Source organism: Amia ocellicauda, chromosome 15 (assembly GCF_036373705.1).
Source record: "Amia ocellicauda isolate fAmiCal2 chromosome 15, fAmiCal2.hap1, whole genome shotgun sequence".
Classification (NCBI taxonomy): domain Eukaryota; kingdom Metazoa; phylum Chordata; class Actinopteri; order Amiiformes; family Amiidae; genus Amia; species Amia ocellicauda.
The window spans coordinates 13,975,638-14,036,966 of NC_089864.1; the positions used below are offsets into that span (position 1 = coordinate 13,975,638).

The window sequence follows — 61,329 nt, forward strand, 5'->3', positions numbered from 1 at the left end:
GCAAAACAATGTGAAAACCAAACTGCGTGTAACATTTCTTAGAAACAATCAAGCCTTTTGCATACGAGAGAAACTTGTCTAGTCCCAGGATTTAAATATCATGGCTTGGTTTTCTGACAGAGCTGTTTATGGTTACTGTCCACAAACCCACTATGGTTTAGTAAAGACATTTATATCCTTTGTATCTGGGAGTTGTGCACATACAAACACACAAAACTCATACAATCCACGCCTTTGCTTCACCTAGATTCATTCCACTTTCTGCTTCCCTTTCAGTGAAGCCCTAACCCCTCCGAGTATACTTATTAGTTTCTGTAATTAATCCGCTCATTTTTCACCGAATCTTAAAGTCAAGGGCATGGCATTTGATATTTTAATTAAAGAAGAAGAAAAAGTTGGTGTCGGTGAATTAAGTCAACATTTATGACCCTTTGAATCGGATCATTTAAACTCACTTAACCCCTAATTAATCTACATTTCTTTCTTTAACCATCGAGTTTCTAGTTTAATTAAATGAAACAGACAAGAACACGAAATGCTATGTCCTGACTGATCCCAGAATGTTACAATAGATTTACATTTTATACAAGTTTGTACTTTAAACAAATGAAAAGCTCACATGTATCCGTAGCTCAAAATAACCCAAATGTATATTAGTTTACTATGATCTTTTGTATTTATCAATGATGCCCATTTTGGGCCTTCATTTAAGACCGTGCCTGTAAATACGGGGTGAAAACAATGAATGAGAATTTAATTTGATATATAGGATATTTATGCAAATGCAGCAACTTTAGCAAATCAGTCCCTAAGTCAGCTGTAAACAATTAAGAGTGTGTTTTTCAAATACAATCCATGTTTTCATTGACTTTTCTGCAGTTTCACAGCTAAATAAACTAAAAAGATGCCTGTGACAGGGCAGAGAACATTTACCAAACATAAACTTGTCTCCTGAAACCAGAAGCATCACCGAATACAGCTGTAAGTTTTCACATCCTTCGCAAAACATAGAAATCCTCGTCCTATTATATTACATCATGCTAATTTATATTACATGTGACACAGTACCCGTTTGAGTCGCGGTTTTCTCACAGTCTGTAAACGATGCAGAGCCAATGTACATATGCATTACTGGCGCCGTACTGGATGCTTGTGAAGGTATGCAGCGAATGACATCAAAGAGTATATGAGGCGAAACAGATTGTGGAAAATTTGGAAAGCAAGAGTCCCGAGCATCAGAAAACACTCTTTCATGTCCTCCGAGGCCCCCCAGGGGTGCGGACACCTAATTAGAACAGATCTCAACACCCTGAGCTTTGCCTCATTATAGCCAAGAGGGCCACTGCTTTCCGACATAAAAAATGAGAGATGAAAATCCTGACTCCTTTCGTATGAAGGCAACATCTGAGAGAAAGACTAAAGGGAGACTAGTAGCTGTAGAGTAGTTAACCAGGCCCTTTGCAGTGCTCGAGTTGCAGAGAAATGGATGCACTTACCTCCTCTTCATACATTATCTAGAGGCTCTTGTTCTTTGAATTTACAACCTCATTAAAACCCTATTAAGTGTTACCATTATTTTTAATTACTGCTGCTTCAATCGAGCTTGCTGTCTCATAAACAAACGCAATTCCTAATTACTACAAAGAGGCCCCTGGGATTGTGCATGGGGTAACACATCATCATCCTCAAAAGTGGTGGACCCAATTCCAGTGTTGAGGTTTCTACTGACATGGCTTGAGGATGCTGGGAAATCAATAAACAAACGGCACACTGATGAGTAGAACAGGCTTAAAGGCCTCCTTTGAGATGCTATAGGACGTAGATATCAAAACTTTTATTTGACTCTACAATGGCTACTGAGAAGTGAATACAGGAATACTGTAATGAGAATGGATTAGTCAATCCATTTGTAGGCCACGAAAAGCAACATTATAGTAGTCCAGGCATCAAATATTCATCAATGCTGTGGAAGAGAGCTGATAAAGATCTCGGGTTGATTTTGTTTAGGTGGAATAAAAATACTTTGTGGACGATCAATTAGGTTAGCAATTGGATGGATGGATGGAATGAGGAGACATTTTCAACTTTGGCAACACATTCAACTACTTACAAAAAAAAAAAGAAGAAAGCATAAGAAGAAAAGTTGAAGAAAGAAGCGCAAGAAGAAAAGGTGTCAGGACATCATACTCAAATAGGTACCACAACAAGGTGACTGCACTTTTTGAGCCACATGACACTGAAACAAAAACACACTACAAAATTAAGACCCTTATATTTTACGGTTGCTGTATTACAAGCAGAGCCCGACCAATACAGGTTTTTTGGGTCCGATACCAACCGATTATTTGGGAGCAAAATTTCCTGATTTACTGATATATCTGTCGATACTGACTTCTTTTGTTAGCATGCAAAACAGACATTTTCTAGCATGGATCCCTCAAATCTTTGAGAGAAATTGTGTAAAATATGCACTGAAGGCAGGATTTTTACATTTTACAAAATAAACTTAACATTCATCTTCATCATAAATAACAACCATGAATCAAACATTGTAAAAATAAATTAAAATTAATTAGAATAAGGGAGAATAAAGGAAAAATATAAAAATATGAATGTTCTATAAATTAGAACAAAAAGATAGTGTAAAGTGCTGGTCTGGCTTATATTTGCATTTTACAGGCTTCAGGTTCTCAAGTCCTGCTCAGAGCTCAATACTGTCGATCCAACAGGGGCAGGTTATAGCGCAGGTAGCACAGCACATCTGCATTTATTTAAGAAAAAGTGTAACTTATTTAATATGTATGTTAAACGTATTGCAATACGAATCATACGCAAAACACAATGTAGGATTTGAAATAGTTTTATAAATCTATAGTTCTGGTTTTATCCAACATTGTCTGAGAGATGCGTTTTTCACTCATTTTCTTTAGATGTTTTACTGTGAGATTGGAGACAGTTTTTGTCTGCTGATATCCAAGTCAACATCTTGTAAGAGAATTTGGAGATGCTTGGTTTTTCAGTCAATCTAAATAAATAGTTGAACTGAAAACTCATAGGTCAATTGGTTTCTCTTTTAAGATTCTTTTTAGAGGGAAGATGCGGTCAAGTCACAGATGTGCAATAATCATTTATTTTGACAAAAATAGGAAACTAATATCATTCAATTATATTACTGAAAATAAGTAATATTAAGCTTCTGCTGGATTACAGTAAGAAACAGATAATACCCATTTTCTTCTTTCTCCTCACAGTACAGCTTATAGCCCAGTCTGGTCAAGCAGGAAGCGGTGTGTCTCTCTCTGTCTCTCCTCTCCAGCTCTGTCTTGTGTCTCGTTGCAGGATGAAGAAGTTAAGAGAACTCAAATTCTCTTTGTTTTCCCTTTTATAAGGTTTCCTTCCAACCAATAGCATTTTGCCACCACCATGACTTGGGTGCCTTATGCTAAAGTAATCTAGAAGTGGGGGGTCATTTTGAATTTGGCTAGGAGCCAATCAGAGGACAGGTCCCTTTTGGTCTCTGGTCATAAAGATAGGGTTACCAGGGCTACCAGGGCTACCAGGGAACTTAGATAAAAGGGAGGAGGTCTGTTTCCTCTACCAAACCAGATGGTATAGAATGTCCCATAGAAAAATATATTCTAACAAATAATATCTTACAATCTTCAGCGAACATTTACTGTTTTTCTTTATTTTAATTCCAATTGTGAATTTTGAAAAGTGTTTTTTTTCAGTGAAAATGCGCCTCTATACCACAATATACGGTAATCTTCAGTCATGACGAAAATAAACAATCAAAACCATGGATACTCAAATGCAGCACAGCTTTCAAAAACATTTTCTATTGATTACGAGTGTTTTAGTAAAACACGTTTATTGGTTTATGAGCCCCGTGTTTCTCAGTGGGGGTGTGTTTGTTTCACCACGGTGCTCAGGAGTATGGTGTGCGAGAATCACTGGAGTCGGAAGCTTCCAGCGAAAACTGAAGCACCATAACCAAGTTAAAAAAGAATGGTAAATAATTATAATAACGACTGTAAAACCAAATAAACATGTATTTATTGTCTGAAGTCTGATGAAGGTTTTATGGTAACTTGAAAAAAATATTTAGACAATAGTTTGACAAAATATTTCAGTGCATCGGTGGAATATGTGCCGATACAGATATTTCTGTAAAAGGCAGATGTCCGCCAATAAAATCGGTTCTCCGATATATCTGTCCAGCCTTAATCACAAGGACAAATATATAGACAGAACAGACAGAAGAGAGACCGAATAACAGCAAAAAAATCCAGAAAAACACATGTCAAAAAAGTTATAAATTGATTTGCATGTTAATAAGGGAAATAAGTATTTGATCCCCTATCAATCAGCAAGATTTCTGGCTCCCAGGTGTCTTTTATACAGGTAACGAGTTGAGATTAGGAGCACTCTCTTAAAGGGAGTGCTCCTAATCTCAGCTCGTTACCTGTATAAAAGACACCTGTCCACAGAAGCAATCAATCAATCAGATTCCAAACTCTCCAACATGGCCAAGACCAAAGAGCTGTCCAAGGATGTCAGGGACAAGACTGTAGACCTACACAAGGCTGGAATGGGCTACAAGACCATCACCAAGTAGCTTGGTGAGAAGGTGACAACAGTTGGTGCGATTATTCGCAAATGGAAGAAACACAAAATAACTGTCAGTCTCCCTCGGTCTGGGGCTCCATGCAAGATCTCACCTCGTGGAGTTTCAATGATCATGAGAACGGTGAGGAATCAGCCCAGAACTACACGGGAGGATCTTGTTAATGATCTCAAGGCAGCTGGGACCATAGTCACCAAGAAAACAATTGGTAACACACTACGCCGTGAAGGACTGAAATCCTGCAGCGCCCGCAAGGTCCCCCTGCTCAAGAAAGCACATGTACAGGCCCGTCTGAAGTTTGCCAATGAACATCTGAATGATTCAGAAGAGAACTGGATGAAAGTGGTCCCAGATGAGACCAAAATCAAGCTCTTTGGCATCAACTCAACTCGCCGTGTTTGGAGGAGGAGGAATGACCCCAAGAACACCATCCCCACCATCAAACATGGAGGTGGAAACATTATGCTTTGGGGGTGTTTTTCTGCTAAGGGGACAGGACAACTGCACCGCATCAAAGGGACGATGGACGGGGCCATGTACCATCACATCTTGGGTGAGAACCTCCTTCACTCAGCCAGGGCATTGAAAATGGGTCGTGGATGGGTATTCCAGCATGACAATGACCCAAAACACACAGCCAAGGCAACAAAGGAGTGGCTCAAGAAGAAGCACATTAAGGTCCTGGAGTGGCCTAGCCAGTCTCCAGACCTTAATCCCATAGGAAATCTGTGGAGGGAGCTGAAGGTTCGAGTTGCCAAAAGTCAACCTTGAAACCTTAATGACTTGGAGAGGATCTGCAAAGAGGAGTGGGACAAAATCCCTCCTGAGATGTGTGCAAACCTGGTGGCCAACTACAAGAAACATCTGACCTCTGTGATTGCCAACAAGGGTTTTGCCACCAAGTACTAAGTCGAAGGGGTCAAATACTTATTTCCCTCATTAACATGCAAATCAATTTATAACTTTTTTGAAAAGCGTTTTTCTGGATTTCTTTGTTGTTATTCTGTCTCTCACTGTTAAAATACACCTACCATTAAAATGATAGACTGATCATTTCTTTGTCAGTGGGCAAACGTACAAAATCAGCAGGTGATCAAATACTTTCCCCCCCCCCCCCACTGTGTGTGTATATAATATATATGTGTGTTGTGTATACAGTGATAAACGGCCAACACTCAGTGATGTGTATAAAAAAAAAAGTGACGGGCACAGACTGTTCTCGTGTAATACCAAATGTTTTATTGATTTCTAAAACAGAATTGTGGACCAATAAATACAGCAATAATAATTATGTGAGAATAGACTGTTTTAATTAATTAATTGTGGCTGAATTTGTACAATGATTTCAATGTTTTCACATGAATCACTGTAATTTCTTTACTGTAACATATCTAATATCAAAACATAACATTAAACATTAGGTAACAAAATGAAAATGTCATAAATAATACTTTACCAGTTCAGAATTTAACCGTTTCAGCTAAGAAAAATATTTTGTGTATAGTAGCACCAGTATAGTAGCCAAAAAATATGGGGAAAAAAATGCGGATGGAATGTCTATCTAGCCGTTTTATAAAATAAATTCTTTCAGGGTTCATATCAGGGCTGACTTTCAAAGAACAGGTTTCTTTCATCGAGGGTCTACCAGGTTCGGGTTCTTCAAGGCACAAATTAAACTATAATTGCTATATTCAGATATGCACGCTGTAGTCATGGACATTAAATTAAAAGAATCTGGATGGCCAATCATTAATAGTGAATTAATGGACCAAGGCTCAACAATGCATCAACCTTGGTTTTATGAAAAGTCATTTTTTTTCCCCCCCAGTACGTTTTAATACGTATTCCCCTCTCTGACTATTACCCATTTTTATGTATTTGTAAAAAATTATATATATAAAGTAATTTTGTCTGTAGGATGGATGGTCTGTAATGAACGAGAGCATTAATTTAGGCTACAGTTGGTGTAAGACCTATGTTCGTAGATTCGTAGTAGCTTCTACCACAAGGTTGACTGAGATTTCAAGCTGCTTGGATTCAGGCCATGGGCAACTCATAGTACGCTGGGTATCTTCCAGTCACGTAATGGTAGATCTGAGGAAAGACATTAAGAAAACTGTTGAAATCCCAAGGTGATAGACTTAATTTCACAAACTGTCTAGCAACAGGAAGTATGGCCTTAAGTATTAACTGCCCTCATGACTTATTTATCCTCATTTCATCTTTCTTTTTAGGGATATATGAAGTCAAACAAAAGGGGTAATAATGCACTAGTCCCTGTGAGACTGTGTGGAGATTGTTGAGGAGGAGTAAGTGCCCAACTGGAAATGCTGAGTCCCCTGCTTGCCATGAACTCAAAGGCAAGGACCTCCTTTAACTGGCTTGGTATTGAACAGAAAAGCCTTGACTCCTGTGCCTCTGGAAATATCTTATTCCCTTTCCCAGGAATACTGGATAGCTTCCGAAACATGTTCCTCAAACCCCAACTTACATGATTCATGAGAAATGTAATGCCATGTACTTCACAGTTTTAGTTTATTTTAGATGGGAAGACAAACCAGTTAATCAGAATGTCTGTAATGTGGGGGATCTTTAATTCTGACCAAAAAGACTGCTAAAGTCATTACATACATTCCATATTTAGCGTCACGTGGTATAGAAAGTAGACTTGAATACTACAAGAAAATGTACAAGTCCAAATAAGGCACCCAACAGACTTTCTCTTTCTGAATGCAACTGAAACAACTGGTTTATCCTGTTTAATGCAGGTGTAGGTGCTGTGCACACGTAGAATACATTACAGCTTTGCTCTACACTTCCATCTTCCACTGAATGGCAGCTTTAATCACTTCTTGATGGGAAACTGACCAGCTGTTTGTTTATTTACCTTACAAATGAAAAAATAATCATCAGTAAATTACACCGCCCTGTAGGACGCAGATAAGCCGTAATACATAACAAGCATCAGGAAAATAGGCACTGATTGTTGTTGAGTTACTGATTAAGCTGTTGTCTCACACAGCTTTCCCTAAAATGTTTCATACATTTTTGCAAGTTTCTGAATTTCTAGAAATAAAATAGGGAAAAAAGCAAAGCACATCTGTGTATGAAGTCCAGCCTCAATACTGGTGTCAATGTAACAAATCAAATCTATTTGCACTACACCCTGATTGCTTGAGAGGCCTTTTTCACTGTGTATTTGTTAAAAAAGAATCACAGTTGAGTGAGTAAGTTATGAAAAAAAAAAATCGGTCACATAAAGGGTTGGGAGACTGACCTGCCGCTCGATGTCTGTCAGCAGAGAGCTGGCACCCAGACGAAAGAGATCCGCTCTCAGCCACTCGTCTCCCAGCTCCTCCTTCATCAGCGTCAGCCACACCAGGGACTCCTTGGCTGTGCGGATCCCTCCTGCAGGCTTGAAACCCACCTACAGAAATCCAAAACACACTAAAAAGATGCAGGACCGCACCCCTGCACACCGACAAGCACTCAAGCAGTCTCTGACACTCCGGCTCAGTGAATTAATAATACTCAGGTGGAGTGTTCAGGGAAAATAAATTCAGGGAGGGATGAGACAATGCTGGAAACAGATCATAAATATTAATAGGACAGAAAACAACCAGTACCTTGTGACCAGTGCGCCGCAGGAAGTCCCGTATGGCCCTCACCATGACAATAGCAACTGGAAATGTTGCGTTGACCGTCTCCTTCCCAGTAGAGGTCTTTATGAAATCCGAACCTGTCAATTAAACAGGAAGTGTGTAATGTGTGGTTCACGATGCCAAGTTTCTCAAAAAGAGCTGCGTACAAAAATATCTTACATATTCAAACACAATATATCACACTTGCTGTACAGCAGCAATTCCATTAAAAGGCCTAGATTTGATCCATACTCAGACGAAATTAAAAAGTAATCACATTTGTTTCGAGAGCACAAATAAATCCAAGGCTGTTTTGTGGAAACATATGATATGACCAGTCCGATTGTCCAGTAATGAGATTGTCCCTTCAGTTGCATATTTCTAAACAATATATATTTATAAATACATTTAAACTTTGAGGAGAAATACATTTGCAACCACATATACACCGATCAGCCATACCATTATGACCACCTGCCTAATATTGTGTAGGTCCCCATTTGCTGCCAAAACAGCCCTGACCCGTTGAGGCATGGACTCCACTAGACCTCTGAAGGTGTGCTGTGGTATCTGGCACCAAGACGTTAGCAGCAGATCCTTTAAGTCCTGTAAGTTGCGAGGTGGGGCCTCCATGGATCGGACTTGTTTGTCCAGCACATCCCACAGATGCTCGATTGGAATGAGATCTGGGGAATTTGGAGGCCAAGTCAACACCCTGAACTCGTGATTCATCAGACCAGGCCACCTTCTTCCATTGCTCCGTGGTCCAGTTCTGATGCTCACATGCCCATTGTAGGCGCTTTCGGCAGTGGACAGGGGTCAGCATGGGCACCCTGACTGGTCTGCGGCTACGCAGCACCATACGCAACAAACTGCGATGCACTGTGTGTTCCGACACCTTTCCATCAGAACCAGCATGAACGTTTTCAGCAATTTGAGCTACAGTAGCTCGTCTGTTGGATCGGACCACACGGGCCAGCCTTCACTCCCCACGTGCATCAATGAGCATTGGCCACCCATGACCCTGTCGCCGGTTCATCCGTTTTTCCTTCCTTGGACCACTTTTGATAGGTACTGACCACTGCAGACTGGGAACACCCCACAAGAGCTGCCGTTTTGGAGATGCTCTGACCCAGTCGTCTAGACATCACAATTTGGCCCTTGTCAAAGTCACTCAGATCCTTACGCTGCCCATTTTTCCTGCTTCTAACACATCAACTTTGAGGACAAAATGTTCACTTGCTGCCTAATATATCCCACCCACTGACAGGTGCCATGATAACGAGATTATCAGTGTTATTCACTTCACCTGTCAGTGGTCATGATGTTATGGCTGATCGGTGTATACAAGTTATTCATACAGATGAAGAGGACTTAATTAGAACAAACCTATGTGTGATACTTGCTACTGGGTTTGTAGCACCTTGAAAAGATGCTCTTAATGTTACAATGCCTTAGGGCTAAAAAGAAGGGGCTTGAATTTCACATTAGATTCTTACTGATTTTTTTTTTTAAGGTTAATCATTTTCTGATAATTCTTTGTGAATTAGAAGTATTGTTTTGTGATAAATATTACTATATTGGGTTCATTTTCTATCAATTTCTCAGCTGTGAATAAAGTAAATATAACAGTGTGCTTGTCTAACATCAGGCTGGTCTGTTAGTATGAAAGGGTTCGGTCAGGCTTTTGCTCAGACACACTTGATAAACTAGTTTTTAATCTTGCATGTAACAGTCGATAAAAATATGGGCCAAAGTAGAATTTTCCCCACATCGCTTCCCTATTCACGCCAGTTCCGATAACCCCGCTTTCCTCTGCCTCATCGAGTAAAGGGTTAAACAAAAGATGAAACACACAACTGAGCGGCATTGTTTATGTTGAGTTTTATCTTTACTCACACAGCACCAAGTCCCAGAAGACAATTATCTTGCATGAATGTAAACTCCTCGCCTTGCTAAGTACCCTTACCTTGGTGTTCACCAACTCTGCCTTTCAGACATCCCTCAGGAAAGATTAATAGTGGCACACTTTGTCTAGCATGTCTGTTTTATATGCTTACTTAATTTCAGCAGGTTAAATGAGTGCTACTGCCAATTTGATTTAATCAGGCAACTAAATGGAATAATCAGAAAAGGTCTCCGAGCAGGAGCAGAGCTTTGTACCTGCATTGAAAGTCATCCCTAAAGACACGCCGACCACGATCCTGCCGCAATACAGCTGACTTAGGGAAGCTTGAGGCGAGGAAGCCAGCAGAATCTAAGCATGTTCAATAAGGACGGCTAAGTTTAGAAAACATAAATGATTTGTGCCATGTTGGTTCCCCATCTATTCCCTCTGACAAGTTCTCTCTCTACGTCATAACTTTGATTATCTATAAATAATTTGAGTGTGGACTGAAGTGTAACTGAAAATTGTGCTCAGCAGCAATTCCTCTTCTTACACCAACACAACTCTGAGGAAACCAGAATTCATAAAGAAGTTTTCTCTTTACCCACATCATTCTCCAAATCTGTCTCCGGGGGAAACTGGATACACGGTACAAAACATCTGTGCTCAGACAAAGCACCAAAAGCAGACTGTTACCATACCTAGCGCAGGCTACCTAGTTTATAATACAGCATAAGAACATTTTTAATAGTTTACTAATAGCCTCATTCCATTTAGACATATATCTGCCAAGTTATTTGTACTTTAGCTGGATACCTTACTTGTGCCCATGTAGGCATCCTGGCTCTGACAGATTGCATTCCTGTGACAACTGTTTCCTGAAGGTTCGCAAAGGTAAGCTTGGCATTTTATTAGCTCACACTGCTTTCTGTAATATTATTATCATTATTATTAGTCCATCTTCCAATTAAAACTTTATTAATAACCTTCACACATAACAAATGTAATCACATGTATTATTTCCTTACACAGCTGCCAAACCCAAAGGCTATCCCTTTCATTATCTATGTATTACTGCCACAGAAATGAGAAAGCACAAACAAGCGCATTACATTTTAGGTCTATGATAATCTTCAGGCAATCAGCTGGGTTATTAAACTGTGTCTGCTGAACACTGTCTGCTAGATATCTTTAGGGTCCTCGCTGAACATATGCTGCTTTCGACTGGTAACACAAGTCACATAATTGTTCATCTCTGATGTAGTTAATTATTTTTTTGAAGAAGAAAAGGAAAAGAAAAAAATGAAGGTTAATCAGCCATTCGATAAAAATAGAAGATGAAATTGTGCTTTTAATAGATTTACCACAAACTGGAGACTTATAAAAATCAGTCTCCTTCTGTTCTGCAGCAAGTTTAATGGCTGTTCGGCACCTCATTACCGAACAGAACAAGATGAACATTTTACAGTTCATTAAAGAAATGTTCTATGTATTTTTTTCCGTCTTTTTTTTTTTTTTTTTTTTTTTAAACTCGCATTGTCCTTAAGATTCGTTATGGGGAGTCTTAATTACATGATAATGGATAATGGTTATTAAACGCAGGCTGTGGTAATGAAGCTCTATTCATTTGCCGACCAGGGAGACTGCTAGGAGGGCGAAATAAAATTGCCAGCTTCGGAGATTAATGGATCAAATTATTATTCAATTTCAGAAATCTCATCCGGAATTCATAGAAACAAGAGGAGATTAAGAAATGAGCGTGGCGACAAAAGCAATGCATTTTAATAATGATCTTAATCAGACCTGCGGACAATTTGGTACCGTAATCGGCTTAAGACGTGATTATTAGTTAAGCATACAGTCACAGTTTGCATTTCTCATTTAAGTGCTCAGAGGGGTAGTGTAAGTTGAGCAATAGCACCCTGCAGTGGAAAATGAAGTGAACTGAAGATGTTTCCTTTTCAGAGAAAGGCTCAGGAAGTTAAGAATTTGGCTGCATCAGTTACAAAGGAACCTCTACCAAACGCAAACTGGTCCATAAAAACAATATATATACATGTATTACAGTCTGTGGTTAATTTTGTTGTAATACACCAGTGACTTAGTTAAACTGTTCATCTTGCGTTCTTCAATAACCAGTTAATATGATTGGAAAGCTGTATGAACAAGCTTCGATCAGTGAAACTTCCAGAGAATAATGAACTCACCTGCCATCATAGCTACCAGACTGGCTTTGTAAACGTTGGTGAAGGACCCTAGGTCTCCCACTGCCAGGATGGTCTTCATATGCGCTTCTCCGCAGGCTTCCCTGAACTGGCGGATCTCGTCGTACAGAGCTGTAGAAAGTCAAACCAGCACATCAGACACTCGAAGCTCTGCTTGTCCACCTATCAGCCAGAGAAGCTGCTGAACGGGGCCTGAATAGATACCCCAATATCCTAATGTTTGGTGGAAGAATAGAGTTTTCCTCCTTCATATGCCAAAATATATACACTCTGATGGTTGGCCTTATAAGAGCAATACTTTGACACATCACATCGCTTTAATCAGCCTTTAGCTTTGTATCCTGAAACCACGCAGGAGCTAAACAAACTAGGTGGAATGGCAATAATCTATTCTAAATCAAGGAGGAGAAACAATCAGAAATGATGGGACTAAAAGGTGGATCTTCCCATAGCACATTTCAAAACTGTAATGTTGTTTTTCTTCAACACCAATGTTTGATACAAGGTGTTGTCTTTCAAAGTCAAGGTTACCTTGCCACTGCCCGGTGAGCGCCAGGGTCCTGTTAATGACAATGTCAATCTCGCTGGCTCCATCCTCTACGGCCTGCCGCACCTCCTCAATGCGGGTTTTCAAGGCTGTCTGTCCCGCAGGAAACCCAGTGGCAACTAGAACAAGGCCAACTAATCAGACTCTCTTATAAAAACAATGATAAATAACAAATCTACTTCCATATTGGTATTAATATAATGATTATTTTGTTTATCACATTCTGCAGCTTTACTTCTAATGATAAAAAAGCTAAAAATGTATAGAAGTGCTGCAAGTGAATCAACCAATTCCTGAGAAAAAAAATGTAAGGAAATAACAATACCTAACTCTTTAAAGATATGTACACCATCAACTTCCACATATCTGTACTATGCAGGGTGAGAGGGAGAGCTGACCTTAAATGTATACATTTGTAATGTGTATTATTGTTTTAAACTATGATTCTGTACCCATCATATATCCAGAAAACTGCATAAAGACTGCTATAAAATTGATGTTTAATATCTATATATAATAGAATAGAAAGAGAAGAAAATATCAAGAGAAAAATCAGTTCCCAATAGTGGATATTCTTTTGGATGACAATGAATTCAGATGCACATCTAGCAAATTAAACATTGAAGTAGCACATATATACAAAAAGCATATATACACAGCCCTGGCTTTAAAACAAAAACTGAACAGCCATTCATCCTATTGATGGGTAATGTCCATGCCCCGAATGCCTCTGAAGGAAGTGTCTGACAATACAGAAATGACCCTTCAGTCCTTATTACCTCATTAAAAAAAACTGGAAACTGTGCGATTTTAAATTAATTTTAGAATTTCAATGTAATTGCATGATTAATACTTTATTTCTTGATACTTCATACTTAATTTTTCTATGTAATTCCTGAAAGCAGGTCATAAACGCAGAAGGGTGTGTAATAAATAAAGCACTGATCTTTTTGTCACGATGCACACAGCTTCTAAGAGCAGATACATAAACACCAAACAACCAGCTTATAATATGGACAAGAGCAGCACCTGAAGATGGCAGTTGTCTTACCTGAGGCCACAGGGATGTTAGATTTGGCTGCCCGAAGTGTTTTCACAGCGTCCGCTACACGGGCCGGGTACACACACACTGCCGCTGTAGTGACACCTGAGAAGCAGATGGGTAACACATTTCAGGATGATGGCTTCAGCAAAATCATGATGTTTGTAGCTGTGAACTTTATGACAGTGGTAAAAGGTGAGAGGAGCTGTTAAACTGACTCAATGAAGCCTAACCGTTTTGTTTTTTTGCTTCTATCCCTCATAGTTCAAAAGGTTTAACATACTGGTTTTCGTTTACTATGGCTTAGTCACTTCCGATTTCATGTTTATTCTATAGTCCAATTACATCTCTGTTCCAAACTGTGGAATGATGGGTAGCTCGGTCATTATGCGATTTGGGAGTCTGGGGTAGAAGTACGAGGGTTCACCTTTGTCATGCATGTCCATGCTTTTGAGGAGGTCATCCCTGATGGGCCGAGTGGCTTTTAAACACAGCCGGTGGACGTTGGAAGGGGTGTCATCACCGGACAGCGTGGTCAGGTCTATACACGTCACCGCTCGCAGTAGCCACGCTGCCTGTACAGTCAACACAAGTGACAGTAAGACCACCAGACAATTCTCAAATGTGTCAGTATTTGGGGAATATAAATGAACAATGTTTAAAGTTTGTTTCCTGTCCATCCCCCACCTACACATCTCCATTAAAAACTTAGATTATCTCAGTGTGACTTCCTTGATACACAGGAGGAAAACAGAGCTAAATTACCTCTATGGGAAAAAGGGATTTGATTATGAAGCCTGTAAGTATATTGTTACTTTCTTAATAGCCTGAAAGTAATGATTTCCATTCATCAAAATTTGAGCTGCACAAAGACTTTGAAATAAGCAATTTCCTTTCAACTCAAAAGCATGCTGAGGTTACTTTGACAAACCTCCAGCAAAAGGTAGCAAAACAGTCCAAAATGGGAAGTGACAATGCAGGTGGAAATTACCTCAAGCAAAGCATACAGACTAACAAAGCTAGAAATAAAAGCTAAGCAAATCGGTTTGCCATCTGAATGTATTGAATGATGTTTTAACAAAAGTATATGAATTGGCTGCAGTAGCAAATCTCATTCATAAGCAAGATGTGTACTTGCACAAGTAACCCAAGAGTCCCCTTTCAATAAACTTGAAAGGCTTTTCTTTTTTTTTCAAATTTTGATTATTCCATTTAGTGATAGAGAAAAACTAAAAGAAAAAAATATTTAAATCAACCACCTGGGGGAGGCAGAGTGCTGGAGGTCACTGTTAGCGATGTAATTTGGCTCACACTCACAGTGAGGTGGAAGTACTGTAGCTCAGACCAGCACAGCAGCATTATAGAAATCATCCAAAAACTGAGGTTCGCAATGTAAAAAAACAGTACACATGGATATATATTTGTATTTTTTTTTAAAGATATCTGATGTCATATTTTAAGTGTCTTGTAAATGTGTTCTAAAACTTTTGAACAAAGCTTGACTTCTGTGGTATTTATTAAGATTTTCTCTAATTGCCATTAGCAAGTGAGCATGTTTAGCAGGTGAAGCTGTGCTCATGTATTGCACATAATCAATCAAACAATCTTTATTTGGTATAGCGCCTTTCAAAGAGATGCCACATAAGCCTAATTGCTCAGCATTGTGCAAAATATAACAACATTACTCAAATTATTTATAATCAACAAAATTATAACTTTACAATCAATACTAGCTCTATTTTGTTCTGTTAATTTTAATTATGATAATTCAATTGAAAATACACATCTTCAGTTCATACAGGGATAGCAATTAATTAGTTTAATACTTAAATGTACCTGAGACTGTATAATGTCTGCATTTGTAAGTACTAGGATATATGCTTCTACATATTTTATTTTGCACTGAAGGAATCTGCTGCACTTTGTAATGCTTTAAAAATGTTTGCTAAGGAAAAATCTTTTATTAGAACTGTGGGGTCAAAATTGAGAAAGTACACAATATACACCATTGTACTCATTAATGATTTATGCAAGTATGTATTATCCCAATTTACTAATAAATACATTTTGCCATCATCTAAATCACATAAATAAAAAACAACGCTGGGGACATTTCAAAAGTTGGGCACAGTGGCCTAAATGAAATACCTACAATGTTTGGTTCAGTTGTTATTTTGTTAAAGGCTCAACTCACCTGCCACTCTTTCTTTACTAATTTTCGGCTCTGTATTTGCTGTGCCCGTCTCAAAACTGCAGGGTGATTTACTCGGACATTGGACAGCCATTCTAGGTCTGCCAGGAATAGAAGATTTAAAAGAGTGTCAATGTTTCTGTCATTATTCTCAGATACCAAATGGCTTACTGGTTCTAGAGCCGAAGTATCCATTAAACTGATGTGGCGGACTTAAATTGTACTGCCTAAAACATAAAAGACAAGCCAGGCTATTATTGATTTCAATTATTTAAATATTGTCTCATGAGTAAGTGACGTCATTCTGCAACATGGCATGTGCCTCGTCATGCGTGCCACATTAAGTGACAACAGCGTCTTTGTGAAGTAAATTAAGATTATACTTGTCATTACTATACATTAAAGAACTGCAAATTGTAAAATAACTGCAAAACTACACTGCATACAGGTATGGTAGATCCTCTGCACAAAATAATATAGGATAGATAGGCGTCATGGAAAGGAAGTCAAAGTTAACGTAACTAATAATAAAACAACACTGCTCTCTTTACTTCCTGGACTTGGTTAACGGTTTTACGTGTTTCTTAAACGACTTACTTTGCTTTTTATATTTATTTCACTTATATGCAAAGTTTCATCACTGATAACAGAAACAGTAGGTTTAACTGTAAAGCACAGTTATTTTTCCAAATGTTGACCACCTTTCCCCAAAGCTTATTGACCAGTGTAGACTTTTTTCCCCCTCTATATACATTCCCAATATATTATTACTCATGAATGGTCTAACTTCAAGTAGCATTGTAATGTCCTTTTAATTAGAGTAAATAGATAGACCTGCACTGCTACTTTATTGCAGCTTGAGTTTCGATCAATACAGTCACTTGGTGAAGACACGTCTATTTGTTTATCTGCGCACAACTGATCAGATAGCATTGGATAATCAACATTTACACACTTGCGTTGCTTTCGAGCGATTGGCTTTGAAGAAATATGCATTTCTTCAATCAGTATAAAAAGCATACTTTAAATTACAATCACGAGAAACGAGCAGCACATTGCCAGTCCCTCGATATCTATGGGCATCAAATCCACAACAGGCCTCTACATCGAAACTGACTTAATAAAAAGCTTACCAAGTTCAATCCCTGGGTTTCTTGCTGACATTGTGAAGGAAACCTGATAAGATTTAAACAATACAGAAACTTGTGGTTGAGTTTGGAGTAACTGCTGCACTCCACACAGAATAAAGCTGACTTCCTGACTCCTACGTCATTTCCCTTCTCCGGTACCGCCCCCATCATGGACCAATCACGACAGCCGAGCAGATGAGAGAAGTTGCAACACTTAGCCTAATATATTGTCCATACCAGTGTTTATAAAGTAATTGATGATACTCAAATAGAGGACAAAGGCATGATGCAAGGGAAAGCATACTTAAGTACATACACTATATATGCCCCAGCTAAACACAAAGCCAGAAAGGTGTCTCAGAAAGGCATAATAATGTATTTTTATTTTTGCTGCTAACCATTGTGCACTGCTAAGACAAACAGACACAACACGTCCCTTCAGTATTTGTGTTATGAAACTGTGAGTTTGAGAGGCCTTGTTTTATAGTGATGTTTTATAGTCTGTGTTAAAATCCAAACAATTATATAGAATCTCCCTCTCCTGTAATTACAGCTACTTATTCTGCGTTAATAGAGAAGAGAGAAAAACAAAAAAATGTCAGGGCCATTATGTATGTGTACAGAAATTATATTTTTATTGGGAGTAAATGTATCCCATTCAGTGGTATCCATAAGGGAAATCTCTTTCATACTTACGGACAGAGCTATAGACAACCTGAGCGCAGAAACAGTTTTTAGGTTGTGATTATATGCTCTATAAAAGGATATTATTTATCTATATAAGGTCACATCTATACAAGGGCAGTCTGATCATTTTATTTTAAGTACAGTGTTTGGATCCCAGAAAGTTCCCTTAGCTTTAAAATAATCATGCAAAATACACAGTTACCCTTGTATCAGAAGTAAGAAACAAGTCTTCAGTTGAGCATCAGCTGAGATATTAAGATTCTTCTTTATTTCATTAAATATATGTATAAATTGTGAGAGTGTGGGGGTGCAGATCCAGCACTGTCACGGCTCTCTGGTGGGGTTTAAGGAAAAAGTCGGGATACAGTGCAAAATTACAGGTGTATTTATAGTGTGTGAGTGATCAAAGGCAGGGAGCCAGGGCATGGCGGGGGAGCAGAGTAGGTACCCCGCAATTACGACATGACATCAGAGGGCTGCAGAGGGAGGCAGAGGAAGGATGGACGGCAGCCACAGCCCCTGGAGTTGCAACCAGACCGCCTCGCCAGGCACAAGAGAGGAAAGACCCAGGGGAGCAGCATGGGGCAGAGGGAGCTGCAGTCACAGCCGTCTGGGTCAAAGGAAAATCCACCCAGTTGTTTAATGGGACACCAATAGCTGGCTTTTAATTGTCTTCATACACTTAGAAAGGTCTAAACATATATATAATCAAGTATACATAAAGGCCACTGTAGCCTATATAAAGACACAAAGTTATTAAAAAGTGGATCTGATGTCAGATTATTTGGGGAAAAGGGATTGAAATATTAATGCACATCTCCCAAATCTCCTTTTTGAAATTAACTGTACCAAGCATTGGTGTACTGTATGTGCCTTTTCATCTTTGAGAACATAGGCATTGCACCATACAATGTATGGTGTATGAATAACACTTTTGACACCCGTGAGAGCATGGTTTCTGTATTCTTTTAAAAAATGGCCATCCTGACTTTAATATTCAACTTTTGACATTCAGTGCATACAAGCACAAGGTTTGCATTTAGCATATTTTACAGAAAGGCGTCCAATGGCGCTGTACAGAATATAAGAACAATAAAAGCAATCAGATCTTTATATTTTATAATTTTAAAATGTATGATTCATAATAGATATACATTTGGCATAATTGACCTTTGGTGAAAAATCATTTCGGTGTGGGCTTAATGTGTAGTTCATTTTATTGCATGTTTCTGCACTGCTGTTGCAGCCTGTGGCGCAGTGACGTGTCTTGGCTCAGTGCGTCACAGGCCGCAGCGGCGCGATCATGCCCGTCCGAGGCGGCAGTGCGTTCTCTCGCCACTGTGACGTCATAGACGCTTTATCTAGTGAAGCTGCGGCATCCGGCTTCATAATCACGTCAGATGTGTTTGTGAGTGTCTGAGGAGTAAGAGAGAGAGAGAGAGAGAGAGAGAGAGAGAGAGAGAGAGAGAGAGTATCCACAGCGCCGAGACCTACAAACAGTGTGAGTACAGAGGCACTGAACTCTGCGTTGCTCTGCATCGAGTAGAACTGTACAGGTGCACGGTTTCTGTTTAATCACTGACAGTTTCCTTACCCAGTCTTGGAGAGCCGAAGTAATAATTATTATCTCGTAATGATGTGAGTGTTTGGTCAGGTTGCCATCTTGCTGGGTCACGCAGTGTTCAGTGACGCTTATATCAGATCTGGGCCCCGTTGCTCGACGCTGCTTTAACTCGTTCAGGCTAATCGGCCGGATTCTCCTATGCTAATTGACTCAGCTGAGCTTGCTTTGAGGAAAAGCCAGACTCTGTCAGGTCATCCCGAAAGTTATCTGACTTGTCTTACTCAGTAGCCAGCTACGAGGAGCGGGCCCTGTGTCATTAAACTCGATGCCTTAAAGAACAAAAACGTCATCATGGAGATGAGAATTTAGTTGGTTTTATTACAAAAAGCAATACCTTCGTACAGTGACGTCACGCCATTGAGTCACCGGGGGCCTGTGCCACCGGACATTATTTTTCCATTGTTTTAGTGTTTTATATTGTATTTACCCCCCACCCCCCCTAATATATATATATATATATATATATATATATATATATATATATATATATATATATATATATATATATATATATATATATATATAGTTGTAATATCATTATTACCAGCAGCAGTCAGGTTCAGAAAGCTGGGAGGTGGAGTTTAAGTGATTACTGTTTAATGTGACAGAGTTCAAACATAAATAGTTCAACAAGAACAAATAAATGCTTTACTAATACTTTCAAGTGGGACTAAACACTTAGTTTTTTACCTGATCGTTCTTATACTTTGTACAATACAATATGAACACCATTTTTACGTTTTTTTGTTTTTTTTTCAATAAGAAACAGACTAGTTTAATTGTGCCAAAGATCGACAGGCAAGAGATGAATGTATAATGATGGGTTCCACTACAGCAGTGCTAGATGCTACCCTTACACTTTGTTTGGAACCAAGTGAAGATGTTTTTACAGTAATTGTATCAGAAATACCAGTGCCTACAACACAAACAGCAGAGCAATTCTATTGAATAAGTATGTAGAGCAGTACAATAAAGTACCATTATATTTAAAATAACTTAGAATACCCTATATATGTAGATAAAGGCATGAAATGCCAACCAAGCAATCATCATTTGTACCAATCATAATTTATTTTCCGACTGTGCTCCCCCCAAAGCATTTAGCTGCATGATGCCACTGCCTACATAAGAAATAACACCCCCATTGTGTCGAATCAAACCTACAACGTCATGTTTGCAGCAGTGTTTCTATACCACCACTATACCAGCAAATACATGTGTAATGCCTCATGTGAAAGCTTCTTTAGGTAGCCTACTAACCAGCCAGCTGTCCTAATTACGTGTAATCTGTATGTTAGACCCGCAAACGTAACAACATCCCACAAACGTAATAAACCACAAACGTAATACAAATCTGCAGCTTTTAATGTAATAATCCCACTAACGTAATAGGTTTTGCAGGGATTTGTTACGTTTGCGGGAAGGTGAAAATGTTCAGCTTTCTAAATCATAATAACTTCCCACAAATGTAATAAATCAGTAATATATCTGCAGTTTATACAAGTTGTCTTTAATGTCTTTAACAGCCAATGACATTTTCTTCCCACATATTCTTGTCCTTTAGATTCTTGCCTATTTAGTCTGATCAAGTGTTGTGTATACAAATGAGCAATAAATCCCAATCCTATTTATTCCAGATTTCTTCAAGGTTTTACTACAAAGACAAGTGCTGGAATAAATGTGGAATTAATATGATGGGGTTTAATTACAAAAACAATTGATCAGTCTAAACATGCAAGAACCTACAGGACAAGAATATGTGGGAAGAAAATGTCATTGGCTGTTAAAGACATTTAGAGTGAACAACTTGTATAAGATGCAGATTTTGATCATATTAGTGATTTATTACAAATTTATTATCAAATCCCTGCAAACGTAATAGTTATAACGTATTACATTTGTGGTAGGCAACTGCTATTATGTTTGTGGGAAACTTTTTACGTTAGTGGGATTATTACATTAAAAGCTGCAGATTTGTATTACGTCTGGTTTATTACGTTTGTGGGATGTTGTTATGTTTGCAGGTCTAACACTCTGTGACTGAATTATTGGGGAAAAATGTGTGTGCGTGTGTATGTGAGTGTATATGTAGGCAGCACTGTGGAGTAGTGGTTAGGGCTCTGGAAGGTTGTGGGTTCAAATCCTGGGTGGGGCAGTGCTGTTGTATCCTTGAGCAAGGTACTTCACTTAGATTGCTCCAGTAAAATGCCCAGCTGTATAAATGGGTACAAATGTAAGTCAGCTAAATGATAAAAAATAATAATATATGTTCTATAGCTCTACAGTTAATCCACTCATACTTAAAATTGCTCATGTGGAGAACATAGGATTGGGGGTGAATCATCAGGGGTGAAATGTGCTGGTCTGTAGGAAATGCAGTTGCAAAGGGAGTGCTGTTTTTCATTTTTCACCAATACATCATCATTATCATCCTGTCCATCTTGAAGCGGGGATGAACATGCATCTGCAATAGCGTTTGACATTGCATTTTCATTTTGGCCCAGATAATACGTGCATAGATGGAACATGAATATGCAGATTTGGGATTTTATCATCATGTTACATTTTGAATTAACATTTGAACTAAGTTCTCTATATGCTTCCATAGATCAGTGTTTCTAGGACCCATCTTCCACCCCTGCAGACTATTATAGAACCATGATTAGAACTACACATTACTATGTATGTGATTAAAAAAGGAAGTTGACATTGATCACTTTTTTAAGTCTCATTTGTTATTGTATTGTATACCATTTGCAGCAGCGAAGAAGGAGGACCTGCTCAGCGACTGCATGAATAAAGGAGTCTCAGAGGGGCAGGGCCCCGTGCTGCATGCAGAGGAATCCCTGACGATTGCGTGCTCCGATGTGGACAGCAAGGAGTCTGTGGGCAGCGGCTGCTTGCTGGAAGCACCATGTCCGCAGACTCCGGAGCTAATTATCTGGGAGATGGAGATTCCCCAGGTGAGAACACCTGAAGTGAGGCCAGACAGTCTGAGGCAGGCTAGCAGGGAAACCCCAGACCTTAAGTAGCCGAGACTGAGCAAATTGGAGGGTCATATTTATTTCATACATTTACTACTTTGTCAGACTGCCTGTATTTCCCCAACCGTTTCAGAGAATATGCATCATCTCTACGACAGCCTGTGTTGTCTTTCAGATGTTTCGTTTATTGTGTTTTTCTTTTGACATCAAACATTTCCTAAGTAATTGCACGTAAATGATGAATGTATTAGGATTCATTTAAACCTTGGGTGCAGGTAAGGTTGTGCTTTCAGGATGTTAACTGAGATCAAGGTGTATTATTATCTTTCACAGGTATTTGACAGATAAGTTGGCACTGAGTGTGGTGTGGTCTGTGTGGAGTGTATAATGAGCATTTTTATTTATGTATTTATTTTAAACAGCATCTGGTTGGGAAGTTCCTCGGGGCGCACTGGAGACACATTCAGTGCCTGAAGTTGTCTTCGGGAGTTTCCTTTGTGGACGTCTCGAGAGAAACATCCCGGGACTTCCAGATCTGCCACATCGAAGGTGGGTGGAGATTTGTGTGGTGAATGACCCCCATTGCGTCTGACTCTCTTACTCGACTCCTAGGAGGCATCCTGATCAGCCCTGTGTTGTGTGGCAACATCTACTGCTTAACAGTCATTTATAATTAAGAGTATAATATTTTTAGATGTTTCCTGTACAGAAATAAAAACAACACAATGGCCACGGGAGACTGTAAAAATTTGATATTTAACACATTTCTAATGAAAGTGTGAGTGACTTGGCATGTGACTTGATCGGTGAGTCCCAGTCATTCGGCTGTAGCCACTGCTGCTGAGACACCAGAGTTTGAATTGGTTGCCATATGGAAGTGCAGACTGGTTACATTGCTGCCAAATCTATTGAAAATCTCTGACGGAGTCCAATGCCCCGTCTCTTGATTCTCAGCCGACTGGTAATAACTTATTGGGTTTTGTTTTCCTGTTGGTTTTATCAGGTACCCAGGAGCAGGTGGAGGCAGCCCTCACGGTGATTCGTGAGCGGTTTCCAGAGCTGGATACTGCCAACGTCTACGCCCCTCCGCTGCCAAAGCTGCCAAGTGGTCCTGGGTGAGCACTTGCTTTGAGCGAATATATTGCCAGACCCCGGTGTGTGGAATGCTGGTTAGCGGCGATTCCCACCGGCCCCACACACGTTGGGCTTCATTTCCACGTCAGAAATCTGGAAAATCAAACGATAATGTCCGCATTCTGTCCATTGAGTGAGAGTTCATGGTATTCAGTGGCTGATATATAAATGATGTTCAAACCCAGTATCTACTTTTAACAACCAAATGCCTTTTTTTTTTTTTCAATGTTGGATTATGATGACCTTTTGTATTGTCCTCCCCTCTCTCAGCTCCTGCCCAAGGAGGGGAACTGCTTTTGCCCGGTGGAGAGCTGTCAGGAAGCGGCTCTTCAGATCCGGGCCCAGCTCCAGCTGGCCGCAGCGGATTCAGTGGCTTGTGGCTAAAGCACGGAAGTCGCGGAGTGGAAAATTGAAGAAAAAGAGTAAGAGGAAGTTGCCGCGACAGGACGTTGCAGCCACAGGACGTGAGGCCGCAGGGGGCGAAGTTGACTCTGGCAGCAGCATCTTCCCATTGGAGGATGGGATCAGCAGCGAGGACCTCTCGCAAAACACAGGGCTGTCCAGTCCGTTGCCTGAGAGCAAGGAGGACCTGCTCATCGTCTGGGAGATGGAGGTTCCCCAGGTGAGAATTCCTGAAGTGAGGTCAGACAGTCTGAGGCAGGCTAGCAGGGAAACCCCAGACCTTAAGTAGCCGAGACTGAGCGTGTTGGGGACTCACAGTTATTGGTTATATTTAAGTACATTACCAGACTGCGTGTATTTCCCTAACCATTTCAGAGAATATGCACAATCTCTACGGCAGCCTTGTTCATCAATCTTCCTGACAGTCTGCCCGGGCGAAGCGAGAGTGAAGGGCAGGGCCCGTGCGGACTTTCAGACGTTTCGTTTGTTGTTTTTTTCTTTTGACATGAAAAATTCCCTAAGTAATTGCACATAAATGATGAATGTGTTAGGATTGATTAAAACCTTGGGCGCAGGTAGGGTTGTGCTTTCAGGATGTTAACTGAGATCAAGGTGTATTATTATCTTTCACAGGAGTTTAACAGATAATTGTTGAAGTCGGCACTGAGTGTGGTGTGGTCTGTGTGGAGTGTATAATGAGCATTTTTATTCATGTATTTATTTTAAACAGTATGCAGTTGGGCGGCTCATTGGAAAGTACTGGAGACACATGAAGTACATGAAGCGGTGCTCAGGTGTTTCCAAAATCGACTTCTTGAGACTGCCTGACACCCAGGAGTTCCAGATCTGCCACATCGAAGGTGGGTGGAGATTTGTGTGGTGAATGACCCCCATTGCGTCTTTACTCTTTTTAAGATCCGTTTCCTTTACTTCAGTTTATTTCTTTGATTTGTGCAGGAATTGCAAACAGAAATAGAAATAACACAATGGCCACAGGAGGCTGAAATATAGGATAATTAACACATTTCTAATGAAAGTGTGAGTGACTTGGCATGTGACTTGATTGGTGGGTCCCAGTCATTCGGCTGTAGCCATTGCTGCTGAGACACCAGAGTTTGAATTGGTTGCCATAGGGAAGTGCAGACTGGTTACATTGCTGCCAAATCTATTGAAAATCTCTGACAAAGCCCAATGCCCCGTCTCTTGATTCTCAGCCGACTGGTAATAACTTATTGGGTTTTGTTTTCCTGTTGTTTTTGTCAGGTACACAGGAGCAGGTGGACAAAGTCCTGACGGTGATTCACGAGAGGTTTCCAAAGCTGGACCTTAACAACATCTCCGCCCCTCCGCCGCCAACGCTGCCAAGTAGTCCTGGGTGAGCACTTGCTTTGAGCCAATTTATTGCCAGACCCCCGGTGTGTGGAATGCTGGTTAGCGGCAATTCCCACCGGCCCTACACACGTTGGGCTTCATTTCCAGGTCAGAAGGGATGTTTAAATCGGACAAAATCTGGGAAATCAAACAATAATGTCTGCATTCTGTCCATTGAGTCAGTGATCATGGTATTGAGTGGCTGATGTATAAATGATGCTCAAACCCAGTATCTGCTTTCAACAACTAAATGCCAATTGTTTTTTTCAATGTTGGATTATGATGAACTTTTGTATTGTCTTCCCCTCTCTTAGCTCCTGCACATTGGAGGTCAGGATCGGGAGTGAGGACCTCCCACAGAGCACAGGCCTGTCCTATCCATTGCCTGAGAGCAAGGAGGACCTGCTCATCATCTGGGAGATGGAGGTTCCCCAGGTAAAAACGCCTGAAGTGAGGTCAGACAGTCTGAGGCAGGCTAGCAGGGAAGCCCCACACAATAAGTAGCCAGACTGAGCATATTAGGTGGTCACATTTATTGGTTACATTTAAGTACATTACCAGACTGCCTGTATTTTCCCCAACCATTTCAGAGAATATGCATCACCTCTACGGCAGCCTTGTTCATCAATCTTCCTGACAGTCTGCCCAGGCGACGTGAGAGTGAAGGGCAGGGCCCGTGCGGACTTTCAGACGTTTCGTTTATTTTGTTTTTCTTTTAACATCAAGCATTTCCTAAGTAATTGCCCGTAAATGATGAATGTTTTAGGATTGATTAAAACCTTGGGCGCAGGTAGGGTTGTGCTTTCAGGATGTTAACTGAGATCAAGGTGTATTATTATCTTTCACGGGTGTTTTTCAGGTAATTCTTGAAGTCGGCACTGAGTGTGGTGTGGTCTGTGTGGAGTGTATAATGAGCATTTTTATTCATGTATCTATTTTTAAACAGTATGCAATTCCACGTCTCATCGGAAAGCACTGGAGACACATGAAGTACATGAAGCGGTGCTCAGGTGTTTCCAAAATCGACTTCTTGAGACTGCCTGACACCCAGGAGTTACAGATCTGCCACATCGAAGGTGGGTGGAGATTTGTGTGGTGAATGACCCCCATTGCGTCTGACTCTCTTACTCGACCCCTAGGAGGCATCCTGATCAGCCCTGTGTTGTGTGACAACATCCACAGATTAACAAAGTCATTTATAATGGTCTTTACTCTTTTTAAGATGTGTTTCCTGTACTTCAGTTTATTTATTTGATTTGTGCAGGAATTGCAAACAGAAATAGAAATAACACAATGGCCACAGGAGGCTGAAATATAGGATAATTAACACATTTCTAATGAAAGTGTGAGTGACTTGGCATGTGACTTGATCGGTGGGTCCCAGTCATTCGGCTGTAGCCATTGCTGCTGAGACACCAGAGTTTGAATTGGTTGCCATAGGGAAGTGCAGACTGGTTCCATTGCTGCCAAATCTATTGAAAATCTCTGACGGAGCCCAATGCCCCGTCTCTTGATTCTCAGCCGACTGGTAATAACTTATTGGGTTTTGTTTTCCTGTTGTTTTTTTCAGGTACCCAGGAGCAGGTGGACAAAGTCCTCACGGTGATTGGCAGGAGATTTCCAGAGCTGGATCTTGCCAACATCTACGCCCCTCCGCTGCCGACGCTGCCTAGACGTCCTGGGTGAGCGCTTGCTTTGAGCGAATTTATTGCCAGACCCCCGGTGTGTGGAATGCTGGTTAGCGGCGATTCCCACCGGCCCTACACACGTTGGGCTTCATTTCCAGGTTAGAAGAGATGTTTAAATCGGACAAAATCTGAGAAATCAAACAATAATGTCCGCATTCTGTCCATTGAATCGCAGAATGTCACACAGATTTCAGTCAGAGTAACATTTTCACTTTCTCCCACCATGCCTTGCAGCTGTTCCTACCACAGAGTACTCCAAGATAAATGAATAAATACTAATATTAGGCAACATTAACCTACCTAACATAACAACAACAAGAATAATAATAATTAATCTGTCTTGCAGATAAAAGTTCCTGAAGTGACATCCCGATGAAGCGGAAGTCTTATTGGACTGTACCGCGCCCCTGCCAGGTACGCCATCAATGCTAAAAGCCGGCATCTGCGATTCTTTTTTTGTTTGGTAATCAGGTGTGTGCGAAGAAAAGCAGTGTAGCAGCTGCTTCTCATGTGTTCACGCCCTCTGTCTGGATTGAAGTCCTTTCACACTTGTTACCTGACTCAGCAATACAGTCAATGAATAGAGCGCATAATAAAACCTACTTTCCTTTGTTCTAGGAGAGCATCCGTATTCCAAGGGGCAATATTGGCATGAGAAGAAATTAACTACCAACAGGTAAAAAAATGAATAACTTTATATATATACATTTTACAGGAATACAGTTGTGTACAGACACAGAACCCTTAAATAAAGTTGCTCTCTACTGATCTCATGGACTGGAGCCTCATTCGTGAGACAGCCATGGGTTCCCTCTGGAGACCCCCCCGAGATCCATGTCTGAAATCTCCTCATCTCTGGAGGACTTGGCTCAATCTGAAGCCACACATTGTTTCCAGTGAATTGTGTCTAGAGCCGTGCCTATGTGATGTGAAGCTCTGCTCCACTACAGGCAGTTTGTTCGGCTTTTATTCAGCCTTTGCTTTTCAATCCTGCATTTAACTTGTGTATTGATAACAAAGTAGGCTTGACTTACAGCATGTCATTGTTATAAAGGGAAACCCCTTCTACAAATCCCATCAGTCGTCTTCCGCTCCCCCAATCAGGTCACAGAGGATGACTGGCACACTACAAATTCCTCAGGTGATTCCTGGGTAACACCTGAACATCTCATTCATATCCTACAAGCACAAACCCAGCTCTAGTCTACAGCCCTGTCTCTAACCGTAACTGTCACCCACGTGACTAACTCTGAAGAATCCCACCAGACAGCCAGGGGTTATCCTTCTGTGCATTCGTTCATTCAGGAGGGATTTGTGGTCAATCCTGTAAAGTGACCCTTGTCCTTTAGGGGACCTGTAGCTTCTTATTGATACATATTTAATTCCCACTTTTTAGTTGAAGGAACTGCTCCACTCGTCTCTGACTACCCCACCCTCTTCTCTTTTTCAGCAGTCGGTGAACCTGGTGAGGAGAGGACTGGTCACATGGGTCTCTTGCTTCTGAGCTTTACAAGGCAGAACTCACCCACCCGCCAACCCCCCTGTGTCTTATCATATCAGCACTTGTGTTGCATTGCACATTATTGTTGTGATATTGTACAATGTAGTTGTGCATTTGGCCATCTTTTCTGCAGTCAGAAAAGGCTGTTAATTGTGTTAATTGACATTCAGACACTTAGTTTGCATTCGCCCTGTCGCTGCACTAGGGAGGGACTTGCGCGCTCTCGCCAAGGCAGTGTAATTCAGCGCAGTTCTGGAGTGCGCTCTCCCAGTTAGTTATAGGTGGACTATTTAACAGACCTCCGTGCCAGCTGTCAGTGCCAGCAGCCTTCAGTAGCCCACATCCAAAGGACAACTTGACCACCCCTGCTGCCCTGTCCTCTCTGTTTGTCCTGTCCCACTCCCCTCATCCTACTGGGCAGGGAGGAGGGACAGAGCTGCTGCTCTCCCCTCCTCTCCTCTTCTCTGTCCCCTCTTTTCTCTCCTCTATCTCAACTAACAGCTTTGAATTCCATGCAGTAGAACTCACTTCTCCCTGTCACCTCTTCCCTCTAGTTCTCTACCGTCCTCCTGGTCCACTGGACTTCCTTCTCTCCTCCCTCCCTTCACTCTCCTCCCCTACCATCCTCCTGGGAGACTTCAACATCCACTGCTCCAACCCCTCCCCCTCTAACATTTTCTTCCCCTCCTCCACTCTTTCCTGTCACCATCTCCCCCGACTCACAGGCCATGATGCCAGCTGGATCTTGTCTTCTCAAGAGGCTGCTCCCCTTCTGCTCTCTGTGTGACACCCCTGGACATCTCAGACCACCACTTCATCTCTTTCTCCCTTTCTCTCACCTCCCTCCCCACCCCACCCACTCCCACTGTCACCTTCCGCCATAATCTCCGCTCCGTCTCCACCCTGGCCTTCTGCTCTCACCCTCTTACCTCCCATCGGCTGTTTTTTCCATCAGTCTGTTAGCTGTGCTACTTCCACTTTGTTCTCCTGCCTCACCTCCTCCCTCGATTCCCTCTGTTCTCTCACGTCTTGTCCTGTCCATCCCTCCTCTCCACAGCCCTGGATCTCCTCCGTCCTCCGCTCAGCTGGATCCACTCAGCATTTCACTGAACAGAAGTGGAAGAGGTCCAAACTCCCAGATGCCCTGGACCTCTACCGCTTTCTACTGTCCAGGGGTGTGCAACCCTGGTCATGGAGAGCCCCTATGCAGCAGGTTTTAGAGATCACCCTTGTATCACCAATTTATAAACACCTGGAAGTACTTATTTCTGATCAATAAAGCAGGTGGTAAATTCAGTCCTTTAGAAACTATTGGAGCAATTATCTGAATACGTGCAGCCTCCTGAAGGACGAATTGCCTTGGTTGACTTGCTTAATTGATTAATAACTCCCATGTGTTCCCAGTATGTAGATATTGGTGATTTAGGGTGACCTATGTGATGAAGTGGATAGGGGCTCACCAGGACCAGGGTTTGACACCCCTGATGTAGACAGTAGAGAGCGGTAGAGGTCCAGGGCAGCTCAGAGTCTAGACCTCTTCCACTTCTGTTCAGTGAAATGCTGAGTGGATCAAGCTGAGCGGAGGACGGAGGAGATACAGGGCTGTGGAGAGGAGGGACGGACAGGGTGAGACGTGAGAGGACAGAGGGAATCGAGGGAGGAGGTGAGGCAGGAGAACAAAGTGGAAGTAGCACAGATAACAGACTGATGGAAAAAACAGTCAATGGGAGGTAAGAGAGTGAGAGCAGAGGCCAGGGTGGAGGGGGAGACGGAGCGGAGATTACGGCGGAAGGTGACAGTGGGAGTGGGTGGGGTGGGAAGGGAGGTGAGAGAAAGGGAGAAAGAGATGAAGTGGTGGTCTGAGATGATTAGGGGTGTCACACAGAGAGCAGAAGGGGGGCAGCCTCTTGAGAAGACAAGATCCAGCTGGTGTCATGGCCTGTGAGTCGGGGGAGATGGTGACAGGAAAGAGTGCAGGAGGGGAAGAAATATGGCAGAGTGGGAGGGGTTGGAGCGGTGGATGTTGAAGTCTCCCAGGAGGATGGTAGGGGAGGAGAGTGTAGGGAGGGAGGAGAGAAGGAAGTCCAGTGGACCAGGAGGACGGTAGAGAACTAGAGGGAAGAGGTGACAGGGAGAAGTGAGTTCTACTGCATGGAATTCAAAGATGTTAGTTGAGATAGAGGAGAGAAAAGAGGGGAAAGAGAAGAGGAGAGGAGGGGAGAGCAGCAGCCCTGTCAATCCTCCCCGCCCAGTAGGATGAGGGGAGTGGGACAGGACAAACAGAGAGGACAGGGCAGCAGGGGTGGTCAAGTTGTCAGGGGAGATCCATGTCTCAGTGAGAGCAAGGAAATCTAGAGAGAGAGGTGGGAGGCGAAGGCAGAGATGAAGTTGGCCTTGTTGGAAGCTGAGTGGCAGTTCCACAGACCTCCTGTGAGGGGAATGGAGGGGAGGGAGGAGGAAGGGAGAGGCAGAGAGATGAGGTTGGAGGGATTAGGGAGGCAGTGGTGAGCAGGTGTCCACCGAGAGGCAGGAGAGAGCAGGACAGGAATTGGAGAGATAGTCATAGCTGCCTAGTGTTGATGTGTTGTCTCCTCACTGGAGTCCTACAGCCAGAGTCCTCGCCCTTTGGAAGTGGGGCCCTTCGGGGGGGGGTCACTGACTGAAGGCTGCTGGCGCTGACTGCTGGTGTGGAGGTCCTGGAGGCTGTTAAATAGTCCACCTGGAACTAACTGGGACAGCGCACTCCTGAACTGCGCTGAATTACACTGCCTTGGCGAGAGCATGCAAGTCCCTCCCCAGTGCAGCGACGGGGCGAATGCAAACTAAGTGTCTGAATGTCAGGAATGCAAACACAATGAACAGCCTGTTCTGATTGCAGAAAAGATGGAAAAACGCACAACTACACTGTACAATATCACAACAATAATGTGCAATGCAACTGTTTCTGATTACAGAAACTGTGGTGATAAATAGTAAAAATGCTAAGTAAGTAAGTAACTAACAAACTAGCTGCCATGCTTAAGGTTACCAATACAGGTGCAATATGTATTCAATGAAACAAGCTAAAACAGCCGGTACTTAGCTGAGCTCGGTGACTACGACCGCTGTGCCGTGTACGCGTCCTGGGATGAACGGGAAACAACAAAGTGCAAAACAAGCACTTGATCTGAAATGTTATAATGTATTATTGCACTTTTGTAATGCTCTTATATTTTGTAAGTGTATAAGTTGTCTGCTAAGAAATAATGATAAATAAATCGATTATAATCATATCCTGTGTCACAGTAATCCTCTTTGAATTGCACAAAACCACCAATAACCCTGCATGTGTCTGGATTGCTCACTTCCATTTTGTATAGACATCAGCACTTGACCCGAGTCCCAATAGTGTTTTCTGCTGTTTCTCTTCAACGTTCTGCAACTCATAATAACACCATGACCATGTGCTAACATTGCCAAGATCTCCTTATTACTAAACGCAAGCCTGAAGTAAATCTAACAAGATCTGCTATTTGAGGCATTTCGTAGATTTTGAGGCACTATTTTAAGAAAACTAAATTAAGGATAGCAAATACTTAGAAGTCAGTGTTACCTCTTGTTTTGGCACTATAAATACATTGCAAATATCATTTACTTTTGTTCCTCAATATTAGCTTCACATTCACCCTGAAATTTGCAGAACAGTGCCTGTCAAACACTCTACTGCCCTCCAGTGGAAACATTACATAAGAACATAAAGTTTACAATCGAGAGGAGGCCATTCGACCCATCGTGCTCGTTTGGTGTCCATTAATAATTGAGTGATCCAAGGATCCTATCCAGTCTATTTTTAAATGTTCCCAAATTTTCAGCTTCAGCCACATCGCTGGGGAGTTTGTTTAGATTGTGACGCCTCTCTGTGTGAAGAAGTGTCTCCTGTTTTCTGTCAAACATTGATCATTTGGATTCTACATACAGGTGTGGTTTTATCTAATGATACTAGGCCAACTAAAATAATTTGGCCATAACTGTAGATCAATCTTACCAGCTCTGTATGAAGCAGTGCTTCCTGCTGCAGTAATCATCATCATCATCATCATCATCATCATCAGCAGCAGCAGCAGCAGCAGCAGCAGCAGCCTTTGTCAATCTACTGCTGGATGAAGGCCTCCCCAGTATGTTTCCACTGGTTTTCAAATGAAAACTTCTCCAGCTCACAGCAGCACAACTTCTGATTTCATATTCCCATCTTCTATGTGTGTTTCTTCTTTTTGTATTTCTTGAGATCCATTGTAAAGCTTACGTTCATCTTTGGTCTGTTCTTCTCTCAGTGTGTCCGGCCCATTGTTATTTTAACATCTTCACTCTTTCATGTCATATGGTTGTTTGTTCTTTGATCTATTTATTTAGTTTTTCTATCTATTTTTATTATCCCAAGCAGACATCTTCCCATGGTTGTTTGTGTTGTTTCCAGTTTCTGTAAAAATTTTGCATGAATTTGCCAGAACTGCATCTTAATGAAACATGGGACAGTGTTTTAAATGAAACAAACACTGAGCTTTACAGACATCAGTGCTGTGTTTGGCACAGACAGTATGAGCCTAATTCTGAGGAGAATATAATTCCTTCTGCAGAATATGAAGGTGGATCTGTTTTGCTTGGGGTTGTTTTACATCTTCTGGTCCTGGCCCTTGTTAAAATTGAAGGAACAATTCATTCAAGCATGTATTAGTTCAGATATTTTGGCCAAAAACCTGAAATTCATACTTGCATGCATGTGGGGCTAAAAATGCAATGGTGAAGACAAAATCAATGTTCTTGAATGGCCATCGCAATCTCCAAACCTACATCTGATCTGTAGTTTGAACTCAAAGCAGGAAGTAACAAGTGAAAACCAAGAAATCTGAGGGAGCTGTAGAAATCCTGCCTGGAAGAGGGGTCAAGAATATGCCATTATTTGTAAAATATATGATGCTTTTGCAGTGTTTATATTAATATTTCTACATATTTTAATTGGAGCAAAAAATATCAATTGCTCACTTGCATTTATTTGGTTTAATCAAACATATAATCAATTATACCTGTAGGCCACTGTATATAAAGACAGTTTATTTGGGGAAAAGTGATTGAAATAGATTAACACAGTGCAATGTGAACATACACCTACCAATGGTCTGTTTTTAAACAAACTGTAACAAGCATTGGTGTACTGTATGTACACTTTGCACCATAGAGAACATAAGGGACCTATATGAATTAAAAAAACTGAGATTAACCCCCCCTTTTCATTGAAAACAGATGTGAACAGTTCACTAGAAACAAGCTATGTGTGAAAACACCCTAATTACTGCACTTACAAGAAACCATTCTAGGTTCCAGTTTTAGAGAGTCCACAATTGAAGGTAATGTGGTTTTGACATCATCAAGTAAAATCCAAACCGTTTGATACTAGAGCCTCAGTCCTAATGTTTGTTAATCCAGATCAGATGTTAAAATTTACTAACCGTGCTTCTCCCTGCTCTGTTGTCCCACTTGTATTTAAAGACGTGCACTTAACACACAGTATTTCCCAAAACAGACAGTGAAAGAAAACAGTGAAAGAGCCAGAAGCTTTGTTTCCCACAACCCCACAGTAAGGAATCCAGAGACGTCTGTTATCAATAAGAAAACACTTTTACTACTGCACACTTCTGTTTCTGCTCAATTTCGTTTTTTATGAATGCAAGCAAATTAACAAAAAGAAAGGGGTGTGCGGGTCTAAAAAGAGCAAAAAATAAGGAAATGAAATGCAACCTAATATTAAGAAAATGCAAGATAAAACCAGATTGCATTGACAAAGTACAAGAAGGTTTACAATATTACACTTTAAGCCAGCCACTACAGTCTGTCCGGCCCAGCTTCTACATGGAGAAGTCAAGGGGATATTGCATCCCGTATTGTGGCCGGGGGGACAGAGAAAGGTCAGCACTGATCTGCTCATTTGAACCGATCCAGGCCAAGTCAGAAATGAACAGCAGCACCAGCACTATAGCTTCACAACTCTCAAACAGTGTAGTGGAATAAACTACAGAGACAAGCACACCTACACACAGGGGGATAGTGTAGACAAAGCATCAACATTTCATCAACATTTCTGTGGAATTCTATACTTACCTCAAACAAACTGCATTTCTCATTGAAGGATGGAGGAGGCCCCTAAAAATATAGTTATATTCTTACACATCAAAATAATAATAATGAGCCACCTATGTTAGTTATATAGTGCAGCTCCAATGATGATCATAATCATAATTTAGCTACAAGGAGAGGAGAATAGCTCAAGAAGTACCAGAAACTACAGATGACACTGTATTACATGATTCAGCAATGTGGCACACAACAACAGGGGTATGGGTCTCACAGAAATAGTGAAGAAAACGAACTTAAAATATTGTTTAAAAATAGTCATAATTATATGCACGGCATGACATTTACACACAAGTTAAAAGGTACAGGAGTGTTTGGAAATGCTGTTCTGTGATTGGCTGGTATCACATATGAGATTTATAAGGGAGAAAGCCTGACCGCAATACTGACTTATGCTTCGCCATCATGTGACTGAAGTGGAGTTTCAATATTTGTTATCTTTGCTTCAAATGTATCTTCCACGCAATAGTTTGCCTTGCACACATTACTGTTTAACAATTGATTTCCTTCATTTGAAGACTGGGAGATGCATTAGTACTGCTGCAGCCCAGCTTGTGGAGCTTACACAGGTGCAGTGAGTGATTAAGTTTGATACGCTTCTGCTGAAGGAATTGGAAAATGTTTATTATGACATTAATTAAAAGATTTGTGTTCATAGAGAATCTGATGGCTGCATTAAAGATGTAAGTGAAGGGTGGCAAAATTACAGGATATAAACAATATATTCTTTACCTGGAATATGGATGGCCTAGTTTTTCAAACATCAAATTATTTAATTTGGCCAATACAGTGTATGTATGTTAGATTTTGATTTCAGAAGAGACATGAAGATGTAATTGTCGGGTTTGATTCAGAAAAACCCAAACCGGAGTTTTTCTTGAAACCAATCACCGATCAATGTTATAATCTAGAGACCAATGGTTTCATGTCGTTCAACAACAAAATGGGGAAACAAGAACTTTCTAAGACAATCACTTTGTGGTTGGAATGTCAGGAATGCTAACACAATTAACAGCCTGTTCTGATTGCAGAAAAGGCGGCCAAACGCACAACTACACTGTACAATTTCACAACAATAATGTGCAATGCAACTGTTTTTGCACCAACAAATAGTCAAAATGTCAAAAGTAAGTAACTAAAAAACAGTACCAAATACACGTGCAATATATATACAATTAAACAAGCTAAAACAGCCGGTACTAGCTGCGCCAGGTGACGATGTCCACTGGTCCTTGTACACTTCTTGGTGTGAACAAGTCAAAAACACAAGTGCAAAACAAGAACATTTACAAATAAAGCAAGGTTTGATGATCCTGACTTTTGAAGCCACTGTGTGAGACTTATTGTGTCACTCTGGGTGCAGGGCTAACACGTTTGGGAAATATTGAAATAAAGATACATATTGAAGTTAACTTCCTTAATGCAAAAACACATTACTGTTTCCTCTGTTTTCCATTCTCGTTTCGTGTATGTGTTGTGTTGCATTAACAGGTATTGAGCCATTCTGAGCCTCTGATCAGATAGTTGCTGTCCTGCACTGCATAACACACTGATCGATTGATACTGAGAGGAATTCAGTATTGGTATCTGTGGAAAAACTAATTGGTTCCATTCTAGATAAACAAAAACAAAAACAGAGAAAACTGTAAAATGAGAGAAAACACTGAGAAAAAGAGAAGCCTTACTCATTGGTAATAGACTACAAGGCATTCAGTAATTACAAGCTGTATTTATTCTTATAACTGTAATCATAAATTCCCTTCTGTCCTGTTCCCATGTTACATTTGTGGCTAAAGAAAATGTGATCACTATTCTGTTTTTCACTTCTGACAAATTAGTAAAAAATGTAAATTAAATTATTTCACTACATAACAAATTAAACAATTAGCTATAGACTATATTATTGTTATTTCAAATAACTTATACCATTCGGTGATACAGAAAATAAAAACCCTATCATTGATACTTACATTTTTTATTTTGAAAACAACCAAAGTTAATTTGTCATACTACAACCTAGGCACTTTAGACAAATAAATACCTTTCACCTATGCTGATTACTAATGACAGAATTATTTGTAATGCAGTCATTGCACTGTAAAACATTATTCCGTTTTATTATTCAGTATTTTTTCACATCATGCAACTATTGGAGTTTTATTTATCCAATCAATTGCCTTTTATTCATGTAATTAAATGCAATATTAAGTATTTACTGAATTTTTTTTTCATAAATAAATGTACTGTATAAATACCTGTCAATAGCTTTGCACCAGTGAAGATCAGGGGTTGTGGCTGTTGAGGTATTTTGAAAAGCAACATTCAATAGTTATAATTGAGGTTGAATGGGTTTAAAAGTCATCTAATGTGTTCGTGACTGGTGAAGCTAATGCCAGCAGACTTTTACGTGTGGCTGTGAAATAAAATGCCCTGACACAGGGTTCAATTTAGTCTTGAAATGTCCCGCCAGACAATAAGCATTACTCTTAAGTCTAAGCCACCTTCTCACCCTGGAACAGAGGAGACTACGTGGGGACTTGATTCAAGTCTTCAAAATCATGAAGGGCATCGACCACATCAAACCAGAGGAGCTTTTCCAGATCAGCAGGGACACAAATGGAAATTGGGCTTCAAGGCATTCAAGACAGAAAACAGGAGACACTTCTTCACACAGAGAGGCATCACAATTTGGAACAAGCGATGTGGTTAAAGCAACAATTTGGAAACATTTAAAAATAGACTGGATAGGATCCTTGGATCACTTAGTTATTAATAGACACCAAACGAGCACGATGGGTCGAATGGCCTCCTCTAGTTTGTACATTTTCTTATGTGTGCACACACATTTGTACTCCGATAACAGGTGCACATCTGATATACTAAATAAAGAATTAACAAAATGTTTAGACCTTCCTATGTAAGTGTATGAAGTCTGACATGATGACAAAGCCAACTATTGGTTTCCCATTAAACAACTGGGTAGATTTTCCTGTGACCCAGACAGGTGAGATGGCAAGGATGTCTAAGGCCCTATGAGTCTGTAAAACTACAATGTACATAAAAAGTGATTCATTTTGCAATTAAAAACACAACAAAAACAAAACCAGGAATCAAAGTTAACCCCCCTTTCAATCGGAGGTGGGAGGTAACCAGAGCACCTAGTAAAAACCTGCATGGTTACAGGGAGAACATGCAAACTCCCAGGAGCTGTGAATATCATTTTGAATAAGAGTTAATTATGGTTAAATAAACATGTTCTCTGAAAAATGGAAATGCACTTCATAATATTGTAGCTAATAGGCAAATGAGTAATACAAATTTCTCATGAACTTTAATGTTGTTTTCTGTGTGAAAATCATTTTAATATAAACTTGTACCTGGTCAGTAATCTGAATGAAAAAGCAATCACACATCCCCACACAATACTGTGTTTATACTCCTAGTTCCCTAGGTGGCGCTGTCATCAAAGTTTTGAATTTCTTGTTGTAAAGCAACAGGTTGTAGGAATAATGCCTGTATTGAAAACGTAATTCTGAAGGATGGCAGTAGTGATTTTATAGTACACATACATATATATTAAAACCCTTTTTCAGAGGCACAATCAATATCAATTTACTCAGATGAAAAAAAAGAAAAAAATACTGTCTTTTTATTTGTTCCAGCTTATAACAAACAAGCAAACAAACAAAATATTTAGCTTTTTCAAAAACACCTTTTAGTTTGCGATATCCTGATTTTATGAGTGGATGTTGGAAGTAATAAGTAAGCTGGAAGTAAGCAGCAAGTTTGTAGTTACCCAAATCTTACACACGCTGTAAGAGCAGGGACTTGCTCACTTTGGACTGAATTAATTTGAGCATGTTGAACCTGGTGAGGACTGCAGCTGTAAAACAGGACAGGGCCACAGTCATGTTGTATTTTAGTTTTTAGAGCTTCCTGATTTATTCACACAGGGAGGAATGTGCATTATGTATATCTGTACTCCCAAAAAAGCACTTCCTGACCCACAGATTTTTTTCTTCTTCTTCCTAGCTTTGGCTGATGTTTGTACCCATCTGGTCTGAATTTGGTATTTGGTATGAGTCATTCCACTTTAATATAAGCCCTGAACAAGAGCAACATGTTAAGGAAAAGCCGAAATAGGAAACAGTGCCCGTTATTTTTATTTTTTTTCCCTCGAGTTATAAAATAAAGATTTCAGCTCCAGACTGATCAGACATGTGATTTCCCTCTGGTGAGCTGAGGGAGTTAATAGGAGGGCAGCCCAGATTTGAGCAGGGTAACTATTTCAGTGAATCTGTGAACCACATCCCCTTCCTAGCCTGGACAACACTCTCCAGTCAGCACATCATCTCATAACTTATCTTCTTCCAGGAGTAGGTACAACCTTGCTGCCATGTTTCTGTTTACATCCGTTTGATGTTTTTATGATTTTTTTGGTTTGCTTATGTCTGTTTATGTAATGAACATCAGTTCGGTCTGGACAGATGCAAGTTCAATCTTTTCAATCTTATTTATTACAACTGGCTTTTGAAGTAAATGCACTTGTATTTTTCCTTCTTGCCATTTAAACCTGGTTATAAACATGGAAATCATCACTACATCTAACCACTTAGTCAACTAAGCATGAAACCATATATTTTTTTAATACCTTGAATGTGATTCACAATTCACTCCTGCCATCCATTCACAAAAAGCGGAGGCTTCAAACATGCAGAACAACAGAGAGCAGCTGTGCAAACAGGAGGAGTAAAAAGCACGCTGTAAACACTCCATGTGACCAACACCGTGCTGACTAATTTTCAAGACATGATTTCTAAAAAAGCATCCTGCCTTGAGCTGTGTATAAAATATATTATTTCATCTCACTGCATTTACATGCCTTTTAATAGAGGCGGTGGGGACAGAAAACAGGGTATCGTATACTTACAGTAGCATTTTGTCACTGTTCCTTTATGGGGGGAAAGAGGTTTGCAGTTGTTTGTCTTCCCGGTTAAAACAAAATCTTGCATCTCATACGTCAGGCTAGTGTTTTTCTTTTAAAAACCCAAGAAGATTTAAAAACATGGTTATCTTTCAATTTCAAAACAGTTCCCCAGAGGGTGTTGGGAGGGACCTTTCCCACGGAAATACTTGAAAAAGCCATATTTCAAAGTCGCTGATAGGAAATTCCCTCTTTACCTGTTCAACAAGACACAAGAGCTTTACTGCTACTGCTGTATTATTATTATTATTATTATTATTATTATTATTATTATTATTATTATTATTATTATTATTTATACTGCGTAAGTTTAATACTTACTGTGGTTTGTGGCCCGAGTCTTTGGACTAGAAGCTAAAGGCTGCTCCTTCGTGGGTTCCACAAACATCCACCTGGATAAGTAAGTAGGTGAATTTCAGGGCTCTGAATTTACTTTTCTAAACCTCCTGCTGAAAGGATTGTTGAGTAACCTTTGTATTTCCGCCAATCCATTTCCTGTTTGCTGGAGTGAGACGTGGACCACTCAATAGATATTTGCATCGCCACGGCACAGTCGCTTACCAACCAACAACAGCATACCCTAGATCGAGTCAGTTGGCCTCCAGGTACCAGAGTGGCTAGTGGCACATTCCACACATAATATGGTTACATCATGTGTGCTATGATGAATCTTTTACAGGCTGGATGTGCTGAGCTCAGCTTCATCCCTGACAGTGCCTATGTTGATTTCTGCAGAGTAGGTTTGAGTTTTTCCCTGCTCTTCTGCTGGACAGATGTTCCTGTCCTTATGGGTTGTGTATTGTATCATTTGACACGTCGGAGTTGAGTGTCTCACTGCTCTTTATGTCATGATGCATGTGGATGCTTCCGTGGGTGTGGAGTACCAATGATCCATTGCGTTCTTTTGCGTGTGACTTTGTCAGTCCTCTATTGTGACAAAGTGGGTAGACAGTCTTTAGATACAACCTTGGTTATCTGAAATGAAGAAACAGTTTCCCCAACTTTCAGGGGTCTCTCTATTGGCCTTATATGGCTAGGCAAAGAGAGTGTTTCTCCTGTGTGTAGTATACTTGGTGCAAGTGATTGAATGCACACAGGGGCCTATTGGTGACTTTGAAATAAGGCTTTTTCAAGTGTTTCACAGGGGAAAGGTCATTCCCAACACCCTCTGAGGAACTGTTTCTTCATTTCATTTCAGATAACCAAGGTTGCATTCACAACCCAATGTTTTGTGGAGTTCTGAGCTAGTCAACCTACAGCTGGTTTCACTGGACTCCTACTAAATCAACCCCAGACCGTTTTCCTTCCCAAACCCCAAGACATACTATTGCCACTTATCTGCTCTTCGTGGGTTCTCACAGAACTCACCATGATCAAGACAATTTACTGTTGCTTTTAGAAATTAATATATATTTAGAATCCTTATAGACCTTCATGGTGGCACATTTTTAAAATCTCAGTACTGGGATTTTGCATGCAACTTCATAAACCCTCTTAAGCCCCAGCCTTCGATTTGCCTAGACGTGTACATTCAAAAGGCTGACATTCCTCCTGAAATCCATACCACAGACATTGAAATCTTCCTTGAGAAGGAAAAGGCTCCATTTGTTATTTGCATATTTATGCTAGGTGTGGCTACTGGCAGGAAGTGTATTTGTCCTTATGTACTGTAATATCTGGTTTGCCTTCAAACTAAGGTTGTGATTGGATTTGTAAGCTTGATACAATTTGTGAATTTAATTTAGGGACCTACTTAAAAGTGAGAACATAAATGAGACCCAGGGAACTTGTTTAATAAAATATGAATTAGTGAAAGCTATAAATTAAGGATAGCTGGCTAATGCAACACAAATTTAGATGTTACGCAGTGACTCCAAAAATGAACTATGATCAAATGCATTACTTTGCATGTATATCATTATAAGTCTTTTTGCTGCTGTTGTTCAGTGTCTATCTTGGCCCTCTTGCACTAACTGCTGTGTCTGCATGTTCAATATTGACTCCAACTGGGTGATACTGGAGCTTGCGTAGATTGCTGTAGTGAATTAAATGAAATAAACCAGTTACATGTCCCAATACTGCGACTCAGAGAGGATGAATCCTACTATCACATGGGTTCTGGCACTAGGAGTAGTAAATATACACAACTAGAATAATTTCTGACATAATTTGGAGTGGACACAGGTTACTGTGTGTTTGTGGTTTAGCTCCAAATAAACAGCTGAGCCCTAATATTGGTCATCTCAAGACAACAAGCCAAGTGTTCATATGCGAAGAAAAAGACAGAGGCTCTCCCTCAATAAGTGTATAACTGAGTCAGGTTCCAGTTACAATGATCATTGGATAGCCTTTGATACTATCCATTTGGAATCTTTCTGGAGAATTACAAATACACACACACACACACACACACACATACACACACACACATGGATAGACACACACAAGACACTAACATAAAGGGTTAAATGTCACAGGAAAAATAGATATGTTTTCAGTAAAGTGTGATAGAGGGGTTGCAGTCACCAGTCCCAGTTTCAAAGTGAGACAAATCACAAAAAGAGGGGAGATAACAGGAAACAGGAAACAGATCACTGAAGACTAGGCAAAGGTGCTGAGATAAAAGTAACTGTGAGGTTAATAAACAACCCGCAAGCGAGACATTATTGCTTATTAATCCATACCTTAAAAGGCCTTTAATATCACTGTTTGGTATTTTCATAGGTTTTTGGACCCAAATGAATAGAAATAAAATGTCTAGTCTTGATACTCTGTTTTTCTTAATTTAAATGTACTGTTAGTCACTGGTACTTTCCATTGCAGACCGATTCATTTTTTTATAATGCTTTGACACTCCAGCACGTTACTCAGTTTTGTTACAAATCTGTGCCTGATTATAAATTAGGTCATTTATTAGGCCAGTGGAAGGAAGGGGAAGAGAAAGCAAACTGAAACCAAAATTAGTCAGTGGATTACTTAAGCATGCTGTTTGTGAATGGCGGTGCTTTGTGGAGTCTTCCAGCACGCGACTTCTGTGTCAGTGACTACGGTGTTAGTCATAGCGGGCCCCGGGAGGACAGTTATTAAACGAGCTGAGTAACAGCGGTGATTCAGCTGTACAGCTGTCACTGAGAAAACATGGGGAATGGCCAGGCTGTCTTCATTACCACCCACGGGCTTAATTTCACTCCCACTTTCACTCCCACGGATCCCTGCACCACTTACGTCCTGGCACTGTGGAGGATGAGTGAAAGGGCGAAAAAGTGTGCTCAGCCCACCATGGGGATGTCAAAAAACGAAACAAGGCAATAAACTTTAAAGCAGAAAACACATCACTCAATTCCAATTCGGACCTGAGGCTTTGAAAGTATTGTACTGTAACACTCTTCAATGTTTCAGACTTTTGCTTATACCTGTATGTACTTTACTGGTTTTAGTTTGCCATGTGATGTGGTTCCTACCCTTTTTTGCAGACATATTTCTTTATCTCTTTACATGTTCTGGACATACAGAATTAATTTCAACATGTTTAGAAATTATGCTGTTACGTGTTTTTATTCTTTTTATAACACCGTTTTTGTCAGTTGTGTTTTCTCCTTTCACCACAGTGTCCAATTGCTTGGATGCAGATCATTTTCTCACATTGTAGCACAGTCTTCTCTTTAGCATCTAACGGACTCCTTGTGTGAATACAAATCATTCTGAGCAACAGCGTAAATGCATCTAGATTTGGGTAATTTGGGGTAATTTGGTTTATTTAAAAAATAATGGCATAGGAAGAAAGGGGGAAGAAGTCAACATTAATGCTATTGTATTGTGCAATGGCTTTGCAGGCTGACAGGTTAAGGAACTTGATAGATATGGTGAAACCTCTTGGCACAGCAAGCAATACAATGCTCCTGTATTCGATGGCGGCACTTTGCAGTATGAACTAGCACTTACTCATGAACTTTAATAAGTTACATGTGTTTTGCAGTGGATCTGTATTTGGTTAATGCTAACCTTTAATTAGGAGCCATTGGATTGGTGTACACCAGACATTGGGATGTTATTAGTGTGAACTGAATGCTATGTGTGTTACCCCATAACAGATCAAAACAAACCTAGTGTGCTCTGACAGCAGTGAACCCCGCTGAGACCTCGGGCAGGATATGGACTTCACTTGCAAAAGAAAATTGTAATCCACAAGCTCTTGCCAGATGTTATACTCTGATGCTAAGCTTCATTATATATATACAGAGTAGGTGGTCACCTGTGGCTTGCCTTTAAGTTTTTTTTTTTTTTTTTTTTAATGCAGCTTGTTTTATCAAAGTATTCTCATCCATACTACTTTGTTAACCATGTCTTACACATTCAACATCTTTTGGTATTGATAATTACATTAAATATACATTATCTGTGGGCACCAGGGAGGATTGCCTTCAACTGGTATAACAGACATTTGGACTTATTCTGTTATTTTATGTAATGGTGCTGAAGGTTTCTAAGCTTTATTAACTGCAAGGAATGGTTTAGAATGTGTGACAGTCAGAGAAACTGGTGACAAATTAATTGTATACAGATAGAGCTCAATGAATTACTGTCAGTCCTTTTCTCATCACATCTGGATTACAATGGTGAAGGGAAATGGTATTCATTGTTGTTTTCACATGATTATTATTGATTGATTTGACAGGGGAAATAATTATAATGTGAATACGACCACTACTATAATAATAATAATAATAATAATAATAATAATAATAATAATAATAATAATAATAATAATAATAATAATAATAATAGCATTAAAGGCATACTGGAATTGAAACTCAAAGCAAGGAATAATGCCTTCTCAAGCCTGGATGTAATTATATCTTTGGTCACAACTAAACTGAAACATTAAAACCACACAGACATCACAAAATAAATAGCTATAAAAACATAACAGAGAAAGAATTACAAAGGAAACAAATCAATATTATGGAAGTACTTAAATGTAAAAAAGGGTTTGAAAAATTACAAGAACGTAGCTCTTAAATCTGGTCACCATTTTTTCAGGATGATATGGATTTGTTTTTATAATAACACCAATTTGCTGGCTCAATGGATCAATTGTATCTATTTATGTTGTCAGAGTTACACAAACCACAGTTTGACTGCTTTGATTGTAATCATAAAATGCCATTTTCATTTCCTTCTTCCTAAGCACATTATTTTCTTTTGTTTTTCCAAGTTAAATGCTTGTCTGTGAGGTTTCAAAATCCACAAGAATTGCAGTTCTAAATACAATATTTAATATGAAAGTTATTATTTAGCTTGTGAGTCTGATGTAGTCTGATGTACTGATGTAATGTTTACTCTGTTATATATATATATATATATATATATATATATATGTGTGAGTGCGTGTGTATGTGTGAGAGAGAGAGAGTGAGAGAGAGTATGTGTGTTTTCAGCAGTTTGCATAATACACTACCAAATGAAAAAGCTTAAGCAACAATGACATTCAGAATATTAACTGTTTGTGTGAACTCGGTGGACTATAAGCAGTTGTAGCAACAGAAGTCTCTAGTGTCAACTTTTATATGAGGCTGAGAAATCTTCAGTTGCAAATTCACCAGTAGGTTTCAGAGCAATTAACTTCTCCTGAACATTTTGTAGCATACGATTCCCTGACCTTCACATATTATAATACTGATTTTGATTGAAATGCATCAATGATATGGAGTCAAGAATATTGAACAACAAGCAAGGAACTCAAGAACAGAGGCAATTACGGAAAATACAAGATTTGGATTTGACATCACGGTTTTGTGATAGGAGGAAATTTGTCTCCATTGCCATTCAGAAGGCCAAGAGAAAGCTGCATCTGAGACACCAGGAATGTCATCAGTCATGGTGGGGTGTACCGCCATGGTGGGGCTGAGAAGTAACTGTGAACAGACTTTGTCAATGTTTGATAATGAATTACAGCATCCCAGCAAGACAGGAAGATTGTAAGTTTATCAAAAAAGCAGAGAAATGTCTGCTAAAGATTTAGCTCTGACCTTGAGAGCTGAAAACGGGCTCATTGTATCCCCAGACAATTAGATAGGGCTGCACAGAGCTTATGATGCTGGTAGGCTTTTGGGAAAGAATCCTCACATCAATCCTAAAAACAGGAGGAAGCATTTACCTTTGTGAAATAACACAAGGACAGGCTGCTTTTTTCCTTTACATTTTTTTTTTATGCTGGAAAATGTTCTAAGCTCTGATGAAAGCATCCACATTGTCAGAGGATCAGACAGTAAAATGTATGGCTGGAGGTGGCTGGTGTTTTCCCCCTGGCCTGGACAAATGGAGGAACACAGAACTGTGTGGTGGGTAGAGCTCGTCAGGAAGCATAATTCATCCTTTTCATCAAGTGCAAGAAGTGAGTTCTTCTGCGCTGGTGTCTGTTTCAGAGTCTGAACTGTGGCCCCCGAAGAGCCCAAACAGAAGAGCATGCTAAATGACCTCAGAGTAAAAACCTTCACCGCTGGTTAAAGAGCAGACAACACAGAACTGGAGATGGTTGTAATGTAACACTTTAAGGTGATAGAAAATAAAAGCATTTCATCAGTATTTCAAAGGAACCCAATTCTTAGAAATTCTAAAATGATAAACAGTGAGCACCAAACACAAGGTTCATTCAGCAATTATAGTTTTTTCTGGTTAATTTTTTTCAGACTGTACATTTTATATTAACTATATACGGTTGATAGAGTGAGATGTTTTGGCAAATTACACAGTTTCAAAGAATCTCTTAGTTTTCAGCATCATTGTAATGTTTTGTCCACATTCTACAGAGGTATGATCCTGACAAGCTGCTGTATGAACATGTTTGCAGGATATTTATAGATGAAACGTCTATAAGACTCTATAACAAAAGGGGATAAGGGCAATCCTGGATAAAATGAAAATATTTAGCTCTGAAAATAAATGAAAACCATCTCCCAGATGTAACGTTTTCCCACAGCAGAAGCGTTTTGGAGGACACTGTTGTTTTTTTAATTATTTTTTCCCCCAATGCAAAGACAGTAAAACCTAGTTAGAAACAGACCATATAAACTTATAACCTCAGCCCTTCCTGATGTGAGAAGTTACTGACTACTTCTGGACTTCCTCAATATTAGACATCCAGACAGCCCAATCCAAACATCTGTGTACAGGAAACAAACAGACACAGAAGAGGCAACTCTCTGCAACTGGGATATAGCAGAGGGTTCGAGGAAAAGTCACAGAGTGCCAAGCCAACCGAGATCCCCAAAACACACAATTCACAAGTTTTTTTTTATTGATATAAATGAAGTCTCTTGTTATTAAATGAGATACCTGAAATGTCAATGATGGTATTAGTCCTGGAAATGACTGGATATTGCTCAAAACTATATCCATATAATAATAACAAGAAGAAGAAGAGTCTGTTTTTGTTGGATTTAAAGAAACAAACGTATAATATACAAAGTATTCCAATCAATAATATTAAGACATCACTACTACATTTTTGTAATGTTGCAGATTAGGTCATTTGAAATGGATTGCCAATTGAAAGTAATCCTCATGACATATATACATTGCATTAATTCTTATTGTACTTACTTGTGTTACTGACTTGCCTAGTTTCAGCAAAAGTGAGATGTTTCTTTTTCACTATGGATGTTTTGCAGTTGTTTTAAGACACAGCAGAAGATTTGTGTCCACTTTTTAGTCATAAATGTGGGAAGTGCTGGTGAATCCATCTAAGGCATTGTCATGTTTGGGCTTCACTACAGATGTGCGGATATCTGACTTCCTGACAAAGAGAAGGAGATTGAGGTAAAATATTTATTCAATCGTTTGGGAAGTGAGCACTTGTGAATCCTATTTGTACAACAGTGGGGCAGGCAGCTTGCATCTATCAGCACTGTGTCAGCACAGGCTCTGCTCATTGTTACTGTAAATATTTGTGTTTGTCCATGTGAATGGTTTTGTTTTACTATGCTCTAGCCTGTCTTGAATGGTCCATATCAAAGAATCTAGTCAAATGCCTAAAATGAAAACATACCACTGGCATCGCTACTTCAGTGAGATTTCATGTTCATGTTTCCCAGTATCTATTCTATAGAATCTATGTCTTTCTTGTTATTCTTCTTTTTATTATTATTGTTCTGTATCCTCATCTTCCTTATTCTGTTGTGTTTGCTTAGATTGATGTTTAACTAAATGCATGAAGTTTAGAATACGAATCTTGATCAGTGTTCACAAACTCACAATTCTGTAATCTAACATTTTAATATCCCCTTCTTTACTTACTGTTTACTTCATTATTTAACTGCAATGCAAGGGGCTTGGAGCCTTTCACCACAATTATAGCTATCCCAGTAAATAATACAAAATATGTAAAACCGATAAGCTTCCAAATATTGTAAAATTCTAATCGGCTTCCCTACCTCAAGTCTGACTGATCAGTGTTGAGAAGTGCTTTCTTGCCAAGCAAGTGAGTCATAAACAGAACTCAAATAATATAATATACACTACTGGTCAAAAGTTTTAGAACACCCAGTTTTTCCAGTTTTTATTTAAATTTAAGGACATTTTTTAAGTACAGTTTCCTACATGATCAAAAGGCTCTTGGAAACTGGAGGAAACTATGGCAGGAAGAGGTCTGGCAGACCCAAAGCCACAACAGAATCAGAAGACAAGTTTCTGAGAGTCAACAGCTTGTGTGATAGGCAGCTGACAGGACAACAGCTTCAAGCACAGCTTAACACTGGTCCAAGTAAGCAAGTCTCAGTCTCAACTGTGAAGAGTAGACTTCGAGCTGCAGGTTTGACAGGTCGAGTGGCAGAATAAGAAAAAGAGTTTTGCCTGGGCCATGAAGCATCACCAGTGGACTACTGAAGACTGGAAGAAGGTCTTATGGATCGACAAATCAAAATTTAAAATCTTCGGTTCACCACGCAGGGTTTCTGTATGCCATCAAGTAGGCGAAAGGCTTCCTCAGTGTGTTACACCAACTGTCAAACATGGAGGAGGTGATGGTCTGGGGCTCTTCTGCTGGATCCAGAGTTGGCGATTTTCACAGAGTGAGTGGCACCCTGAACCAAAACGCCTACCACAGCATTTTGCAGCGCCATAACCTCTGGTATACGCCTAGATGGTCAGGGGTTCATCCTACAGCAAGATAATGACCCAAAACATGGGTTGAACTGGACAGAATGGTGAAAGAAAAAGCAACCTACAAGTGCAACACACTTCTGGGAACTTCTGCAAGTGTTGGGAAGAACTTTCCAAACAATATTTGATTGTCCACTGATTCTATTGTTGAAAGAATAAATTGAGACATTAAAGTGCGTACATTTCAATACAAACTGGAAAAATTGAGGTGTTCTAAAACTTTTGACCGGTAGTGTATAAGTAAATGTATTTTGTAAATGTATTCATTTGCAGTCAGTTGCAAACACCTGTTGTTCATATAGGGATACAAAACACACAGTATATTTTCTTGACATCAGGTTTTTGTAATGTATATGTCCGTACAGTAATGTACCAAAATAAGGAAAACATTTCACTTTCTTCTGTTGACATTACAAGTTCTGGTAGTTTTCCCAAGATCTTTTTTTTTTTTTTTTTTTAAATGCTGATGCAGTAGTGGGCTGAGCAGAAATTAAGGTCAGTTAGCAGATGTGCAATTACATTATCAGACTACGTTTTCCATAAGCTGAGTTAGCGTTACATAAATGTTATTTGTTTTGTGAACAGAACTGCTTTCCAATGAATTCCAAAAAATGTGTTTTCATGACTTTGGATACCAGAACTCATTTTTCTCAGGATTATCCCGTTCATAGAAATACAGAAATTGATAGCATTTTTCTCTTTTTGTGTACATTCACAACTAAATTCAATATTGAATCATATGTTTTAGACCTGCCCAAACAGCAGGAGAGTAATGGGTTTCTTCAGGATTTTCTTGGCTTGGAAATACACTCTATACAAGCTTTGACCTCAATCTTCCATATTCTGTATTTAAGCCACAGATGAAATCTAGCAAAATTTGAGGTAAACTATTCTATTCTATTATAGTCTATATTCACATTTGATCTATTGCCATCTGTTGCAATCCTTTGTATCTTCTTTTCCCTGGTTTTCCAGTCTGTTTGGGCTGTCACTGTGTTTCAGGTAAAGCATAGCCAGGTCTTTGGTGCAGTTGGCTGAGATGTTTTCAGCATGATATAATGCTTCTTTAAAGACCTCAGATGCTGACCCACCACAGTGACTGGATTGAAGCTCGGCAATAAAATGTTCTAGCAATTGTCATGCTGCATATTTGTGCACTGCGCCTGCTCAGACGCAGCCTTCGAGCAACGTTGTGCCTCTGGGAACTGCCAGTAGATTCCAATGAATGATCTTATGGAATATTGTTTTTTTTCAGCTGTGCATTGGAAAATAAGATGGGAGGGAAGCGCCCTGTCCCTTTTGGAGAAGATGGAAAGAGAGTGAGATATGAAAAAAAAGTGTTTTATTGCTCTCTTTATAATTACCCAATGGGCTGCACTTCCTTTATGATGAAACATACAGGAAAAGTCTCATCAGTGAGTTGGACACAGACTGCTAGGCATATTGTACAAAACAGTTTCAGTGCCTGGGCTTTAAATAGAGGATGTTATGCATCCTGTTATTAGAAAAACTGGAGAGAGAAAAAACGTATTAGTAATGTCATAGATAAATATATTTTTGGCAATATTAGCCGTGGGCCTGAAAACATGGAGTAGTAATTATAGCGTTTAATAAATGTACCCAACAGTGGGTTTCTTTCTATTCCTACTTTAACATTTTGACAATTGAGACTTTCTTTTTAGAACATTTGAACAATTGTACATTTTTCAACTGGTTTCACAGGCCTCAAATAGCAGTCTTGGCCTACACTCCCTATAATAACATTGGGTGATCGAAGTCATGTGCTAATCTGTGCTCTGTGAAACCGGCCCTAAAAAACACATGTGGTAGTTTCTGGAGATTCCAATGTCCTCATCCCCATGGCCAGATCATTGTTCAAGGCCAAAGTAAACTCAATTTACCTTCTACATTTGTCTATTGGGGTTGTCCGAATTCCTAAAACTGTTACTGGTTAACTTTTGATAAAGTCAGCTTTGATGATTGTCATTTAAAATTATATTAAGATGTTTACACTGTATAAGACACTGATACAGTTTAAAAGGAAATTACCTCATTCTAAGAAGTCTCACCCATCGTTGCACTATTTGTGTGAAAGAAATGGTTAGAATACGCGTTCAGAGATCTTTGCTCAAGAGTCGTTGATTTAACTTTAGAGTTGTTTCTTATTAGTTTAATCCCCTTGATTTTATTTTTTCATTTGAAATACAATAAATGATTTCATGATAATGATAATAATTAATATAAGATATTAAAGCAAGTATTACATGTACTTAAAGCAATGACTATGAATTTAATTGGGTGCCTCAGTAGCCAATGGCACATCAAAGATTAGGTTTAACATTTCAGTTGTAAACTCAAATCAATCAGAAAACGAATGTATGTAAATGTTTACAAAAAGCTCTCACACCTCCAAATCAGTCCGTTCAACACTGCAGGACGAGAGTCATATTATTTTAAAGTTTATTCACCCGTCAGATCTGCGGGGTGGCAGAAAAGAAACATTATTATCTTTCTCTTTGCTCTGAAGACAGTGAGAAAAGAAGGCCTGACTGCAACAAACTCAAAGCACAATATTGAGACGACACATGATTTTCCAGGGTCTGAAGGCTTTTAGGAAAACTGGACAATTTCAGTATTAACAGTGAGAACCCTGTGTACAACACATCCATATGTAGCCATCAGTAGCTATCTCCTTTAATGCACAAAATAAATACATGGAAAAAGATTAAAAGTCAGTTTTGATCATGACTACCAATTATTTAGATTTGTGCCTTCTTTTCTTTCTTGCCTTTACATAAATTGATATGAATCGCTAATTGGTAACTACTCTGAATTAGGTGGGGATTTAACTCCTGAAGAAAGAACACAACTTGTGTGCAGAAGCTGTGAATGTGCAGTTGTGTATCAGTGTACAATTGAGACAACTACCGAAAGAAGAATTTGTCATTTGATGTGTTCAGTACTTGTGTAATTATTCTTTGTTTATTCGAACCATAGTCTCAAAGCTGTATGAAAAGCTGAAGTTTTAAATGAAACCGGAAAGGAGAACTCTCCCTGAGACCTAAGGAAGAGAAGGGGAGAGGGATGGAGAGAGAGAGAGAGAGAGAGAGAGAGAGAGAGAGAGAGAGAGAGAGAGAGAGAGAGAGAGAGAGAGAGAGAGAGAGAGAGAGAGAGAGAGAGAGAGAGACCACCTTTAACTAGGGAAGTATTCCTTTTCCACATGGGCTCAACCCCCGGCTGTTTTGGTCAATCGTGAGGAATTAGTGCACAGCTTTATGATGTGTGTTCGTACTAACGACAGAGTTTGAAAGAAGTCTGCATGACAAGTGACCGGCTGTCAGGCCGCGGAGAGCGTGATTGCTTTGATCTGGGCCGAACTCTACTCACAGACTCGGGCAGGGTGAAAGGTCAGGAGCACTGAGGTGGGCCACATTTTCCTTGTGGGGTGGCATGCTATCAATAAACCATTGCGAGAGAGGAGGAAAAAAACATAAAATAAAGGAGAGTAGGAATGTGAATTATTATGGGCTTTCTTATTACTTATGCTCAGAATCATATCCAATTAAAAAATTACTGTCCAATCGTTAATGCCTTGCTTACTTTCATTCAAGTTTAATCCCGTCAAATCTGTAGAAAGGGGTTACTGTTGGCCCCCTGCAGAGTCGGGAGGCCTGTCATTCTGCAGTGCAGCTCATGACTGTAGACTCCCATTGTCCCGATTAGGAATCACCCCTGGAGGAGTCATTCATTCGCCGGCCGCATTGTGGTCCAGAGTGAGCTCCTCCCGGGCTCTGAGGAGTAGATACACCACTACCAGGGACAGAATTAGACAAATCACATCAGAAGAAAATGTAAAATCCAATTACATGAGATTACATGAAGAGAGAGAAGCAACTGAGGCTGCCTAAATCCACAGAAGAACTGTGGTTAGTTCTCCAAGATGTTTGAGACAACCTACCTGCTGAGTTCCTTCACAAACTGTGTGCAAGTGAACCTAGAAGAACTGATGCTGTTTTGAAGGCAAAGGGTGGTCACACCAAATATGGATTTGATGTAGATTTTTCTTCTGTTCACTCACTTTGCATTTAGTTAATTGATAATTTATTAACATGACTATTTTTGAAAGTATTCTTACTTTACAGCATTGTTTCACACCTGCCTAAAACTTTTGCACAGTACTGTATATGTGTGTGTGTGTGCGTGTGCGCATGTGTGTGCGTAAGTGTGTGTGTGTGTGTAAAATATCCAGTTTTAAAAGCAGTACTCAGTGTCAGTCAATGTGTATCTGGGAAGACTGATGCGCAGTGATCGCACTCTGATCCACTCACCTCGCCTGCCGCCTCTCTGACTCCAGTCACCAGGTCACCTCAGTTGTGCTGCAGCAGTGGTGTGGCCAGCAGGTGTCACTGTGGCACACCGGGGTGAGTTTTAAAATCTTTTTCCTTTTCCATTGTACACTAAAAACCTGTACAGCTCACAAAAAAGGTCCCATGCCTTAAAACTCTGAGATACATGCACGTGTATTCAGCAAAACAGCCAAGATATTAACACTTCCACATATTCAAGCGTTATGTCACAATATGCATCGCAAATCTTGTTTTTTCAATATGTGTTTTGCTTTGATATACATTTTATTATTTTATGGTTAGTTGCCTTTATAAATAATGACAAATTCCTAAAAATATATCAGTTCTTTGCAAGATATATTTTGCACACCAGAATATGAGGAACACCCTTTCTTCTGGCCATAAACATGCAGGGAACTCAACATTGATCAGTGGTGGTCAAAAGTATCTGGTCCCCAGGAAAGATAACAGAAATTCTAGCAGAAAATGTGAATGTTTTTCTTTAAATAGTTTTTTTTTTTTTAAGATGAGCTACCATTACTCTTAGGAAGGACATAAGCTAATGGTTGTATCCACTTACCCTTCACAAGGAATTATATTGTTTATCACTTATTGGATGGAAGACACAATCAACCAATAACACATACAGAACTACAGCTATAGCTAAATAAACAGATGAGGCAAAATGAAGAAAACAAGTGAAGGAAAATATATATATATGGTTAAAAAAAAGGCAAATTCTCTCATAGCTTTGCCTTTTTTTGTGTTATCGCTTAAACAAGTGAACACACAGCTCTCAAGTGAAAACACATTAAAAGGGACAGTCCATAAAAAGGTGAATTATTTGTGCAGCGTATTCCCCCCTGTGAGAGTGTGGACTCCTGATGAGCTACAGTCCAGAGTAATGGGATTTAATGGGAGAACACAGTTTTGCGCTACCTAGTCGTTAGGTGGAGAACATTTGTGAGAGTAATTCTGAACACGCAGGAGTACATACACCTGTATGACCTCAAGGTACCTCAGAGGTCACGACTATTTAAGTATTTGAAGAAACAATGATTCCTGAGCTGAGTAGCTTTGATTCCTGAGCACAAATTACTTCCAGATTGGGGGAAGGGGGGTGGTTGAGAGAATGGTTAACTAAAATAATTAGAAACAAACCAAACTGAAAGCAATGACTTCCTGATAGCTGGGGAGGGGTCACTTTCACCCAAGACCCTTTCCTCTCACTAACGACAATTGGTAGACCAATTTTGGGGTGAGATTTCGGGGAAAGGGCTGTCACCTTCCCTTCTGTTTGTCTTTAATTAAGTTACAGTTGAGACACACATCAAGTTAAAATGGTTACCGAAAAAAAGGTATTTCCTTGTTCTTGGTTTTGTTTGTTTTTTCGGGTCAGCGTTCAGCAGCCATAATACTATCCAATTTTTCTAAAGAAAAAGTGAGAAAGGAAGTGGGATTGACAGAAAGAGCTATAGGTGCCATTCAGATCATCCGAGTTCTAGGTGCAGCTCAGAGAATCCGCACTTCCTGGTTACTCCATTTCCTTAAACAAACGTACATTGTGGGGTTTGCTTGGGGGGCTATTCCCAGGCATGGCAGGAGGCAGAGGGTTGAAGGGGATCGAAGGGCCGAGAAGCACAGCAGGCAGCATGTTCTTTGGATTTGCAGACCATCACAGAGCATATTTATTTATGTAACTTTTTTATATAATGGTTTCTCTGGTTTCAAATATTTCCTGGCAAAACATGATATAAAATGTGTATTATACATGTCTGCTCCATTTCTATGGTGTGTTTTTGTGTTATTCCAAATACTGTAGATCTTTTTATAGGCAAGTCATTGCACGCTAAAATGAAACATACTTAGGCAAGAACAGACTGAAAAAGTATTTTGGCAACATCACTTTTGTCTACTTTAATCCTGGATTATTATTTGATTGCAATACCTGCACAAATTATAGGGGTAAACAGCCTTTAGTCATTTTTATGTTTCATTTTTCTCGCTGTTGTTTGTTTTAATGGTTATTCACACATATTTCACAAAGGATAAGATCTCATGTAGAGTAAGATGATATTCAGGTAACTGAAGGAAATGTGAGTAGACTTTAACATTCACTTTACAATCTATCATTTTATTCCAGAAATAATCAATTATGAGACCATAGCGTTCTTGTTTGTGTTCTTCATTGAATACTTGTAAGGATAGAAAACTTCAACAGACTAAACATGAAATGCATTCTAAGAAAAGTTTGCTGACATAATAGTCAAATGATTATTGCGTGATGACAGCTGAAATGAGAGACAAGTCTGCTGGCTGTGTTCAATGTAGATAATATCATTAACTGTATTTCAAACAGTCAATAATAAATATCTCCTCAGTAGTGCGAGTCTAGGCGCAGTCGCATCAGTGTAGTCCAGAACATGACCACAGAAACAGAGAAGCCTTACGATATAAAAAGCAAAGCCAAAAGTTGTAATACTGTTATGTTGTGTGTGTGCGACTTTTAAGAAGAACTGACAGAAATCATTTCAAAAACAAGTGCTCAGTTCTTTTCACTGCATTAATCAAATCAAAGGATTGTGGCTCGCAATGCTATGACAACACTGGAGGGGGAAAAAAGAGGCTCAGCAATGTTAATTTAATTTAAAAGTTTATTCTTTACAATTTCGCAAACTAGATCCCCCTTGCTGAATAATGTTTTGTGTGTGAAAATTAAAGGAATTTTAAGGATTGATGTGAGAAAAGGCACTATGTATCATACAAGACACGCTATACACTCACCTAAAGGATTATTAGGAACACCATACTAATACTGTGTTTGACCCCCTTTCGCCTTCAGAACTGCCTTAATTCTACGTGGCATTGATTCAACAAGGTGCTGAAAGCATTCTTTAGAAATGTTGGCCCATATTGATAGGATAGCATCTTGCAGTTGATGGAGATTTGTGGGATGCACATCCAGGGCACGAAGCTCCCGTTCCACCACATCCCAAAGATGCTCTATTGGGTTGAGATCTGGTGACTGTGGGGGCCAGTTTAGTACAGTGAACTCATTGTCATGTTCAAGAAACCAATTTGAAATGATTGGACCTTTGTGACATGGTGCATTATCCTGCTGGAAGTAGCCATCAGAGGATGGGTACATGGTGGTCATAAAGGGGTGGACATGGTCAGAAACAATGCTCAGGTAGGCCGTGGCATTTAAACGATGCCCAATTGGCACTAAGGGGCCTAAAGTGTGCCAAGAAAACATCCCCCACACCATTACACCACCACCACCAGCCTGCACAGTGGTAACAAGGCATGATGGATCCATGTTCTCATTCTGTTTACGCCAAATTCTGACTCTACCATCTGAATGTCTCAACAGAAATCGAGACTCATCAGACCAGGCCACATTTTTCCAGTCTTCAACTGTCCAATTTTGGTGAGCTTGTGCAAATTGTAGCCTCTTTTTCCTATTTGTAGTGGAGATGAGTGGTACCCGGTGGGGTCTTCTGCTGTTGTAGCCCATCCGCCTCAAGGTTGTACGTGTTGTGGCTTCACAAATGCTTTGCTGCATACCTCGGTTGTAATGAGTGGTTATTTCAGTCAAAGTTGCTCTTCTATCAGCTTGAATCAGTCGGCCCATTCTCCTCTGACCTCTAGCATCAACAAGGCATTTTCGCCCACAGGACTGCCGCATACTGGATGTTTTTCCCTTTTCACACCATTCTTTGTAAACCCTAGAAATGGTTGTGCGTGAAAATCCCAGTAACTGAGCAGATTGTGAAATACTCAGACCGGCCCGTCTGGCACCAACAACCATGCCACGCTCAAAATTGCTTAAATCACCTTTCTTTCCCATTCAGACATTCAGTTTGGAGTTCAGGAGATTGTCTTGACCAGGACCACACCCCTAAATGCATTGAAGCAACTGCCATGTGATTGGTTGGTTAGATAATTGCATTAATGAGAAATTGAACAGGTGTTCCTAATAATCCTTTAGGTGAGTGTATACTGGCATGTGTTGCATCAGCTTTGTGTGCAACATGCCTGAAATTGTCTGTTTTTAACAATAAATAAAAATAGTTAATGAACTAGTCTCACTGCTATGGCTTCTGGAGAGGTGCTATTAGCAGTTTTAATTACATCAAAACCTTTGCCTAATGGACTATTTTCACAATGTACAAGTCATTATGTTATTTGTTTGAAGCTGACAAAATGGTTACATACTTGTATGGAATGTATGTCTTCTTTCTTATGACACATACCTACACGCATAAGTGATGTACAGATAAGTTAATTTTAATTACAGTAAATGAATCACATAACATAACAAACTTCAAAGACTCCCGGACTTGCTTGTGAAGAGCAGAATTAAAATGTGATTTCGAAAGCATGTCTTTAATCCTAGGTGTGGAAATGCTAAATTGCAGACATAAACTCTAGTCCTGGTAGCATGACACATACTGTAGATTGTGCCAAAAGAGTCTCCTAGCCTCTATAATAATATTGCTTATAGTTGGTACTCTAGTACTGTAGGCACCATAGAGATCAAACTGATCACTTTTAGGATATGATCATTAAGAGTAAGTGGAAATAATGCTGACAGAAAGAATGACTGCTACTGACAGCTGTACAGCATAGCTAATGTATAGTTGAAAAGCAGAAAGTAGACCATTACTTCTATATGGTCTCATCATACACTATTTTGTAATCTCCAAAAGCTGTCACTAAAGATCTTTGAATTATAAATATTTTAAATATTTTGCTTTGCATGATTTTGTCATCAAAGTTGGGTTCTTGATTCACTGATAATAGTAGAATCTCAACTCTGTTCTCTGATTGGTGGGATATTGCAAGACCCCACATGTGGGAGCGTTTTAGTCAGTAAATTTAGTTGGAAATTATGAAAAAGGACCACAGGATCTAGAAGTGATATGAAAGAAGCTTTATAAACATTATGGCAACAATTTATATTGCAGTGTTATTAATAAACAATTGGTAAATAGTTTATAACAGTTAGGAACCATTTATAATTCAGTTTATAAATTATTAATACACATTTATAACACATGATGTATCACTACAATACAGATTTGATACAAAATAGTGTTTTGGCAGCTATTATTTATAATTTATCAAAAACAGCTTATAAAAGGTTTATTGATCACTTATAAAGGGAATTATTAATGGGTCCTAACTATTTACCAATCATTTATAAATGACACCTTAATAGAAAGTGTTAGCTGTAATAATGTTATCATGCATATGAAAAATGTACATTTCAGTAGAGTCTATTGAAGAGGTATTGGCAGGTGCCATAGTGTCCGACTGTGTGACGGTTAATGGTTTTTACACATTGCTGGAATACATAACTGCACTGCAAGTGGAAAAATATTGGGGTCATTCACCACACAGTTAACAGAGGGTATTAAGTTTATTGTGCTGAACAAGGCTGTGATAATCCATTAAAAGAAATGTTTTTAACAAGCAAGCAATTCAAAGCATAATCAAAGATAGCAACACTATGTGAACAGCAAAAGCCATAAAGTTAGAAAACACTCCAAGGTATAGGGGAAAGAAGTTGGAAAGAAATTAATCAATTAAGCATTTCCAACTTTTCTCCTGCTAATGCAACTACAGTACATTGCATAACATAGTTTTTTTTTTTTTTTTTGTTAAATGTCCAGTCTTACCTAACAGTGACCTAAAGGCAGGGAAGAACAGTCTTATAAAATTCATCCCCCACAAAAATAAACTATATATATATAAAATTTTATGATGTTCTCCCTGTCCTCTCGGCCACATGCATTTAAGCAGATATTCAGTTTGAAAATGAGGTAACAGTAGGCCCTTTAAGAGGTAGTAATGTGTATTCGATTGTACTATAACATGATATTGGAAATACAAGGTCAACTTCATTAAGACTCCCAGAGCTAAAAGCCTGAACAAAACTCAACAGTGGCTTCCTTGAAAATGCATTCAACCAACAGATGAGGTAAATTAAAAAAAAAAAAAAAAAATCCTTGAACTCAAGTAAATATTTATGAAATAAAATCCAAAATTCTTGGAGCTCCAAAATTGGAACATCATTACCTCAATGGTATAAAAGTCAGTTATGTGCACCACAACAAAAAAATGAGGCATCACCCATTTTATTTTTTTTCCCCCTTTCTCAAGATACCTCAGAAAAGAAGCCTAAAGGCTTTGGTGACATGGTGGCTCAGCAAGGAAGCCTCGCTGTTAATAGATCAACCTGAGGAACTACCCCTGTACGGTGTCCGTATTAGCACAACTTCACTCCTCAGCATCAGTTGTCACGCATCACTTAGTTTTGCGATCGACCCTCAATAAGTTTAGCGCTCAGCTGTCAGTCATCACTCATATTTGACATTACCCATCAGCTGTCACTCAAATTTAATATCAGGCATCACTCGAATTTTGTGTTTGGTAACAGGTGTCACTCGTATTTTGGGTCAGGTATCACTCGTATTTCCCTGATTTGAGTGACACCTGATATTAAATACGAGTGACATAAAATGCGAGTGACAGCTGATGGGTGATATCAAATATCAAATATGAGTGATAACTGAGGGCTGAACGCTAAATGTACTGAGGGTCAATCGCACAACTAATTGATATGTGACAACTGATGCTGAGGAGTGAGGATGTCCTAAGATGGACAATGTACCCCTGGCCCAGTTAATAATACAATGTTAAAAAATAATAATTAAAGTTGCCACATTGACAAGCAGAAAGTGGAATCAATCTCTACATAAGAAGCATTTAAAATACATCTGGTTGAACCATATTACAAAAAGAAAATCACATTTGTGTAAAGTACAAGAAATCACTAATCAAGTATATCTCAATATCTACTAATTTAAAACATATTCATGAATGCAATATACAAAAGCCAAGCCTATCGTTTCCCAACCTGCAAAGCTTCAAGTTTCTTTGAAGTTTTTTTTTTTTTCCACGAGATTTGAAATGTACTTGTTTCAGACGTTTTCTGTTACAAAAATACTTTGATTAGGGATCAGTTGCAGTCCTAAAAATCATTTATCTTAACATTGTCAAGACTAATGCTGAAAGTAACAAAACAAATTCATTCCTTTTTGAAGACTGGAGGTAGGTCTTTGTCAATTGATTATTAGTCCATTTTCCTTTAAACAGTTCATTTGAGGTACAAATGTGGACAGATGTGAAAACAAAACAGAAGGTAAAAAACAAAACAAAAACAAAAAAATATTACAGATAAAATGTTTTCATGTAGTGTCATACAAGCACATGATCCTTAAACTATTGAGTAAATCAGTACAAAAATATATTCAAGTTAACAATAAGTCATACAGACATCATTACTTGCAGAGAATGGAAGTAAGTCTTGTTAGATCTGTTAGGTATAAAGTAGTGCTAATGAAAAAACAGAAGGTAATAAAATTAAACAAAACAGTACTTGTTCCCTTAGCTGCATCTGAATTATACAGAGAAATAAAGACCCCAGATCTCAGTGATTAACTGCCCTCAATTGTTTCCTGCATTGTCTTGTGTATAGCAGCATGTATTTCTCAGGCTGTGTTACTAGTTGAAGAAATCCGAGGTAGTAGTGTGGATTAGTGGAGTAATATTGCATCAGCTACTGAAAGTGCTGGTGTGAATGAAGAATTATACGAACATATTGCATTCCTGGAATAATGGCAAGAGAAAACCCATGGACAAGTCTTCCTATGTTGCATTAGCATTGAACTCAGGTATAAAATGTGTCATGAGGTAAAATGTACATTGTTCGTATGAGACTGGCAGCTGACAGCAAACATTGTGATTCCCTTTCACTGAAGTAGCTGGAAATCTTAGACTGAGGTCATGAAATTACATATATATATATATATATATATATATATATATAATTACATGATAGATAGTTAATGTTCTACTGTCAAAGATGTCATGTTTACCATACATTGGTCTCCTGAGAAAGGTTTCACCTCCAAAACCTGTTGTT

At 39.5% G+C, this 61,329-nt stretch overlaps 2 protein-coding genes across 3 annotated transcripts; one reads left to right on the forward strand and one right to left on the reverse strand.

Annotated features, from left to right (window-relative positions):
- Window positions 1-5,843: 5,843 nt before the first annotated feature.
- On the reverse strand, window positions 5,844-17,424 carry dera (deoxyribose-phosphate aldolase (putative)). 2 transcript variants are annotated; one of them, XM_066723929.1, is made up of 9 exons: window positions 17,295-17,424; window positions 16,165-16,262; window positions 14,398-14,545; window positions 13,980-14,075; window positions 12,913-13,047; window positions 12,364-12,492; window positions 8,254-8,366; window positions 7,905-8,054; window positions 5,844-6,721 (listed from the first exon to the last, which is right to left on the reverse strand). In XM_066723929.1, exons 1-9 carry the CDS (start codon window positions 17,323-17,325, stop codon window positions 6,665-6,667), a joined length of 957 nt encoding a protein of 318 aa, XP_066580026.1. In that variant the 5' UTR covers window positions 17,326-17,424; the 3' UTR covers window positions 5,844-6,664. The 2 variants fall into 2 exon arrangements, with proteins under 2 accessions (XP_066580026.1, XP_066580027.1); XM_066723930.1 differs by lacking the exon at window positions 5,844-6,721 and adding an exon at window positions 6,728-7,514.
- Window positions 17,425-19,367: 1,943 nt separating this feature from the next.
- LOC136771558 (uncharacterized) lies at window positions 19,368-28,788 on the forward strand. The gene is made up of 13 exons (XM_066723931.1): window positions 19,368-19,479; window positions 22,363-22,565; window positions 23,009-23,135; window positions 23,590-23,701; window positions 23,991-24,342; window positions 24,853-24,982; window positions 25,386-25,497; window positions 25,808-25,928; window positions 26,440-26,569; window positions 27,064-27,175; window positions 27,528-27,595; window positions 27,800-27,857; window positions 28,632-28,788. The coding sequence occupies exons 2-11, from the start codon at window positions 22,395-22,397 to the stop codon at window positions 27,529-27,531; spliced, it is 1,371 nt and encodes a 456-aa protein (XP_066580028.1). The 5' UTR covers window positions 19,368-19,479; window positions 22,363-22,394; the 3' UTR covers window positions 27,532-27,595; window positions 27,800-27,857; window positions 28,632-28,788.
- Window positions 28,789-61,329: the final 32,541 nt, after the last annotated feature.

What these genes read in the sequence shown, in the direction of transcription:
- dera (XM_066723929.1), bottom strand. Translation starts at nt 17,325, where the DNA reads ATGTCAGCAAGAAACCCAGGGATTGAACTTG. An exon ending in CATGGACATGCATGACAAAG is followed by an intron (nt 14,076 to 14,397) that starts GTGAACCCTCGT and finishes TCTGCTTCTCAG; the next exon opens with GTGTCACTACAGCGGCAGTG. An exon ending in TGCGGCGCACTGGTCACAAG is followed by an intron (nt 8,055 to 8,253) that starts GTACTGGTTGTT and finishes GGATTTCTGTAG; the next exon opens with GTGGGTTTCAAGCCTGCAGG.
- LOC136771558 (XM_066723931.1), top strand. Translation starts at nt 22,395, where the DNA reads ATGAATAAAGGAGTCTCAGAGGGGCAGGGCCCCGTGCTGCATGCAGAG. An exon ending in GGGAGATGGAGATTCCCCAG is followed by an intron (nt 22,566 to 23,008) that starts GTGAGAACACCT and finishes TATTTTAAACAG; the next exon opens with CATCTGGTTGGGAAGTTCCT. An exon ending in CCAGATCTGCCACATCGAAG is followed by an intron (nt 23,136 to 23,589) that starts GTGGGTGGAGAT and finishes TGGTTTTATCAG; the next exon opens with GTACCCAGGAGCAGGTGGAG.